This window comes from Phaethon aethereus (genome assembly GCF_964289735.1).
Source record: "Phaethon aethereus genome assembly, chromosome: 6".
NCBI classification, from domain to species: Eukaryota; Metazoa; Chordata; class Aves; order Phaethontiformes; family Phaethontidae; genus Phaethon; species Phaethon aethereus.
The window spans coordinates 29,312,296-29,373,243 of record NC_138580.1 but is presented as its reverse complement, the minus strand read 5'-3'; the positions used below and the strand labels follow the sequence as shown (position 1 = coordinate 29,373,243).

General features: G+C 42.9%; 1 protein-coding gene across 1 annotated transcript; it reads left to right on the top strand.

Annotated features, from left to right (window-relative positions):
* Positions 1 to 8,682: 8,682 nt before the first annotated feature.
* INO80D (INO80 complex subunit D) lies at positions 8,683 to 34,325 on the top strand (the record flags this gene model as incomplete). The annotated part of the gene is made up of 9 exons (XM_082001464.1): positions 8,683 to 8,900; positions 14,588 to 15,336; positions 18,426 to 18,534; positions 24,024 to 24,248; positions 26,257 to 26,366; positions 28,241 to 28,374; positions 29,818 to 30,035; positions 30,219 to 30,376; positions 31,365 to 34,325. 9 exons carry the CDS (start codon positions 8,683 to 8,685, stop codon positions 32,531 to 32,533), a joined length of 3,090 nt encoding a protein of 1,029 aa, XP_081857590.1. The 3' UTR covers positions 32,534 to 34,325.
* Positions 34,326 to 60,948: the final 26,623 nt, after the last annotated feature.

Genomic DNA, 60,948 nt, shown 5'->3' with positions numbered 1-60,948 from the left:
GGCCCGGGACGCGGCCGCGGCCCCCCCCCGCCCGTGTCGTCTCCCCCTTCCCCCCCCCGCCGGTGTCCCCCCCTCGACCGGGCTGGCGGCGGGCTGATTCGCCTCACAACTTTTTGGAAGGAGGCGGGCGGCGGTTTTGGGGCTATGTGGAGGCTGTCCGAGTCCCCCCTCCCCCGCCCCGTAAGCTGCCGGCACAGGGGGGTCCCGAACCGGCCCTCGAAGCTGGGAGCGAGGGGCTGCCTCGGCCTCGCCTTCGCGCCCCGCCACGTGCCGGGGCTGGCAGCCCCCTCAACCCCGCCGCGGCCCGGGCCGGGCTCCCTCAGTGCTTCCCCCCGCCGCCCCCAGGACCGGTTGGCGTCAGCGGAACGGGGGCAACAGCCCACCGGCCCCGCGGCCAGGGGAAGGGATCGCCTCAGGGGCCCCTACGCAGCAAGGGCCGTGTCTGGGCCTGGGCCCTGGCCCCCTCTCATGTCCCCGCTGGGGGACCCTAGCAGTCCCCGCGGGCTGGGGTCCTGCTGGGCCGGAGGGTCCCTGTGAGGTGTCGCTACCTCCTGGGACTGAAAATGAAAGGTTCCTTTTTTTCAGGGACAAGAACGTCTGGTAGTTGTGAAGTGAGTCCACTGGAAAACCCACCAACGCGCTTCACCCCGCACAGGTGAAATAGCTCCAGTTTCTAATGCAAGGAGGTGTCTAGTTTTGGTCAAATGTTACTTAATACATTGTTTAGCTCAAAACGTGAATGGCTTTGTACAGGTAGCCTTGAATGGATTTTGGAAATTACAGTAAAGCTTATCTTAAAGTCTTATATTATGCCATCTGATTAAAATAATGTAGATCTATAGTTAGTTTAACTTTGTTACTTCACAACATACAATGAAGGTTTATTTTAAGGCTATTCTAAATTTTTGAGGGTTGGTAGACTTAAAAAGAAAATTGGCAAATTTAGGGCAACGCATCGTTTCCCTATAGTCGAATACTTTCTCATGTGGGCACCTCTGTACTGGCAGCGTTTCATGCTAAGGCCGTACCCACCAGGTACTGCTGCTGATTGATGAACTGGAGTGTTCATGTTTTGTATGAAGCTGTCACTTACAACCTGGTGACATTTTTGCAGCCATCTTCAGCCTTTTATGTGATTTGCTTGTAATGTATACGTACATCAGACAAGTTTTATTAATTATAAAACTAAATTAACTACAGAAAGCAACCCGAAATTTACTTAGTGGGAGTTATTTTGATCTTTCAATATTTTTATGATGAGTGAATGAATTTGTGTGTAGGGCCTGGTCCTACAGAGTTGCATGTACTATGTTCTTACAGTATGGTAAATCTTCAGGAGGTACAAATTTATTGTAATACCATGTTGTGACTTTGGTAGCTTATAGCTGCTAAAAGGATGCTCTGTAAGGAACTGTACTGCTTTATTTTATTTATTAAGTATTCCCACTGAAGCAAGAATGATATTCCTGTATTTTGTGAAAATAAGCTTCTTTGTCTTTGCAGCATTGGAACTAAAAATAAGACTAAGGTACTTTGCTTGACCTCATATGCAAGTGCAGGTTATCTGTTATTTGAATAAATAAAAGACTTGGACTTGCAGCTCTTTCTTCATTCAAGTACAGATGCAAGGTATGCTGTTGGTATGTTTAGTCTCTGCTTTCTCTCAGGATCATGGTTTTGATATTTTGAGATGTTTTAAAGTGCATTTCCACGATATTGCAATGGCCTAAACGTTCCATTTGTTGCTGTGTCTGAAGGCCGCCTGTCTGCAGCCCCACTCACCCTGGCAAAACCTGGGCCTGTTTACAGCCACATTGAAATAAGTGTGCTTCTGTGCAAGCATGAGAATCTGCCTGTGAGGATGTGATTGCAGGTCTGGGGCCTGAGACCTGCTCAAATAGAGAAATCCTTGTTCAAAAGACTTCCAAAGATACGGAGCCTGTCTTGAACTGTAGGTCAGGAATAGCCATGTTTAGGAAATTATTTTATTGAAATCTATAGGAATGTGCTCTTAGCAACAGTTACGAATCTTCCTACTTAACATCTTTTATCTTTAGAAATCCTTTGAAGTTTCTAAATTCCTAGAGTCTTAAATGTTTGTTGTTTTTTAGGCTTTGGGTTGTTTTTGTCATGCTTTCCTTAAGGTGCTATTTATTAGATGAATGAATCAGATGAAATTAAAATTCCTGCTTCAGTTAGTTTTGTGTAAGAAAACAAAAAGAAGAACCTGTTCAGTTTTGGAAAAAGAAGTTATTTTCCCTCCTTGTAGTTATGTTTTCTGCTGTTGATTGAAACTTGTTACAAGTCTGTTAGTTCTCTATCCATTATTATTATTAGGAATAATACTTAAATTTAATGCAGAACTACTTGCATTATATTCAGAAGCATAAACTATATTACCAGTATTGCCTAAAATATATTGCTGCTTTTCTGTTAACGTATCAGACATCCTTATGCAGTATAAACTGCATTTTTGCAGAGTTGAAGTAATATGTGTTCTAAAAAGGCAGAATGAGGACAATGTTGCTGCTTTTATCTTCCTAGGTAGATTTTAACATACGAAAAAAAAGTAGTCCAAGATATCATTTCAGGTGGTAACTAAAAATGTCTAGTACGATCTTAACATGTTAAGTGCCTTGATCTGTCAGGGTACTTGCACGTGTGTGCAGTACCTTGACTTGTCTGGGGCTCTTCAGAGGCCTTCTTGAGTAAGGATTGCGCTGTAGTTAATAAAAGTGTACCCTACAGGAACTCTTCTAGTTGACTTTGGTTGCTTCTCAGTGTTTTCTGTCTCAGTTTGGATGCTTTTTCTAACAAAAAGACTCTTGTTTCCAGAATTACAGCAGGCTTGGTTTGGTAGCTGAGCATAGCAGAGAACTGAGCTGTTAAATGACCAGAACTAAGCCAAAGTTATGGTTAGATCACAGAACAGGGACAGAAGTTACAACTTTGTGGTGTTGATGTTGACCACAATTAGATGTAGTGCAGCTTCTCTTGATAGAACAGGGCACTTCCCAGAGTGGTACTGGTTGCCTAAAGTCTCTTAGCATGAAATACCAAAAAAGGAATGTTTTGCTTTCTCTGTAATAATGTAGTTTTTACTAATACTGACTGAAAGGTTTTGCTGTGAATTAGCTTTAAATGTGTGTCTTTTTCCAATGATTTTTATGGTCTCTGTTGACCTCTGAGTGGATGAAATTCCATGTTGCCTAAACATCTTAAAATCTATGTATTTATTGTTTGTCTCAGCAAAAAAGGTTAGGCTGTGACAACACAGGGAATTGTTCTTTCTTAGTCAAGCTGGAATCAACAAAACTACTATTTATGCTATTTGTGTTTGTCAAAAAAGCCGAGGTTCTTGGAGATCCATGTTCCACTTCTGGCCCCAAGCTGGTGATTTTGGAAGCATATGTAGATGATTGTACCTTGTCTGTGAGATGTCATGAACACACCAAGCAATTTAACATGAAATCTGCACTAGTATTAGCAAATGCAAAACAACACAGTTAAGACCTCTTTAATCGTGGCTTTTGTTTGGATGCAATGTGTGAAGATCTGAGCTCAGTCTTCTTAATTATACATCTTTTAACCACCGACATAATTGCCTTGCAATTTGTAATGCATTTGGGGATTCCATTGCCTAAAAGGGTCTTACGTACGTTGAATGTCAAATTCCGAGCATATGTTTAAGAAGGTGTTTTTAAAACCCACGTGTTTTAAAATATTCTAATATTTTCAGCATGATGCTTTCTTAAAATTACCGATTGAGTTTTGGGGCTATAATGCTTTGGGTTTTCTAATAGTGACTAGGCCTTTAACTTCTCTATAGGCTATAGATGATATCAGATACCAAATTTCTGTATGACATAATGCTGATACTCAGTATGGTCTAGCAAAGATTTTCTCCCAAAGTTTGCTGCTACACTCTTTCCCAGCCTCTCTGAAGAACTGTTTTGGGAAAGGGTATGTGGAGTGCAGAGCTGTTCCTTTGTTGTCTTGGAGCTGATGTGTGCCGCAAGGGAACTGATTATGCTTGCTTGCGAGTACTAAAAGCAGTTGGGAGCTGGCTTCTTCCTATGCCTGACAGCAGGTACTGATGGTTGTGCAGGTGTGTACCCATGTGTATTTAAGTCTTCCATTTCTCTTTTTACAGTCACTTTGCAAACCCCCTTCTGCTGTCTTACGGACCACCAGTGGCTGCAGTCAGCAGGACAAGTAGCTCTGCTCTGTGTTCTGCCTGTCCTTGCTATAAAGCCTTGCTGGGATGCTAAGTTTGTTGCTCTTCACATGTCCAGATAGGGCTTTTGCCAAAGAGAGGAGATTTTCTTCCAGTCAGCTGCTCAGGAATAAAAAAATGGGAGAAGGGGTGATGAATGTGTTATCAAATTACAAATGTTAGTGATAACCTCATAAGAATGTAAGCCCTGCTGAGTCAGATCGGGGTTGATTCAACCTGTCTTGGGCAGCAGGAGTAAGTGATACTATTTAGGAAGAGCATGAAAGCCCAGACACTTCTTAGTGTTTTCCTTTCTTACTCCTCCACCATCCATATTTGTTAAATTAGGCGTTCTAGCAGGTATGTCACTTATGTCCCCATTGTCTATGAACTTTTTTATTGCCTTTTTGAACTTGATGATACTGTCTGCTTCCACAGCCTCCATAGTGACACCGTGTTCCAGCAGTTCACTACCTGTGAGTAGTAAAAATGAAAAACTACTTATTTAGTATGTTTTGAGTCAATCTGTACTAGCTTCATTGAGTATCCCTAGTTCTAACATTGTGTGATATTGTATATGACAATTCTCTATTCACCTTATCCCCTACCATGATTTTTTAAACCTGTCATGTCTTAACATCATTTGGCAATGGCACACATTTTTGCGTTCCCTTCTGACTAGCTCAAAATCTTTTCTTCAGAAGTAGTTCTTTAAGGAAAATCTAGGTACCTCAAGAAGCAGCCTCTGGTTTCTCATTCATGGGTTGTGGTTAAAGCCAGTTTGAGCATATGAGGCATCATTTTTTTGAAGCATATCTTTCTGTTGAACCTTTCTACAGCTTCAATGTAGAGTATAAATGCAAAACCCAAAACAGCTTCCAGAAAGTTTTGTACCCTGATATTTTTTCAGTGAAGCACAGCTGCTTAAGCATTTGATTTTTCCAGGGGAAGTCCATGTTTCCGTCATCATTTACGGAATCCTGTGGGACAAAAATAATTTCTCCCCCACCCACTATTTAGCTAAGTGTAGTTTCAGTTCTCTTCAGTTAGGTGACATGTGCCTATTCCATGCTTGTGCCACTTTTTATGTAGCAACAAAAAGCTGTGTTAAGAACTCCTGTATATTTTGTTAAAAAAAAAATACTGCATCAGATTAAATCAGAATCAATAAATTTAAATCTTTGTTATTTTCATATATATATATATATATATATATATGGTATGCTATAGAAGTAAAAAGAAGAATCTCTTTTTAGATGAAGTACAACTTCAGTCTCTGATCCTGGCGGTGTATCTACATAGTGCCACTGTCTTTTGGAGAGTCTCTGTAGGAATCTACCACTAAAGCTACGATTGCAAGTTTGAGAGATTTGCTGTAGGGTTTTTTCAATATAACATTGGCTCCTAGGTATATTAGCTTTCTTTTTGTTCTTTACACTGTAGTTGCACTAATTGATTCCTTTCAGGATTTTTAACACAGTTATATTTGCATGAGCTTCTCTTAGTGTATATATAGACCCAGAAATTAGTGTTCAAGCTTATTGGTTTACTTGAGGATTATTGTCAGTATTTTTTATAAATGTTTCATATGGCATTGTACTTGTGCCCTGTATCTTTTCAGACAAATGAGAAGTAAAATACTATGCCTGCCTTGACATAGTTGAGTTAAATGCAAAAATAAGACTTAATTATGAGTTAAATCCAAAAATAAGACTGGGGGCACAAGAATAAGTCCAGGATTATAGCGTCTGGGAACTGTGGAGCAGTTTCTTTACAGAAGCTTAACAGAGGCACACCGGGTATGCATTTCTCACTGTTTACTTTGGAACCATTCTGAGGAACTCTCTTCGTTTGGTCTGTTGCTTGATAACCTTCAGAAAAGAAATATCGCTGGGTTGTGCAAAAGAGAAAGTGGTCATTGATCCATCAAAAACTCTGCAAAGCATGATAGTCGTAGCTTAAAAGAAAGTGGTAAATAAACCAGAAAGAAATAGAGAGCAGTATGTGAGTCACCCCAACTGCAAGATGCACTTGTTTTTTCAAGTTTTGCATTCTGTCCAGTATGCTACCAAATACAAGCTTTGGTTAACTGTCAAGAGGGGCAAACTCCAGAGCAAAAGGCTTTCTGTCAGCTTCCTGGTGTGTATGAGATGCAATTAGGTGTGTATGAGATGCAATTAGTTAAGACTCATTTGATTACTTTTGCTGCCATAGTAATGGAGGAGGCTGTCACTCAAACATGGGACCCAAAACCAGGTCGCACATCACCATGGGATTTATGTTTTTCTTTCACATTTTTGCTAGATAATAGTGAAGTGTATGTCAGTATCTGCCTTAACAAAGGTGGTTTTTGGTTCTCAGCATGCTAAAGAAGAGAGTTCCCTCTTCCCACTCTGTGTTTTTGAAGGGCACAGCCAGCAATGAACTTTTTTGTTCTTAAGACTGATGCATCGTGAAGGGCCATACTCTAATGATTAGTTTCAAATATATGTAGTATGTGCTCTGTAGTTTCATGTGCTTCCATGCATTGAGAGAAGTTGGGAAAGGTGATTGGAACTGGATTAGATGCTTGTGTTGTGGCTTTCTAGCATAAACAAAGTGCAAGGCCCCTGCCTCTGGGTGTGTATTCTTGCATGTGTGCATGGAAAGGGAACTATGTGTATAAAGAGGAAATATGAAATGATCCTTATTATTGTCAAATGATTAATCAGGTCACGTGCCAGTTACATTTTGTAGCGCATGTCTCCATTCTGTATGCTGTGTACGCTGCACGTGTGCATATACAACTGTTTTAAGAATTTTAAGTGTGTGTTTGAATATTTAGTAGTCTTCTGTCCTGCTTCTACAGCTACATATATGTTAAAGAAAGGCCTGGTTTATGCGGTTTACTGTTAGAAGTGTGGTAACGTGTTTTGTTTTGCCCTAGTGACTTAAAGTTGCTTTTCTAGATCCCCCAATGCCATAGTACTTGTCATTTTCTCAAGGTGCTTTTATACATCGGAATGTGAAGGCTTGTACCTTCACAAGAGGAATCTTTCCTGCAAAGTCTGTGTAGGGTCCCTCCTTGCAATAGTTCTTGCTCTTTCGGGCCTTGGGAACAAGTAAGTTGATTGAGGTGGTAATTTGTACATTTGTCATATGCCTCGAATTTATTACATATTTCCTGAATATTACCTCTATGTACATTCCTTTGCTTGGTATGTAACACATATGAAACTAAACTGAGCACTGAATGTACCATGTTGAAAAGAGTTTAGTCTAGTGCTTCAGGATGGCCTTTCTGAATAGTAAGCTGCCTTTTGCAGGCTAAGCTGAGTGTAGCAGAGTAGCTGCAGAATATGTGTACTGTTAATTTTATTTGAAGCTACTTTGGGGAGGTTTTTTTATTTGTTTGTTTTGGCTGTTTTTTGGTTGTTGTTGTTTTTGAGTTTGTTTTTGGCAATCATCTTTTTTTAAAAGACTCCATCGTGTTGGGAAATGAAAAAGTACCTTATGATTGCATGGATTTGCACTGTAGGAATCTATTTTATGGGGGGAAGAAAACCCAGTGTCGTGCTGAAATGACATTTCAGCCCTCCTGGAATTGATGGGAGTACTGCCTTTGACATTATTAATGTTTGCATTTACCTGAAATAAGTACAATAAGGTAGGAGAAACTCTGAAGAACCGTGATGAGCTCAGGAAGAACTGCATATTGATGCTTGCAGAAGCTGTGGGCAGCTAAAAGATCTGAAGACTGTTCATCAGGTGTGGTAAAGAAAGCAAGCTTTTTTTTTTTTTTTTTAAAGGAAGCTTTCTTGCACTGTCTGATGAAATTAAACTTTTGCAAAGCAAGGAATGTGGCCAGCATTTTTGTAAGCAAAGATACTTGGAGTAAAACCTCTGCAATCAAATGGGTTAATCATCATTCAACTTGATTCCTGAAAGCAAGTGATCTAATGTCATGCTTAACCTTTTTCAACTTGTTGCTCCTAATCACCTTCTGGTAGATGAGTGGAGTTTTATTTAACAGTTTTAAGTGCGGTGGCAGTAGAATTTTCTTTCCCCCAACAATTTCCTTTGACAGTTTCCAAAGATCTGTGACTACTGATTGAAAATTATTGAGCTAGTGGATTTGGCTTATTGGATGCTAGCTGAACCACAGGTTTAGTGGCTACATGTGGCCACTTACTTATTAAGCAGTAATAATATCTATTTTATGCTGACTGACTTTGACGTTTTTGGTATTTTCCTTAGACAATCTGCTTCATCTTGATTCATCATCATTCCAGGATAGTGGTGTCCTTGGGGTTCTCTCTTAACATTGATATGGTACAGAAGATTTAAAATCAGGTATTGTTTTGGGTCCCTCTTTCCTGCCAAAATGAAACACACCATCTAGAACTGAATGCAATTTTTTTCCTTATGTGATTTGTCTTAATATTTTGGTTTTTTCAGCTGATGTTCACAAGGAATAGAGTCACGTGATGTATGAAGGCAAACACATACACTTCTCTGAGGTTGACAATAAGCCCTTGTGCTCATATAGCCCCAAACTGTGTAAGCAGAGGCGACTTAACGGCTACGCCTTCTGTATCAGACACGTTCTGGAGGACAAGACTGCCCCCTTCAAGCAATGTGAATATGTGGCCAAGTATAACAGCCAGCGCTGCACCAACCCCATCCCCAAATCTGAGGACCGTAGGTGAGTTCTGGTTACCCATCTGCAAAGTGGGAAGTGGCTGGGACATAGGCATGAGTTTTCTTTTAAGATGCTGCTTGGTTTCAAGATGAGGGAGGAACTGGCCTGAGTGGATTGAATTCCAGGATGTTCCTTTCAGGGTTTTGTTTTAAGACCAGTAAACTTTATTTTCTGTGGGAGTCAAGTACTCAGAAAGGGGGCAGTAACTTACTCCCTGCAAAGTTTTTGGGAGAGTTTATTGCTTTTCTGAAATTCAGTATAAACTGTGGATCAAACCTGCTACCCAGTACCTGCTGCTCTAAATAATTTGCTTTGTCACTCACAGTACATGCTCTTAAGAAGGCATGCTTGTTTGGCCAGCTGTGCCAAAAGTGCACTTCCATCTACTTTTTTGGGACAAACAGTTGAAAATGCATACCTCTGGGCTTAGGGAGCAGTGACACATAGGGACGAACCCAGAATTACAATTCAGTGTTTGTGATTTGGTACTGATCTGTAGTGTTGTATTACTTGAATAAAAGAGATATTACTTAGTAACAGATGAGCCAGCTGGGAGGGTGCTGTCCACTCCCTTTCTTCTTTGCTTCCCTGCTTCCTCGCCCCCTCCCTCCCCAAATGAAGATGCCAAAGGTGCCCAGGTATTAAATGCCTTGCAAGAGTTAGTGCTCGAAGTTGTTGGAGAGCTGGGAATTCAAACCAGATTTTCTGAATTTCAGCCCATACTGTAACCACACTTGCTCTTTAAGACTTCCTGATCACCAGTCTCATTGTGTTGCTTGGGCTGAAATAGCAGAAATTATCTAATCTTGGCTGACATGTGTATATGACACAAGTTTTTCAGAGTCATTGTTACAGGTTTTGCCAGTAACAGTATTTAATGTGTGTGTTAACTATCTGAGGCTTGTTCTGTTAGAAATGATTTTTTTAACCTAAAATCTAAACAAAATAGGCCAAAAAAGAATCAAACCGCTATTCACTGACCTTTCACATTATTAGCTGCCATTCACTAACCTTTTGCGTTATTAGCAGTGTTCCCACTGTGCCCTACATATAGCTTCCTTCTCAGCTCACAGCTCCCTCTCTTGTCTGAAACAACGATTGGACTGTGCTCTAAATTAACTTGCACTTCACCTGCCATTTCAGTTGAGGAGAATGATGAAGTGAGGGGAAAAAAAAATGAATGTTTGTCAAAAGCTGTAGGGCAAATGCTTAAATGGCACAAGATGAATAACTTTAAGCTGTAATTTGACAGTCGGTGATTGTTTCTTTGCTACTGTACAATTGAGGCTCTTTGGAAATAAGCTCGCAGAAATGATCGTGGAAATTGTTAGCGCAAATGGTATGCTGTAGTTTCAGATGCAAGAGCTGAGTGAGCCAGAGTTGCTGTTTACCAGGGATCATACTTAAAAACAATAGAAATAATAGTACTTAATGACACTTTTTTAGATCTCATATGTTTCCATGGAATTTGGGATTTTTCTTTACAAACACACTTTGTTCTTCTTGATTTTTCTCAAGTTAAAGTGAAGTGTGGTCATGACATCTGGCTTATGTTATATTAGAATAATTCAATTGCATGTCAAGTGTCACGTTACAGTACTTGAAGGGGACAGCAGGTGTCTGAAGGAGAAAATAAACTTTTAATTTCAAATGAGAGGATGTGATAGTTTGAAATAATATTTTAAAAGCCAGCCTCTCAGGGCAGAGTTTAATCTTAACAATAAAATTTAATGAATGCTAGTGATAAGATTGTGCCTGCTCTAAACTTTTTTTTTTTTTTGGCAGGCAAACCTGTGTCTGTTTCTTAGGAGACTTTTTTCACTCTCTGTTCAGTATGAAGATGTTTGCAATGTCTGAGTTCTTCACTTGTAACTTGTAATCTTATGTGTACAAAATTACTGTCAGATGGTCATTTTGTCACAGTTTTAGATATGTAACTGTATATGATCAGAAGCAGGCTTCCGCTCTGACAGCTATCTTCTTACATACTTTTAAAGATAAAATGTCTTAACAGGGTGCATGCATTATATGCCAAAAGCTTCATAGTCTGTCCACAGATAATTATAAAAAAAAATCACTTGACCCCAGACAAATGAGATGCTATCAGCCACAAAGATGTTTAATATGCTGTCATATTATTAGATTTATTATTAACTATTAACATTCTATTAATAGTACATGACTTCGTTGCCTAATTTGAAGTCTAGCTTCTGTATTCACTACCTTGTTCTTTTAAAAAATATACACAGGATGATACAGACATGGGTTCTGTATCTGTATTTACTCTGAATATGTCTCCTAATTATTTCTTGCCCAAATACACACACATAGATAATGCAGTTCAGTTCAACTTAATTTTTAAATATAGGGTTCTTAAATTCAGCAGGGTTAAACACGATTTTATCTCTAATTCTCCTCTTTCAAGAGAATCTTTAAATATTTTGTTAATATGCAAGATGCTCTCCAGTTTATTTCGATCTTCCTTTAAATAAGTGACAGAACTTGACACTAATCTGGAATGTACTGGGAAGCAGAATGCAGCTGTAGGTGGAAAACCTCACTGTCTGGATTCTTGCCCTCCCAGTGATGTGGGAAACTGTCCAGCTGAAGCCTTCAGAGCCCATCACCTTTTGTGTGCTTCGTGTTACAATAGTTTTAATGGATATTAAGCCACTGCTCTTACCATATGTGCTGACTACATTCGACCTCACTTGCACAGAATAAGTGCCTTTGGTGCTCAGTAAGGAAGGAGGAAAAAACTATGTTAGATACTCAATGTGATACTGTCAACTGCAATAACTGACAAGCAGGTTATAGAAACGACAAATTGTGCCACTGAGACAAGCTCATTAGAACTGGCTCTTGTAGGGCCAGTTTGACCCTAACAGGTTTCATGCTCAGAGCCATGTGAAAGGGACTGTGCTACTTGCAGGTGCTATTCCAGTCTCCCCAGAAATCTGTCTTCCACGGAGCATGAACTACTAACACCTTCCCTACCTGATCCAAAGAGTTTATTGCCTTAACTCAGCTGGTTATAGACTGGTTCCAGCAGAGTCAGTTAATGTCTGCACCAGACATGTCTACAGCACTGCGTGAAGTCAGAGCCAGTTTCGGCCAGGGCCAACTAAAAAACCCTCCTGGAACCTGAAGGACGGGGAAGTGCATGTGCAATGCCCGCCTGGGTCCACATGGGACCAGCTAGAGCCTGGCAAGGCTAAGGTTGAGTTAGTGCTAATAAATTACGCCTAGCCAAAACTGCCTGTGTAGTCTTCGCTACCCAGAGGAGTCTTAAGTGCTCTTCCCAGCTTCTGCTTCTCCTTTTAGTCCAGCGGGCAAGGTGTATTATCCTTGATTATGCTGGAAGACAGAGCGTTGATAGATGGAGCCTAATGCACAGAGCCAAGGCAATGTGTACTAGAGTCTGCAAGGGCATGGGGTCTATATTTTCATGATGTTGTAGCCTGGCATCTATGGGTTTGTCTCTAGAGGTGATGCCTGTGTAAAAATATTGTTGGGTTTCAGTGATGCAGTATGGTCAGTTGTAAGAGCCAAAGCTTTATTCTCTGCCATATAAAAATGGTTCTGTTAAACAAACAAGCAAAACCCTTAATAGCCTAAAACTCAGAGAATGTTAGCAAGCTAATTACCTTTTCATAGGTTTATTAACATTTTCTATTTTTTTCCTTTCTCATTTTGCAATGAAAACAGACTAGACAGTGTCACCTCCTCGCTCCTGCACAAGCACAAGGTGGCAATATTTAAGTTCTGAACAATATAAAGGAAGCATTCACATTGAGCAAAACTCTCTTTTTATTGGAATAAGAGGGGAAAAACTTCCATTGTCTTTGTCTTGTCTGTTTTTTTTTGCTGTCGTACTAGAAGTGCTGTTCTAACAGATCTTCTCAGTCTTGTTCAAACAAAATATTTAAAAAGTACTTGATTTTAATTATGGCAATAGTGCTGTTGACTTTAAGGGAAGGTTTACTGAGCTCTCATTATATAATTTTATTTTTAGAAGTGCATCTCTCAATATGAATTTCCAGTATTCCAGTGTATTCTAATAAGGACTCCACATACTGCTGGCTTTCAGCTTGCCTCATTTAGATTTATTTATTACTTACAACTTAGTGTAATAAAGAAATTATTTAGACAATAATAAATAGCAGTACTTTTCAGCCTTTTCTGATTTGTGAATCCTTATGAGTGTGGATCCCTTGAGAAACTATATGTATGGAGACTGTTAAGGGGCATGTATGAATTTGCTTTTTCTTTTTTACCTTTTATGGACCCTTTAGAAGCAGTTCACGCATTGCTTCCTAGGGCTGGAACAGCAAGTTGAAAGTCAGTAAACTGAAATGTTAAATCTTTTGGGGGGTTTGGTTTGGGCTTTTGTGGTTTTTTTTTTTCCTCCATGAAGACCAGGAATAATTTCATTTTAACCTATTTCTTCAACAAAACTTTCTTTTCTCAGATTCATACTGCTCAGATTTTATACCTTTATGGTATATTTCTATATCTTGTCCTTATTTATATCCAGGAATACCTTCATGGACATGTCCTTAGCTTGTTCATTAATACCTTGATGTAGACATCACTTTTTCCTCATATCTTTGTTTTCATCTGTAAGCCCCCTGTTATAGATGGGATTCTGCAAGGGCAGAAGTCTGATTGCTGGTGGCATTCTACAGAGGCAGGAGGACCTGCCTGTGTGAAACAGGAAAAGGATCAGATCATGGTTTCTACATTTCTATCACCTGCTTGTTTTAATCAGATAAAAATTAATCATTTACTTCTTAGCATGTTATCTGTGGCCATAAATCATAACTCTTTCTTTTAATTTTCATGACAAACTTTCAAAGACATTTTCCTTTTTTTCTTTTTTTTAAATAACATGACTTTAAAAGGGGTTTTTTTATATATTAGAAGAGCTTAAAATCCATGTTTGTGGATTGTATGTATACATATTCCTGGCATTGTGTAAACATTGTCTAGCAACAAGAGACTTTCTTTTAAACCAGATTTTTGTTTGAAGAACATGCAGCTAATCCTCTGGCTACAACATTCATCATGTTAAACTACTAAAACAGAATTTACATATTTATGCTACTTGTTCATTAAGTGCAAATAGTGATGCTTCTCGGCAGGTATCTCTAGTGAGATTGTCCATATAAGAAAGTGCTCCCTACTACAGTGGAATTCATAATAATAATATGTGCATTGATGAAAATGTTAACTTTTAACTTCCAGGGAAAGAACAGCCAAAGGAAAGGAAGTAGTCTTTAATGTACTTTTTCTTGGGAGATTTTGAAAGTATCAGAGTTAATGGCTTGAGTTCTTACTGGTTTATGTATCAGACAGTTCATTTGTTTTGTTCACTTTGTTTTGTGAGTATTTATTAGAGAGTAAATATTTTGAATGGTTGTGTGTGAATCTTCTATGAATAATGAATGAAGACTTGTGTATCTTAAGATTACAAATTGTCACTTGTGTAAGTTTTTGTTTTCTGTTACAGGTTGGGAGCACCACAGTTATCTGTTTTATTAGGAACACTTGTGTACACTTACAAAACCTCTTGTGTTTTGATCTATATTGGCATGAGATGTGTGTGGGGCATTTTTCCTTTAGTGACATCTGTTTTCTTCAGATTTTACTTAAGAGTTGAGTTAACGGGCTGCTTTTACTTTTCAAAGGTACTGCAACAGCCACCTGCAGGTACTTGGCTTTATACCGAAAAAGGAGAGGAAGAAAAAGAATGATCCCATAGAGGAGGTAAAGGTCAGGCATCAGATGGATGCTATGGCCTTCAGTCTGACAGTGCCCACCCTGGCCTTGAAGATGCCCAATGGACTGGATGGGATGTCCCTCTCCCCTCCAGGGGCTAGGCTTCCTCTCCACTACCTAGAAGCAGAATTAGAAGACCCCTTTGCTTTCAATGAGGAGGATGATGACCTAAAGAAAGGGGCAACAGTGAGGAAGAAGTTGCAGAGCAAGTTGGCTCAAAACCGGCAGCGCCAGAGAGAGACAGAGATTTTAAAAGTTCGCCAAGAGCACTTTAGCCCCCTTCCTGCACCTTTGCAGCAGCAGCCTCTGCAGCAGCAGCACCCCCATCTGCCACCTTCATCAGCTTCGTTAAAGCCGACAGGGCTACCGCAGGGCGTAGTCTGCAAGTCACCTCAACCTCCGAACACCAGCCTACCAATGCAGGGAGTGGCACCCACCACACACACTATAGCACAAGCCCGGCAGTTGTCTAACAAGAGACCTCTGCCTCTCCTGCCACCCGCTAGGGCTCCTGTCATGGACCCTCCAAGGACTGATCGGGTCCTCATGAAAGCCACAGCCTTCTCTCCGCACTCGTCCTGCATGAGCCGGCTACAGAGACTGGTGAAACTGTGCACTCGAAAACAGCAGCTGGACACTGATCTGTTTCCACATTTAGGTGGGTAGATAATAGATGCACTGCCGCCTTATTTTGTAACCTGAAACCAAAAGATAAAAGGGGAATGTCTTCATAGCCCTGTCCTGCATTTGTGTATGGTCCTTACAAAATAACTCAGAACAAGGTAATCTCTTGGTGTTTTCTTTAGCCCTGTTCTCATCTCCCATCACATATGGCATTTTGGTTGTTTATTCTTCTTAATGTTCTGTTAACCATTTGAGAAATCAAACTGAAGTCTGGAAAACATTGCTTGGATGATACAGACATCTTATAGAAGGTTTGCAACTCGAGTAGTAAAGGTGGCACCAGCTGTACCTATGTGAATGGACAAGGCTAGATTGAATGTTAAATATGTGACAAGTGCACATTACAAAGTGAGTGCAAGTAAAAGTTTGGAGATTTGGCCCATCATTCTCTGCAGATCCAAATTTCCCATTGACTTGACTGGGAAAATTGGAGTGCAGGAGAATTTTTCTTGACTGGGCCTGTTGGTGTGCAGAATGTGGATGAACAAAAGCAAAAGACTACTGCAGGAGGGCAGCACCGTTACAGAAGGTAATTGTAGGGGTGGCGTCTTGTCCACATACCAGTGCAGGAATAGTCTCCTCACTTATTATCTAGAAACTGTGATAATCAATTGCTGCTTGTGAAAACGTAAGTAAATATAACCAACTTGCTGCTATGGTAGAAGTGCTTGATAAAGCTTTAAAAGGGCGGCTGACCTTGTGACTTACTTGTCTGTGAATACAGACCCAGGTATACTTAGCTGTCCTTGTTATCTCCCTCACTCTCCAAAGTTACCTTACTTCTCTGCTTAGTTTTAAACTGTACTTATTCTAATGAGTAAAATACTGACAGGGGAGAGGGAAACAGGAGTCAGTGCGTGATATTAGAGCAGTAATGCCTGATGGTTAAAAAAAGACTTCAGATAAATCTGGATGTTCTTCATATAACATCTTATTTAATTGCAAACATCTGTAATTTTTGCTATTTCAATTAACCTTTTTTTAATTTGCTGTTAAGATCTGCCCTTTGGCACTCATGGGATAGCTTGACTATTTGTTCAGAAGATAATTAGCATCCCATAGCATGTCTCCAAAGGACGTTGTTCTTCAGAAAACTGCTTTGATGGGCTTATATATAATGCAGGTCTTTTGAGGAATGGCAACTCCAGAGGCACTTCGAAGTGTCACAGACCCCAATAGCTTAGGAAGTGACCTGTGTTTTGAAAGACTGTAGAAGGATCACTTACTGTGTTTAATGTTTTACATTCTCAAGTGATGAAGAGAATACATTTTCCTAAAAAAGAGGTATAGTAAAAAAAAAATTAGACTTTTAAATGTATGTGTATGCAATTAGAACATTGTATATTTGGCAAAGTAACAGAATTCTCATATTAATTACATAAGAGTGGAAAATGTATTTTCTATTTATTCATAATATGCCTTAGTATTAAAGACTAGTTACGCCAGTTCAGAGAATTTAATGATTTCTTTTTTATGATAGAGTAGCACTAGGGATGACTGCATAGAATCTTTAAAAAGATGCAGCCAGTTTTATGTGTACCTACATCAGAGCCATGTAATTGGATATTAATGTAACTGCAGTCTTCAGTATGAATATAGCTGAATCTGCATTAGTTTTTATTCCTTCATTTCTGCAGTGCCTATTAGAAGCAAAAGAGTGCAACCTCTGATTTAGTTTTTAAACTTTGGATAGATAATTTTTTACATGGTATCAATTGTGGACATCTTTATCCAATGATTAAGCTGTTTTTTCATTCCTTTACAGAAGGGGTGAGAGTGAAAAAAACATTTAAGTTGGAAGTATAATTCTGGCATTTTATCAAATGTCTTAAGATATCTTAATTTAGTTCAAATGCATATCTTAAAAATAGGAATGAAGAGTAGAATTTTCAGGATGCAGAAGTTCCTGAAAAATAGGGTTTCTGATATTTCTGATTTATGTTTAAAGTGTGACTTCTAAATGGTAAAGGATCTCCTGATGATTGTATTCCAAGTGTGTGTGTGTCTAACTCTGAAAGTAGGTGACCAAGTACTGATGTGTTTCCCAAATTCAAAGCATCTGACTTTAGAATCATCTCAGATATAGCTGTTTAGTTTGTTTTTAGCAAAAATAAAGTGCTCCTTAACTCTATCCCAACTGCTGCTCCATTTTCAAGGAGCATGCAAGAAAGAGAAAAAGTAATAATGCTGGCTTGTAAATGCAGCTACGGGATTTTATCCCACATGCTGCAAGGAATTGGCAAGAATTCCACTGCATGTGAGAGGGAGAGTAGAAAAAACTGCAAAAGATTAATGTCCAGATAAAATGTTCCACCTGAGAACTTACTGGACTCTTGTTTCTGGCTGTCCTGTTCAACGATTGTGCTCAGCTTGACTAACTCAGGCTGCTGGTGCATACAATAAGTTGATCCTACTGCAGTCATCATTAAGTGAAAGCATGCTGCTTAGTAAAAGTGCAGGAGTATTTGCAGCTCTCTCTTTAGCTCTCTTTTCATGCTAATGTATGCATTTGGCAGGTAACTACAGAGACTGAGCAGAGGAACATCCTGCGCAGCTATGTATCTATCTCTGTCCATGCTGCTCCGTCTTAGGTTTTTCCTATTCTCCCCATGTTTTGGCACAGAGCAGGGGTCAGAAGGAAATGAAAGTGGCCTATTTAGATCAGGTAGCATTCACAATTACCACGCAGTGAGCTCTTCGTGGCAGGGACTTCTCTCTTACCTCATCTCAAAAGATTCCATGTGTTTGGTATGAAAGCTGTAGTATTTTTCTGTGGGTAAGGAAGCTGGTGATTTTTGTTTCACTGCTTATAGATAAAGGAGCCAATAAGGATTTTAAAAGGAAAACTCAAATGTGAGAAAAATCAGTGCATGCCATTTGCACACTGTAATAGAGCTGTTACTGTAACTTTTAATGTGTAATTGAGGATACTATATTATTTAATCAAACATAATTATGCTTGTGACTATGCTGCACATTCATCTTTTGTGCCACAGGTTGCTCAGAGTCTTATATGAGGTGGATACACTTTTCATCCGTCTTTCATGTTTTCAATTCCCTTAGGGCTGGATTGGTCTGAAGACAGTGGAGAAGAGTTGGAGGATTCAGAGCAAACCTCCCCTTACCAGGTTGCATGGTCTATCCGAGAAACCCTTGGCTATGAGAGACATGAGTGAGTATGATTCTTTAGTATTCATGCTGGCCTTGATGGAAAAAATTATGTAAATGTGAGCTTTGCTTCAAGTGGAGTCAGTGGAACCTAAGCACTTGTTCAAGTGCTTTGCTGAAACAAAGGATTGTTTGAACTCATTTTCTTGTAAGAGCTATGAAACAGCTTGTCGCCTTCTGTCCCAGTTTCCACCTAACTTGGAGACCTTTGTGCAGTCTGCTATCAGAAGGATGCATCAGGAAGGAATTTAAGCTTATTTGCCTAAATTTAATTGAGTTTAGTCAGATTTATTCATGAACTTCTGTGCCTTGCTGAGTACACGTATTTCCTGAATTAGAACCAAATGAAGGGAGTTGCTGTTAGTTTCTTGTCTTTCCTACTGTTTGTGAATAACTTTTTTAGTAAACTTGCTACATTTTACTCATTGATCCTTATGGTAATTGTGCAGGATGTTGTTTTAACGTGTTTTTTAAAGGACATAGCACTTTTTTTCATAATTAAGTGTTGAATAAACCTCTGTTAAATAATTGGGAGCATTGAAAGGAAGTGATGTGATTGAAGAAATAAGCAGAGTCGGATTAACTGTTGGTGCAGAAAGGCTTACAGTGTTCTCTATATGCTGCTAAGTCATGAATCTGAACTTACAGCAGGATATGATACTATATGTCTATTAATGTAAAATTTAAGGTGCAAAGCTAAAGCAAAGCATCCCAAGTATAGTATTTGTAATGAAACTGAAGCATGCTGATAACAAAAGGAAATTGGGGTCTCAATAAAATTTGATTGTAGTTTCTATAACGTGATTCTCTTTCACTATACAGCTGGACTTCTGAGACTACAACTGTCTCCCGTTTGTTTAATTTTTAAATATCACAGTTAGGGTAATGATGTTAATGAAACGTTATTTTGTTGTTACATGGAAATTCTGAAAATTAACAGAACTTCTTACCATCTCTAAGGATTGTCCACAAGGTGAACAACAAAGCTGTATCTCTGTCATCAGGACAGACACCAGGATAACTAAATACTGAGAGCCTTCAGTGAGTCAAGGCTTAGTAGTAGTGTGTAGACTTTTCTTTTTTAAAAGAAAGGGTTTCTTCGGTTGTGAATGAAAAAACATTGGTTTTAGGGCATCAGCAGTCAGAGAGTGAGCTTTCACAAACATTAGTTTTAACTTAAAAGGCAACTTTTAAATTAACTGTTTTGGGAAAACATGAACAGACTTTCAGACTTTTAAATCATACATAATTTTCAAAGCGGAGATATCTGTTAAATAACTTCCTTTACACTCTTCTCGCTGACATTTGATCTGGTTCTTCCCCAGATCCCTATTTTTTTGTTGTCAGCTTATAAAGGTCATCTCTGTGTGTTTTGTCTTCTATTTGTCTTAACTTCCTTTGGATTCTTCCCACTCTTTTCACATACTGAGAGAAAATAATACCTTGTCTTGACGTTTTCTGTTTCATTCTAGCATTTTATGCACTTCAGTTAAACACTGCCTTAACTAATCATGATGGATATATTTTTGTATGGTACTGGCTGCTTTTGTACTTCTATCAGCCTGCCCAGTGTTAGCTCTTCAACAACTTTCCTGATTTTGTTTATGGATAAACATTGATACATTCACTTGGTGTCAGACTTCTAAAACTTTAAGTCTTATTCTGCAAGCTTCTGTAAAGGTTTTTATTACCTGAAATGTTTCACTTTGACACTTGCAATGTGGCCTGTCTGCTGCTGAAGATGAATTAGTTCAGACTATTTCTTGGGTGATTCGATTTGTCAAAATGACTGTCTCGCTAATCTGGTGGTGTAAACTAGTGGCTCCTAACTTAGTCAGCCAATGACTTGTTCTGGCTCTGAATTTTGGAGGCCAATTTTACCAGAAAACCAATGGAGATTGTTTCACAAAACCTTTAGATTCTGAAAGCACATACCTAAACTTACAGGAATTTACTTACTGTTTTTCATAGTAAAATTAAAGCTATTTTTTCTCTGTTCATCTGTGTCTGAGCTTGTGGTCCCTTTGTGAAAGGGATAACTCTCCACCAGCTAACTCCATTTTGTCCTTTTTCATTTGACTGCATGGAAGACAGCAGGAGGGATGCCTCTCAGAAGAGATTATTAAAAGAAAGCGATCAGTTAATTTCTGCATTACTGGACAGCTTGTTCTCAGCATTTCTGGCTGTGTGATTGTGGGGGGAATCCTCTAACCTTCTGTTGAACTTCTTGTGTAATACTCTAGCTGCTTTTAAACTCTCAAAAATTCACCAGGTTTGTTTAAAATTAATGTCTTAACAGCAATACATTTTTGAGTTCACTTGCCTTCTGGCCTTTTAATCTCTAAAATTCATATTGTTGCAGCCATCTGTGGAAACACAAGCCAAATGTTTGTTTTTATTATTCTGTCCTTTAATTTTGAAAAATCGGGTTCCTGTGGTCACTGGATTCCAGGATGCAGCGCTTCGAGGCAGACACAGATTTTTGAGTTCAAGTAATAGCGCAGGGGTTGGCACCGGGCGCAGTGCAGGCAGGGTGGCTGGCAGGGAAGGCTGCTGGGATGGGAGCAATTCCTGGCGGGAGCAGCAATTCAGAGGGAAAGCAAGGGCTGTACCCTGCCACAGATTAATGAAGCCTTCCCCCAGATTTGATTCCTGGGTCTTGTAGCTTGGAAAGTACTGGAAAACAAATGACTTTAAAAGGAAGCAGTTTTTCACTTGCTACACTGATAAAGTGAGCGTTTCAAGTAGAAAGTTTGAAATGGGAGTGTGAGGATTGGTGTCCCTCCTCATACCAGCTCAAAAGAGCAAATATCAATACTGTATTGTCAAAGTTGGATTTAATAACTCTCAAGAACTAGAAGAACTAAAAGGATAAAGGGAATGTTCTTCAAATCCCTCCTTACAGAGGATTTTGAAGTACAGTTTTTGGGAGGTCTCAGAGTAGAGGGCATGTTCTCCTGGTTCCCTGATGGTGCCTGACTGCTTGCACTACCCTTTTGCTCTTCGTTTCTGCCGCTTCATGCTGCCTTTGCTTTCTTCATGAACACTCAGCAGTAATTCCCCTGTCATGTTTACACATGACAACCTTAAAGGGAAGGGTTGGGAAGAAGCATTTTGGATTATCAAATGGTTTACGTGCACTTTCAGAAATCTTTAAAAAAAACGAAATGCCACACATTAAGTTGAACTTTAGAAGTTATATATGCAGCATAAGAGAATAAACTAAATAGAAGTTGGTAAACTTCTTTATGAAAGGACAACAATAAAAGTACCTTTTGGTTTCAGTATGTGTTATTGTGCTACTTTTAGATTTCTTTGAACTTATAAATATGTTTTAGTTAATCTTACTGGCCTGGAAACAAAATTCTGAATAGGCTTTTAGAAACTGTCTCAAAATAAGCCTTTGTCCACTGCAGGCATGATTTCTTTCTATGTCTTGTATATATGTCTTCATCTACTTTTAAAAAATTATCTCATAAACTGCAGTTCAAAACATTTTAACATATGATGATTTTTTTCTTTCTATTTCAATGGGAGGGAAGTAAAAAGTCTCAAATATAGAGACATTTGCATTAAAAAAAACAGTCTTTCCACCTAAATGAAACACTTTTTTTTTGCCCCTAAGGAATATTCCTGTCTTTTCTTAAAGTTAATTTGTAACCATATTTAAAATTAAGTGAGTACATCTGCAACTTCGTTTAAAAATCGTGGCCCAGAGCAGTAATGAAATATTTAAGACCTTAAAACCTACCTGTATCTAACTGAACCCATCCATGTATTCCTGTTTCCTATTAACACATTGGAAAAAGGAAAATCTATATTAAATAGCACACAATTAAGTTTTTCTAAAGAGATTGTTTTTCCCAGTAGGCTTTCTTTCCTAATAGATCTTAAAAGTGTGTTTTCTTTTCACTTTCAATGTGAAAATATTTTAAACATTACATATGTTAAATGTTTTTAACAGGTTGTATTTGCTGCTAAACATTTAATTGCAGAGGTTAATTACTTGTTATTTATGCTTCTAGAAGATAATCTGTATTCTGTTTTAACAAAGTACATAGTGTGGTTGACTTTACATAAAACTTCATGAAAATGTGCATTTGTGTCAAGGCAGTGTTTGCTCCTGCAGAGGTTTTGTGGGCAGCCTTAGTGGAGATGGATGCAAGTGGAGATGGATGCAGTCTCTTAAATTTAGCCTGTGTGTGAATTGAATAAGATTTTCCAGAAAGGAAAGTAGGTCTTAGTCATGCTGCCTTTCAGGGACAGCTATTCTGCCTGCATTTCCGAATCTTACTTTATTTAGTAAATATCATGGCCGGTATTTTGCATCTCTTCTGTCATCAGCTAGTTGTGGTCCTCTGTGCAGTGCGCAGGTTAGATGTCAGCTCATTCAGTCTCGCTGGCCAAGCTCTGCAGTCTGAACCTTGGGAGCTTTTGATTTGTTCGTTTGTTTGGCCTTGTTTTCTTCCCCCCGTCCTTCCCTTTTTTTACAGATAGGAAAGTTAGCAAATAGCTTCTCTATTTTGTAAGGAAAAACTTAAAGGAAAAAATGAACAAAGTCTGCTTTGCTTAGATTCAGTGCTTGCACTTTGTTGCTCCGTGAACAAAAAAATTATTCTGCAAACCAGTGCTTGTTTTGGAGGGCTTCTGGGTAGCTTCATGGACCTTGGTGTTTTAACAAGTCCCAATGATGATTTTATTATGTTTCATGATTTTTACTTAATTTAACTGAATGTGTTGACACAGTTTGATGGTCTTGCTGATATGTGCCTGGACATTCAGAAAGACAATATAAATGGGGAAAGACTTTCTTACGCAAATGAAGAATTGGATCAGTCCTTCATCTGGTCATTGCTTAGCCCTGGTCTGATTTTTCCCTCAGTACCTTTGGAGTTAAATGTGAATTTGTTCTCCATGGCTGTACTGTAGCTCTGCAGCAAGGGGAAAGGAGTATCAACTGTTAGCTGTGTGAGTGTGTATTTTGGTTAGAATGGAATACACTATCTGGCAGAGTAAAAGGAACTGGAAAAGGTCAGCAGTTTTGGAACTAGTTAGAATTTGACCGTCTTCTCCAGAGTGACCTTTCTTCAATAAATTTTCACTACATAGTTCCCCACCCTTGTCCTCTCCATTAATTGCACTTTGATTTAAGAGTTTGTCTCATTTGCTGAGACATTTACCGTAAATAAAGGTTAACAGTATAGATTTTTCTTTTTTTAACAGCAGGCTCCAGACTCCTGACTAAATGTGTCAGACTTCATGATAAATTGATGTGATCTCTAATAATTACATACTAAGAAGGATAAGTACCTTTAGAATTCAAAAGGAATCCTCCTCTTACTATTTCTCAAGCATACTTGCCTGATTTCAGCCTTTGAATGTTTGTGGGGCTAGAAGATGGATTCCCACTTAACCATTCTATTAAAATGACAAATAAGCTTCCTTGGAAGAAAAATACTTAAAGCCCATTTGTTTTTATTTTCCCTCTTTCAGGTCTGATGATGACAATGCAGATGACAGGAGTTCCAGGGTGACCAGACTTTGCACTTACTTTCAGCAGAAATACAAGCACCTCTGCCGCCTGGAGCGGGCAGAATCTCGGCAGAAGAAATGCCGGCATACGCTCCGGAAAGCCTTGCTGCAGGCAGCCAGCAGAGAGCCGGAGCGTGCTGGGCAACTGATACAAGAACTCCGAAGAGCGACGTGTGCTCGTACCAGGTTAGACACTCCCCTGTGACTGCAGTAACCTGGGGTCCGGACAGGGTGGAGATGGGCAGAGTATCCAGCAGCTGAAATGCTGAACTCTCAAACTGGTAGGCATGCACAACGCAGAAAAACCATGACACATAAATGCCTGTCAGTAGAGTAAAATAAACATGGCATACAGTGTTTTCAGTGAAGACAGGCATTCTCCAGATTTGTGTTTTAAAATGTGGATTGTTTGTTCAGCAGTATCTGGGCCTAATTTCTTAAATGTCACAAAAGGAGTTAGTGGCCTGCTAAAATTTATTCTTATTAATTAATCTATGTATTTTGGCTGCCTTCAAATATCTGGTACTTTACTAAGCCCAGTTCTTTAGAAGGTGTGCAGTCTGGTCTGCAGTTCACTGCTTCAATTCAGATTTCGTTTTTCAAACAGCTTTTTTTGAAAAGTCTGTACCACCTCTTAATTTTCTTCCCAGTAAATCAAACTTAAGCTCATGCTTTTTTTCTTAGATTTAACTCAATCTAACATTAAATGAAGCTTGGCAACAAAATAAATACGTTCTAACAACTCTGAAGGTTGCCTTCTGTGGGAATTCTTTCTAGGTAATGTCAACATCCCTCCAGCTCTCAGCATACTGAGAGTTGGTTGATTCATATTTGTGCAGAAACAGAGTAAATCTGGACCCTGGCGTTATGTCTGGGGTATCGGCAGCATCCTTTTACTGTTGTGGGTTTGTGACTGGGGGGCAGGGCGTGCTAACCGTGAGAGGCAGGCTGGAACAGCGTACTGAGACTATATTCTGGTTATGGGATGCTTTTGTTCCTCGACAGTGGGCTGTGGTTCATGACAGTTGGAGGGTTTATTGTTGGGGAGGTGGAGTGATGCTGAAGAACCGCTCAGAGGTGTAATGTAGAGGTACATTACTAGTTTACGAAGTTGTGGAAATGTCTCCAAAAAACTACAGCAAAACCTTGCCAGAACTGGCAAGCTCTTGCTGGTTTTTCCCATTATTTTTTCCTTTTATTATGCAAAAGATATTATACTGTTTTGGGTAGACTGGCAAAGCCAGGTATGCCTGTCATCACTGCTCTGGTTAATTTAAGTAACCACAGAGTCTTTTCAGTTAAAAAATTTTTGACAGGAGTAATATTGCTAACTAAAACTTTGCTCAGTCAAAGTGCAGTCGATGACAGAAACGGCTGAAAGAAAACAGTCAGGCTACAGACAGCTTTTTGTCAACCTAGAAAACAACGTGTACAGAGGTGAAAGTCAGCCCTGGAATCTCCAGCTTTATCTACATGAAGGTGACAAATGCCTCGAGAGCAGGCTCACACCAAGCAAGCTGTGTAAGGTGTGCAGTACTCATCCACACTGCTGTCTGGTCGCCTGCTTGCAGCTCAGGCTCAAAGCATTGAGGCTGTGCTGAGGAAGTGCTCAGCTCTGGGCATCTGCTGGTGGATTGGGCTGTAGCACATTGATGAAGGAGAGCTTTTACCCATGTTGAGCATGCTCAGGCTCTGCCACTCCAGAGCTCAGTCTAAGTTTGTCTGAGCACATGCTTGCATGTAAGCTCTGGGGATGCTCAGCATGTTTTGATTTATGAACAGGCTTGGAAGTGCACTTGACTGCCCATGTAGGCATACCCAATACATTGTATTTTAAAGATTGGCCTCATTTTAAGGGTCACCTGTGTTGACACTCACCTGCTGCTGTCCTTGGCTCTTTTCAGGGTCTTCTAATATTTACATGGTAGTAGCACACAGCACTTCTTGTTACAATTAAGGCCCTGTGAAATACACAATAATCCGGTTGCCGCAGTCACGCCTTCACCTGTCATTGACATCTATTCTGTATCCCTGTGTAGAGTCTGGTAGTAGTGTGCACCCATCTGGATCATGACACATACACGTTTGTTACAATTTTTCATCCTACTGTGCCACATTCAGTGCAATAGTTGTGTTAAGTAACCACCTGAGACAGGGGTTTTGTCTCTAAACTCTTCTGTGCTTTTTTTTTCAGCACAAGCCAAGCGAAGCAGAGAGATGCAGAACCAACAACCTGTAGTGGGACTTCGAAGGGAGAACAGTGCACTAACAAGGCCCTTCCATTCACCAGGCATTGTTTTCAGCGTATCCTCTTAACTCTTGTTTTGGAGTTGCATTCAGGCATGGAAGCTGTTCTGGTTTAGGGGGTTTTGTTTGTTTGTTAGGTTTATGCATTGCCAAATATGTTTTCACAGAGAAATACCTATTTGTTAGTGTCTCATCAACTACTTCACTTTTAATTTGTCTGTGTGATTTGGATCTATAGATAGTGAAGAGAAGTAGTTTCCCACTGGTGTCTCTTGTGCTCACATTGTTTTACTTTGCAAGCTATATTTAGTGGGCACAAGAAGCCCTGACAAAAGTTATCATCTTTCACGGATGACTTGGTACAAACCACGTGGCTTTCAGCCTCATGGCCTTCATACAGTTCTTGGTAGGTAGACTAACTACCTATGAAAGGGTTTATGGGAACAGGTTTTTATACATGGTATAAAAAGATGGCTTACACTGACTAGAAAGATGGAAATCTGATACTTTGCATTGTTTAAAAGCAGCAGAATAGAAGGAGTCACGGAATCCAAATTCTAGATGAGGAAGAACTCCCAGTGCTGTGGATTTCAAGCAAAGCCCGAAAAGGGTGTTAGGAGTCAATGCGTGAAGGTCACAGAAAGGAGGGAGCACATTAGGTGTGAGGTTTGATTCTGAAGACTGTAAAAGGGCAGACTTCTGACCTGGAATACTGCAGAATTCTGCAGACTTTTTGTTTTTAGCTGAAGAATTGTTGGCACTTTTGTTGAAGTGACTGCTTTTGTTCAAGCTTTTGGTTTTGGTGTTTTTAGTAACTAATACTGATCTGTTCCAGTTGCTATCACACTGCAGCACCTTTTCAATCTTTTTGTTTTGCAGATGCCTTATATTTCTTTGCTGATTTTTGCAGGCCCCTTAAAATTAGTCTGCAGAGAGCTCAAAACCTCTCTGTGAGAGCGCACCATAGTGTGCAGCTGTGTTTGGGATTTGCCTCAAGATTCTGATTTTTTTTTTTTTTTTTAAAGTTGTCTTGCTTGTTGGTGTGCGTAGACCAGAGAAGTCAAGACTAGTGGTTTTGCATTTGTGCTCATTTTTTTCCTCTGCACTTTCTCTCAGTGGAAATAACCTCTCCTAAAATGAGCAGGCTCTTGGTTCTGACCCATCCATCCAGGTCTGCCATCTGGACTATTCTGCAGGTTTTCCATTTTCTTTGTCCTTTCTTTTGCGTTTTACTGAATATATATAGTGATGTTGAGGTCTGAGAATTGTTCAAGATGGAAGGAGTGCTTCTAATGTTGTTTTAAAAAACACAATGAAATATCTGTTTGATTTACTCTAAGTCTGGAAATATTTTCATTGCTGCAGGGGATTTTTTTGAAGGAAATCTCAGCAAGCTTACGTTTGGATTTACTTGACCTTTCTGTCTGATTGCACATCTTTTTTTCAGAGGAGCAGGAAGGATCTTGAAACTTCTTTGTCTGTGCTCTAAAGATAAATGCCAAGAATGAACCTTAAAAGATTGAATTAAGAAATACTCTTTCTTTAATGTTTCAGTATGGATTGTCATTAGTCTGTAAGGAAATAGTCCTGTTGACTACACTGTTCCAACTTCTACTATTGATCTATTGATTAAGACTCCAGGAAAATGCTTCTTTTTGCTAAGAACTCATTAGCGAAATGGCTGCTTCCATAAAACTATCTCAATATATAATAAAAACATTAGAGTTTCTGCATTAATGCAGTTTTTCACTTTAGAAGTTGGGTTTGAGCCTTACCTAGCTTTGAACTTGAATAACAAAGTTAAGGTACTCATTAAAAATAGCATCTATGGACAGATAGAGTTGAAGGCTCTGATCTTCATCAGATTGATAAATCAAAGGGCGTTCCTCCGTCATTGCCTCGTGTGTTATTCCTGATGAAGAAATGCGCAGATATCTTATTGAACCGTTCTCAGCAGCTCTTCTCAAGTTGCACAGCCAAGTTTGCAGATGGTCAACAGTGCTCTGTGCCAGTTTTTGACATTACACATCAGACACCTCTGTGTGAAGAACATGCCAAAAAAATGGTAAGTACAAAGCCAAAACTGTAATTAGTTTTGTTTTGGAATGATCATGAGTTTTAACTCCAGTCTTTCTATGAACTCTTGCTTGGCAACTAGCAAGTTTACGAACTTAAGAGCTCATTTCCTTTGATTTTTCTTAAGAGGGTAAAACTTGCCAAACATTCCCAATTAGTATAAAATATGTTCTGAAAATTTTTTACATCCATTTGAGGATATAATAAAGTGCATGAGAATTTCCTTCAATGGAAGAAATTTGATTCCTTTGTTGAACTGAGAAATAGAGAATCGTTGTGAGAGATCCTGTGGTAATTTTATTTGGGCTCACTCCTGGCCCTTGGATCTGAATATAGAATGAGTGTGGTATGGTAAGAACACTGCATCTCAGACAGTCTCAGTACATGGGGCCCAAAATATTTTCTAGAGGAAGCGTAGATAGCAATTACAAGCATACAAATAATGGGTTTGCTGCTTTATTTGTCTTTTGGTGACTATTAGAATTTATCTTGAATCTCCTTCAGGGATCTGAGGGCAAAGCAGTGGCCTACTACAAGTTGAGAGAATGCAGAAATTAAGATGACATCCTCTGCTCTTCTTTTATGCCTCCCATCTTCCAGAACAATACTTGTAGGATAATTCACAAACCTACTTCTGTCTTGCCCCTCCTTCAAGGCATTAGGTGTAAAACTGCCCCCCTTTTTTTTTTCTTTTCTGTTGTTGGATTTTTGTGGGTTTTTTGTTATTGTTTTGGTCCAACCTCTCCAATACTTGTGAATTACGGAGTTTTCTGGATTAAAATGTGAGGGTCTGTGTTACACAGATTTGTATGGGATTTTCCCCCTCTCCCAGGCAATCTTCAGTGTGTCTCTTAAGGTTTACTTCTGTAGCACATACAATCCTCTGCCATTCACAGTGTGATGGCAACTAAAAACTGATGATGGTTTGATTTATTTTTTTTAATTGATCAATGATTGCTGTTCAAAAGCAATGAGGCCTTAGTTGTTTACCCATATCCTTACCCTAGTCCTACATTATTAATTCCGTTTCCTCAGTGCTGTCCCTCTTTCATGACAATGGGCACTTGAGGATGCTGGCTTCAGGTGCTGCACCGTTATCGCCATCTCACAACAGTGTTCTGTCTTTAATGGTTACAGGAATGCGACCAAAGGTTACAGTTTTGCACTGATTTAGTTAGGGTTTGCTATGATGATTTTTAAAGTGAAGCTGCACGATCTCCTGTTTACATACCTCATAATTTGGTCTATGTGATTTTTGCTGTTGGATCAGTGAGGAAGAAAATAGTTTAATTTTCATAACTTTGCCTGGGTATCAGTTAGCAGTCTCTCTTGCATTACATGGGAATGTCTGTGGAATGAGCAGGGGGGAAAAAGCAAGGAAAGTAGTACTTATTCTTAATATGCTCCTATTTCTATTGTTTTATTCACAAAGGACAATTTCTTGAGAGGGGACAGCTCCCGTAAAGTTCAGCACCAGCAGCAGAGGAAACCCAGGAAAAAAACGAAGCCACCTGCACTTACCAAAAAACACAAGAAGAAGAGAAGGCGAGGCCCACGCCGGCCCCAGAAACCCATTCCTCCTGCAGTGCCCCAAGGGAACCTCACCATGCCTGCCAGTGTCTCACTGCCAGTAGAGATGCCCCACATACGGTCAGTGGTGATAGCCCTGCCCCGGTATGCCCACTGCTAACTTGAATGATGTCAGTGAACAGCTGTGAGCTTCCTAAAGAAAATTCCCAAAAAACAATTTTTTCCTAGATGATGGGGGGAGGAGGGGGGGAAAGGTGTGGGGAAACACCCATTATAGGTGGACTAACAGTACTTTCTGTCCAGGAGCCCCTCCACACCAGAGCTGAGTGCTGATGAGCTGCCTGATGATATCGCCAATGAAATCACAGACATTCCACATGACTTGGAATTGAATCAGGAGGACTTCTCTGATGTCCTGCCACGGCTGCCCGATGACTTGCAAGATTTTGATTTCTTTGAAGGTACCATTTTATTTTATTTTATGCTAACATGAACACAGTCAGTGAACTGAAGAAGTAAGTGTTTCTAAAATGTATTTTGAGGGGTTGCTTACTTTCCTACAGAGCTAGTAGCTACTAGACAAGGAAGTGTGCATTTGCTTTATTGTTTGTTTGTGAGCTCTGAAGTAAAGCAGACTTCAAGAAGAGTGGTGTGTGTAGTTCTCTGCTTGCTCTTCTAATTACTGCTCTGAAAATACTAATTGGTTTAGTATTTTAATAATTAATTTTATGTTTTTCCTGCCTGTCAGTGTTGCAGTTTAATCATGAGTATTCTCAGTAATGGCATCTTTCTGCCATCGAGTGGGGCTGGAATCACAGTCAATGTTGGCCTTTGATAAAAGGAGAAGAGAGTGAGAATAAAATTTTTAAATACATTTTTGAAACTAGCTTTTGATCAGAACTGTGCCTGAATTTCTGGATTGTAAAGCTCAGTACCTATCACAGATTACAAAGAAATTAGAACAGCCCAGAGTTGGAGTATGTGATTTCTTTGGTCATTTTTTGATATGATACGACATCAGACTGTGTTTAAGTTGAAATTAACCTAAATTATACTGACTCTGTAAATTTTAGGCCCATGTTGTAATGTGGTAAGTAGAAGGGAATTTGTGGACTATATGTGTTATTGCAGCGTTGAAGAAAATCTTATTTATGCATTTTTACTTTAAGTCTAGTGAGTTTGAGAAGCATCTTGTATTGTAGTATGTCGAAGAGGAGGGCGGGAAGAGGGAATTCCATTGAAGAGGAGGGTGTAATTCCTCATTTTTCTTACCTTGCTTATCTAGTGAACAGTGGTGAAGGAAATTTTCTGTGTACTGCAAGCCATTCTGGAAGGTTATCGTAGACTGGAGCTCTGTACTGAACCATCTGTACATCTGCATCTTTAGGGTACCAGTGGTGGGTTCACCTGAGAGGAGCATACTAACTTCTGGTGTTCCTGTTTCTGCAGGTAAAAATGGAGATCTTCTTCCGACTACAGAAGAGGCTGAAGAGCTGGAACGGGCCCTACAGGCTGTAACTTCTCTTGAGTGCCTGAGTACCATTGGAGTACTTACACAGACAGATGGTGTGCCAGTTCAGGAGCTGTCAGATAGAGGGATAGGGGTGTTCTCTACAGGTGCTGGAGCTCCAGGAATGCAGTCCTTGAGTCGAGAGGTTAACACGGATCTGGGGGAGCTGTTGAATGGGCGTATAGTACATGATAATTTCTCCGGTCTGGAGCTGGATGAGAACTTGCTCCGTTCTGCTACCTTGTCCAACCCACCTACGCCCCTGGCAGGGCAGATCCAGGGGCAATTCTCAGCCCCAGCCAACGTCGGCCTTACTTCTGCCACTCTGATAAGCCAGAGTGGCCTTGGGGAGAGAGCCTTCCCAGGACAGTTTCATGGACTTCATGATGGCAGCCATGCCTCCCAGAGGCCCCACCCTGCCCAGCTGCTGAGCAAGGCAGATGACCTGATCACCTCACGACAGCAATACAGCAGTGACCATTCACACTCCTCACCCCATGGAAGCCATTATGATAGTGAGCATGTGCCGTCTCCCTACAGTGACCATATCACATCCCCTCACACCACATCCTTTTCTGGTGATAACTTGGCAGCTACCTTCTCAGCAGAGATGCCCATGATGGCACAGCACTTGCTCCCAACTCAGCTGGATGTGCCACTTAGCGGGGTGGTCAACCCCAGAACTCACTGGGGAAATCTTCCTGTCAATCTTGGGGACCCCTCTCCGTTTAGCAACCTTCTTGGTGCAGATGGACACCTCCTGTCCACCTCCCTGTCCACACCACCTACCACCTCGCACTCAGAGACCACACAGCCTGCCTTCGCCACTGTGACCCCCAACAGCTCCAGTGTGCTTCCGGGGTTACCGCAGACCAGTTTTAGTGGCATGGGTCCTGCATCCGCTGAGCTCATGGCCTCCACCTCCCCTAAACAACAGCTCCCTCAGTTCAGCGCAGCCTTCGGGCACCAGTTGAGCTCCCACAGTGGCATCCCCAAGGACCTGCAGCCCAGCCACAGCTCCATAGCTCCTCCCACGGGCTTCGCAGTGACCGGTGCCACCGCTACCAGTACCAATAACGCATCTGCGCCCTTCACCACCTCCAACTGAGCTTGTCTGCCTGGCTCTGTGCAGGTAGATGGGGGACCTGTGTTTTCTGTCTTTCCTTTTTCTTTATTTTTTTCTGTCCTCCCTTCCCTTTTTTTTTTTTTTTTTAAGAGGGGGTTGAGAAGAAAACCCCTGCTTCAGTACTGACCAGGGTTAGCCCTCTGTGAACCTTGCTGTAGCGTTCACATGTGCTTGATACGCACCGGTGCTCATTTACTGCAGGCAGGTTCACCATTCCCCAATAATTCCTTAAGGATACAGCACAGTTACTGGATGTAATTGATCTTAGCAGTAAGACCTAGAAGTGGGAAGATACCTCAGATTACTGATGCATGTTACTGTTTCCTAGGGTTTGGATCAGTGCTTGCCATCCCATTAGCATCCGGTAGAAAGTTTTCCAGTGGGCAGAAGTCTCTTGATTTTTTTTTTTCTTTTTTTCTTTTTATTTTTAAATTTACTGTTTTTCCAAAGGTAGCATCTGGCATGGAAACTTGGCTGCACGCATTGATTTGAGAATGGTGCACTGAAGTCCAAAATCAAGATCATGGTTCAAGGATGAGTTTGGCAATTTCTTAAAATAGTCTCTTGACCTCCTCTGTGTGCATGTGTGTGTTTGGGGTGCAGGGAGCAGCAGTTCCTTCTTTTGGTGAAGAAGTGGGAGTTGTCCCCTTCCAGAACTGGTCACTGTTCTTACCGCATGCTGATTTTTGGGTTTTTTTATGATGATGATTTTTAATTCGTTGAACAGCAAGGGGATCAGTAGACTGGTTGCCCAGAAATCTGAAGACTGATACGAAGTTAGCCCAGGGAAGGAAAGAAAGAACAGCAGAAAGATTGAAATAGTTCATGGATTAGTGAAGATTCCTGTGCAGAAATTCCCTCCCTTGCTGAATTACTGTGGCCTTGTAGCATTGATGATTTGCCTTTCCAAGTGTGGCTTTGTCCAGAACTCCGTGCCTGACAGGCTGACAGGTATTTCCCAGCTGAAACTGGAAGAATTTGGTTGGTATTCTGCCCATCCACACAACGCTAGGTCAGACCCTTTGGTAAGTTTCAAATGGATGCATTTCTTAAATTACGTCTAGCTACTGAGGCTTTCTTGGATAGTTTTTTCCCCGCCCTTGGAGCCATATAGGTTTTTTGACACTTGTAGGGTTTGATGCTCTGTAGAGGAAGCTGAATGTATGTAAGGAACTAGCAGGTACCTATCAGCAGTCATGGCTAACCAAAAAAGAAATTACTAAAGTAAAATAGACAAGAATTGCGGCTGTCTGCAGGACAGTTTTGCTTTTACTGCCCACCTGCTAAAGATAGTATTCAGACTCTTTGGTAGTAATTTCAGTTCTTAAAGAAAGGAGTCCACTAGCTTTTAGATTTTTTTATTTTATGTTTTTTAATCCAAGAGGTAACAGCAGCAGAAATTGTGAGGTGTTTACTTGCATCTCTTTGCCAGGAAGAGAAAAAAGGAATTTGCTTGTGACTTTTTAGGGCTCAAACGTGGACGTGGACTTGGACTTGGTCTGTAAAAGTAGCTCCTACTTAAAATAACAAGTCTCTGCTCTTCTTGTTTTGTTTCTGAGATGCAGATGAGAGAGAATAGAAAATCCCACATTTCAGTTTCTTACTGTAGAAGACAGATGTTATTCTACCTTACAGTAAAATGTGCTACCTGCATGTATTTTAGTCTAATTCAGGAAATTAAGAGATACCAAGCACATGTAATAGAGAGGCCTAATAAATTGTTTGAGCAAGAGATTGTTGAATGAAGTTTAGTTGCTATAGAAATGAATTTTGTTAGCAGTCAGGCCCACATCAAAATCTCTAACCCAAACCTTTCCTTCCATCTTGCTAAGGAACAGAAATTAAATGGGGTAGGTCTTATGTCTTCTTACTATCGTAGCAATCATACTATCCCTCTTTTCTTGAAAGGTTTGTCCTCCTTAAATATAAAGGAGTATGAATGATGCATATGTTATTTTCTGAAATTGCAAGTGTATGTGGGTGGAGGAAACAAAAATTATTTTCATGCTTCTGTTGTTATGAGGTCCTTATTTCATACTTGGTAAAATAGATCTTAATAATATAAGCCGAATATTTTTAAGTGGTGATTTAAATATGTTTGTAACATTTAAATGTTTTTAAATCATGTAAAAAGTTGAATTGAAGCCTATGAAATCCTGCTTGTGATTGTCCTGCTGATTGAGGAATGCCCAGTGGTATTGTGAAATGAGGCAAATCTGACGAGGCATTTATTTATTTTTGTATTATGTTCCCCATACTTTGTTGAGGAGACAACTGTGTGATTTGCAAATGATTTTCATTGTGTCCATACACCTTCTTCAACGTGTTTGGATGACTGGCTGAAAAAGAGTGGAGAACTAGTATACCAAATGGTTAATTCTTTAATCTGCTTGTATATTCATGTCGTTTTAGAGGATGTTAATTTCTATAAATTGGTTTCAGGACTTTGATCTTGAAATCATTCTTGTGCCCGTCAAACTTTTTAATGAAGCTGGAGCTAGTGCAGAGTATATTTGCCCCTCATCACATTCCTCTTAGCAAATGCCAGGGGGGAAGGGAGGAGAGGAACTGAGAGCCAAGTTCTGCTTGATTGCATTGGTATAAATTACAGAGGAGCTCTTTGGTCTAAGGTCACTGTGAGTTTGTACTGGCCTAACTCAGAACAGAACCCAGCTCTTACGCTGAGCATTGATTTAGACAGGGAATTTCAAAAGTTGTCAAAGCTATACAGATCCATAATTCCCATTTGAAATCAATGGCTGTTATGTACCTGTGTTCCTTTAAGGCAGCTTAGGATATCAACTCTCTTCCCCGGCTTAGACTTCAGTTTTTATATATGCTTTGATGACTCTTCCCTGAAAAGTGACTACGTAACATTTTTCAATGAGCAAACTAAGTTTGCAATAAATCTGCACTTTTAAAAATAAACTTCGGTTTGTATACCTTTGAAATAGGAATCCCTTTGTCCTGTCTGACACAGAGTTCTGAAATGGGCCACCACTCTTGCCTTTTCCTGGTTCACCTGCCATTTTTTCACTGCCACCAATTTCATGGTTACAGCTTACCAAGCAGTTACGGGTCTTGATCTTAGCTTTACAAGATGGATCATTCCAGGTGGGCTTCTACACCGACACAGCCTTCAGTGAATCAGTGTCTTACTGTTCGATGTGAGAGATCCAATCTGAGAGATACGTGCAGTCAGAGGTGTTTCACACCCCTCCCTCTGGGAAATGCTGCAGGTCTGGTTAAGGTAGTCCCTGAGGCTGTTATTTATGTAGTTCCTGAGTAGAATCCATGCTCTTTCACAAAGGTTTTTGAGTATCATCTCCTTGTATAGCAATTAGCACTCTTATCACCCTTTCGCCAAAGAGCCAGTGTAGCAATTTCAGTCCATTGATTTGAGATGGTCGATACCTGTCGTGCCCTTTACGTGTTAACAAATGGAATAAAGCTAGCTGAACCTAAAAGTTAATTTCTTTACATAAGATACCAGTTTTAAAGAATTGCAAAAAAATTAGACTTAGAATAAAATACTAGTAACATCATTTTTGGTAATAATAGCACCTCAGTTAGTCTTTGTACAAAAGTACTTAACACAAGATGAACTTCAACAGCGTACAGACGCTCATCAGGAACAGCTTCATGCTGGCCTGGTGTGTAAGGCATTCCGTAAGCCACTCTGATGTTTCCTCTCACTTAGGAAGATTTTATGCCAACTTTGAGGGGAGCCGTATGTACTTAGATACCTCAGATTTGATTCATTGTTTGGCCTCATAATTACTGTGATACAAGAAGATGGAAAAGATGCATCATTTTGTCTCCTCCTGCCTTCCAGTTCTTCCAGGTTCTTGTTTAGTTCCCTTCTTGTTAGTAGCATGCTTCTCTCTATGGTTGGGCATAAAGGCTTTAAATCAGCAATGCAGAGAGGTAGCACAGTTGCAGGTCTGCCTCAGGAACTGTGGAGAAGATGGCAACAGCTAGATTTCCCGCTTTCTTCAGCAGGTTAGTGAAATGAGGATTTGCAGTTCTCATTTGGCAAGCATTGAAAGGCCCCGAGGAAGCTTATAACCTGGCAACATATAGGCAAAAATCAGAGATGGTATTGGAAGTACAAATGCAAGGAAAAAAATGTCAAAGGAGAGTCATCCATAATAGCAAAGAAGCTAAGTGAAGTGGTTTTTGTTTTGGGGTTTTTTGGTTTTGTTGGTTTTTTTAGAGGGAGATGGGTATTAGTTGAAAAATGTGGAAGTTCTGTTGCGAGCTGTTAGCACAGTGTGATGCCACTGGCTTAAGGGGCATGGCCAAGGTGAAGGACCTAGGACTGAACCTGCAAACCAGTAACCAAATGCAGTTTGAAGCTTCATTTCACTGTAACCACATCTAAATACAGTCTGGGATTGAATCTGCTTGCCAGGAAAGAAGTCTCACGAAGGCGTATAGTAAACAGCAGACAGCTGTCTTCCCTGAAAAGCTGGCCCTGGTGGTTACCTACACGCGTTGTTAGTCTGCTTCTGAACTCCAGCTCCTCCCTGAGCTCCTGCAGCATTGTGGCTGCTGTTTCCCTGTAGGCATCAGCAGGGCTCCAGGGGTATTTCTGCCTGTCTGTGCTGCAGTGAGCTGAATCCACTGGCAAATTCTCCAACAGTATGAGCCTTTGGGCAGGGAGAGGGAAAAATTTTTAGAAGAGCCAGCTACCTGCAGTTGAATCTTTCAAGACTTGGTAGGGCGCAGGGATGGTGGCAGGAGGTGCTTTCAACAGACAAGCAATAGAAAACCTATCTGCAGTGATCTTCTGCAGTGAGGCGTTTGTGTGGGTGTCTGGGTAGCTTCCGTGGTGGCATGTTTCCTTTTGCTTTTGTATTTTTACTGTTACATGTGAAGGAGTCTCCTGTGCAGGTCTGTTGCAAGGTTCAGTGGTGGTGGAAATACTAACTGAAGGAATAGTTTTGAGCTAATGCGCTGACCAGATCAGGTCTTCCTGATCTTCTGGTCACAAGGTCTTTCTCATCTTTTGTGTAATATTTGATGATGGGGTGATGTGGGCTGCTTCTTGCACCTCCTTTATTTCCTTCCTTTCCACATTCTTCATCATTCCTTCTTTTATTTTCCCATTCTCAGATACTTCTCCAATGTAAGTAATGCCAACCAGTAAGTCTTCCGTGTCCCTGAGTGAATCTGACTGTAAAACGAAAAGGAGGAGAGATCCCTGCAATTCATAACATACATTTTGGATGCTAGAATGATAGTGCAATAGATCAAAGTATTTTTCAGATCAGTATGATGATGTTTCACAGCATGTTGATATGTCATGAACTAGATGCTGAGGGTACAACATTGATCATGGGAGTGCACACACTAGCAGTGAACATGCAGGCATTTTTTGGCAAAAGTTTACCTTCTCACAAGTTCCTCTTTGGAAAAGTGCATCAGTAGAAAGTCACAAAGAAAAATTTAAATGATTCTTTTTAATACCTGCAAGCCCAAATAAAAGTAAGGAGGGTTGGGGGAAAAATCTACATTTGTGTTTCTAAACTTAAACTTGGACTTTAGGAGAGGTCTGGTCTTGAGAGACCTTAACTCTATCAGGTAATGCTTTGGTTTTGTCTTTAAAACTAGACAAAACCACTGTTGTTGGGGAAGAAAAGTTTGATGGTGGAGAAGGAGATAACAAAAGGTGTGTAAAAATCAGTACAATTTTCTCACTCATGTCTTCAGCCTTTTTTTAAAAAAAACAATAGTGACTGTTTGGGAGCTTTTCCCTTTTGCTGTTCTGCTACTTCTCATGGTTGCTGGGTTCTTTGCTTTCCTCTGTTTTATTCTGCTTTCTCATACTCTTTCTATGGAGTAAGGAATTCTTGTTCTGTGGAATAAGGTAACATAGTGCAAGCACGAAAGGAGAAAGTGGGTTTGGCCATAGATTGATAGCAATAGTTGGAGAAGGGTTTTTTTTTCTGTCTCCTTGAAGTAAGTGTTGGCACCTTTTCAGTCTACTCTGGCTCATAGAATCAGTTCAGAAGTGAACAGGATGAAACTTGGGCTTTTGACCTTAAAACTGTACTTACTTGATGTAGAAAAATGCATACTTCCTACGCCTTCCCCTTGCTAGTCCCCCAAACACACACAGCGAGATGTCCAGAGTACCCGTGTATCAACCGCATATGCATATTGAACTTGGTCCAGTAATGCTAATATTTTACCTGCTTTCTCTCGGCATCAGCCAGTGCCCACGGAGGTGAACTCTGGATAGGGAATGTTCCCAAATATCCTCTGGAAAACTTTACCTTTGGTGCAGATTGCTCTGATGTAGCTAACTGCGATGGTGTTGGCTTCTACCTTGGAGTGGACTGATTTACCCTGAAATGACACTCTAACCTGCGTCTTAAACATTGTAGTTGGTTCCAGTGCAAATAGATTCATTCTGAAGTGATGGGCAGTTCAATTCTCATGCAAAATAGCTACATCCTACCAGAAGGGGTTGAACCAGTTTCTCTGAACAGTGATGACCTTCACTGTACAGTTTTGGGTATGTCTCAGGGATTCCTTGTGGAAATAAGGGCAGTTAAAAATAAAAAAAAGTTTTAAAAGTAAATAATAATTTAAGGTAGAGCGTCACCTAAGTGAGAGCGCAAGAAGGAGAAATCTTTGTTCAGTTTTGTAGTCCACGGTGTCTGGCTTAGGGACTCTTTCTCTTCTCGGGGCTCTCATCTCAAGTTCAACATACAGAATCTTTTTCATCACGCTCAGCTTTAAACTTTTTATTTAAAGATACCCTTCCCCAATGAGCTTTCAGAATACTTATTGTAGATTTTAAGAGAAATGGTATATTAATTTATGCTATTAACATCACCTCATAAATTATAAGTTTTATACTAAAGCTGTATTGAGTGTAATGAATTATGTTGCATATGTGTTTTTAATAGCTATAAAATTATATACAAGCTTTTTTGGAAAAACAAACTAGTGAAGCACCTTTTTACACTGGATCTTTGCCGTGTCAAGGTGTACAGCTATTCTTTGCTACCTTGCAGATATCTATATCTATATATAGATATATATATATAAATAAAATAAAATGGTATCCTGTATCAACAAAGCATAGAAGTCTTTTTAACCCTTATATTACTGTTCCTATAACTCTTTTTAAATTTTATTTTGAGTGTTACATTCTGCAATAATTTATCCGTGGTTTGTACCTATGATTAGAAATTTAGTTACAGGGTAAATAGATCAAATTTTAAAAATCCAACTACTGTAGCTGGAAGTTGTGAACCGAGTTTGTAAGACCTTTTCTTTTTTTTAATGTATTTATTTCCAGTTAGCTCTGTGAGTTGGAATTTGAAAGTCAGAACATTAGGAATTTACAGTGTCTTATTCAGGAATTTTTCCCCTCCTTTCCTCACAAAGGAATTCCCACTGTGACTTATAAATAGAATTAGACTGCTTGTGTGCATGTATGTATTATATATACACACAAAAAATATGCATTGGGGGGGATGTATGTGCGATACGAATGTGTATATTGTATGTAGGTCATAGTTTTGTAAAGAGAAAAGTAGTCAAGAGGTGATGGAATGTATTGTAGAAATGTGATTATTTAGTAGGGGGTTGTTATGTCCTCACTGTTGTATAAATAACTGAAACTCTCTACTACATAATCTTCTGTTATAAGGCTAACTCTGATATCATGTCAATTTTACTGTTTTTTAAATGAGTTGCATTGAGCCCTATTTAAAATGCCATGAAAATACCAAGCTCCCAAAGACAGCCTTTAAATAAAACAAATGGGGGAGGAGGAGAGATGGGAGAAATGAGTGATGTTTTTCAGGAGAAATTGAAATGGGAAGGTTTGCATTCGGTGGGATGGGGAGGCATGGGAATTGCTGTGTCTTTGCAAATTAATACCTGAATCTCCGATGGTCTGATGTGGAAAACGTCGTCCATCAGTGTCCTTGTGTTTTCAAATTAGATTGCAAGGGGCACTGTTTGTGGAGTGATCTCCATTCTGTAAAGGGATCTTGTCTTCAAAGCAGATTATTTTCTTTCCTGAGGGTCCTTGCATATATTAATTTTGCCCCAAAATTGCTGTTGTGGGATTGCAGAACAAAATACACTTTCAGTCCAGGGAGTTTCACTTGTGCTGTGAAATTCTGAATTTAATTATGGCCACTTAACTCTTTTTTTCATAATTGGAGAAGGAAGATTTCTTCATGGGAGTTCTCACTTGAAATTGTGAGAAGTCAGAAATATTCTTACAGATTGGCTTGCTCTTCATCCTGTTCTATTTAGGCTGGAGAAAGTAACCTAATTGTTATTTATTCATACAGTATCACTTTTAATGATGATGATCCTGGTGACTTTAAAAATCTGTTTAGAAAAAAAGAGCTTCCAGTGTTGCACAGACATGTGAATTTTTTGAAGGCTTTTTTTAAGCAGTTGCAAATCAAATCATAATTTAAAAGAATTTTTTTTCTATCCCCCTTCCTATCAGTATGTTGGTACGCCGCAGGCATCCCTTCCCCTTCCCCGCTCCCCGCAATTCATTTCTGGCACATATGCATACAAGTGAAAGTGTAGGGAGGTGGAAGTTGTCAGAGGCCTTTCCTTCTGCTTATTTGGTGGTAATGGGAGTTAGCAGCATAAATCTTTATGCCTTTATGGGGAAGAATAGACCCATTTTTGTCTATACCTGTACAGAGAGATATATCTGTATATGAGATGTTGGTAGCACTTTGCTGAATGTGGACTTGCCCTCATGATGTACAATAAATACATATGAATGCAATCAATCTAAATCTATGTATACACGCATACAGATGTATAGATGGAATATACGTCATATCACACACATGTACATTAGTTGTTATATGAGTGTGTGAGCTAGAGAAAGAGCCTATCCACGTAGCATATGTCTTAACAGGTAAGCACTTGTGCCAAACAAGGTTGTTTTAATTCTTCTGAGGGATTGGGATGACATCAGTGACTGATCTGAGCTTGGTCACCATTGATTTGTGTTACCTCAGCCCTCACAGTGGAGTTTCCTTGGTATGATCCTGCTTTTGTTTATTCTGTGCGAATACTCGTTGAGGCCTCTTGCAATGCCGACCTCTTCTGCTTCTCTGCTCCATTGCCTCCATTTCAGCTCCTCCTTGTCTCCGTACCTCTACAGTTTCTCTTGCTAGCAGCAGTCAGCTTTAATGGCCCAATCCAGCCCTGCTTATGCATTAGGGAGATTCTCTTGGTGACTGTAGCGGCAGCTGAATTGGGCCCCGAGCACTTGCTTGAACTTACGCTGAATTTCCCAGCTATTCGATTGTGCTCAAGTACGACTGCGATTGATTTGCAGATGAACGCAGACTTGTCTTAAAACCTGATGCAAAGCTTTCTAGCATATTAAAAGGTTAACCCAGCATCGTATTTTAGAGGTAAATGTTCAAAATGAGAAAAATGCCCCCCCTGAAAATTATCTTCAATTTTCAGCCCCAGGGAGAAAAAGGGAGTTTGATTTGTGTTTCCCGTGACGCAGGCAGCAAGCAGAAGGCAGCCCTGTGCTCCGTTCTGAGCAGTGGCGTTCTCATCAAGCATATCAAAAGAAACACAGCTCGTTACATTTTACCATTAAACATTTCAAAACGAGCTGCAGAGTTGACCATTAACATGCTAGCACTTTGCATCTAATTGTGTATTGAATGATCTTGCTTATGCAAGTAAATTGTGGTTTTAAGTACGTTATTTTCCGTTTTCTGGCTAAATGGAGCTTCTGTATCCTTTTAGCAGAAAGCAGCTGTCAGAAGCCTGCTCAGTCACATTTAAGCACTGTTGAAACTCCCGGCTAACTTAGGCTTCAGTTTCGATGGAGAATGCTGCTCCAATTCTGTCATCGAGCTGTGCTGCATTCCACGTTTTCAATATGGATATGGCACGATTTTTCTTGGCCACAGTTCAGCCATGGAATTTTGTCTTCCTTGCGTTTCTATTAGAAAAAGGTAACTGGTGTACTGTTCCATCTGAGCTTTCATGCAATCATAAGCGACAATTTCTATAATACATATGTTCGGGCGTGTGTATGGGTATGTCTGTGTACTGTGTGTGTATAATATATATTTATACGCACACATACTATGCTATTTCAGTTTCTGTTTGTGGAGAACGTACCTGTTGGTTCTCTCCTGATATATACTCATGCATACGTATATTAAATATGTATATAGAGTGTAGATGTCCTGCATATACAAGTGTATATGTTATGAACCTTGGTTGGCAATTTTTTTCCCACTTTTTGCAAATTGCTGTCCCTTAACGACATTTTCACTGAAGCTGCATATATAGAAGAAATGGAGAAATGTGTTATCAAAGTTTTATTTTAAAAAGGAGACTCTTAATTATCTAAAGCCATTTGTAATTGTCTTTTGAATTTTTACTAGAAGGGTTGTTATTTAAAAAAAAAAAGAAAAAGAAAAAAAGAAAAAAAAGAAAACAAAAAACCAAAAGGAAGCAGATGAGCCCTTACTCCTGCCATCACTTAGATGGACATAAGAAAGAAATGGAAACACAAGTTTCTAAGTGTCTGTTTCCTTCAGGGGTTTCTGAGGCACACTGCCCCATCCCCCCTTTTGTCTAACGATTCATGGTTTTCATGGTTTCTTTTACACAGCTTTTTCCCTCATTACTTTACTTTCGTAAATCGTTGTTCACCTCCTACACTCAATAGTACTGATATCACTAAGGAGATTTCATGTCCTTCTGTCCTTTTCAGGAGAAATACCAGTGCATCACTATTGTGTTACATTTTAACATACTTTGTGGAGGATGGATGTTTTTATTGAAGATGTCTGTAACAAGTCTTTAACTTATTTAATGTGGGAAGCATTCATTGGAATCTATCGTTTGTTTCCAGCGAGTTTCTGCAACTGTTTTTTCACCAACATATTAAGTAGTTCCCTTCTTATTTGATGCCTGAGGTTGTAGGGTTTGGGCTTATTGTTGTGGGCTTGTTTTTTGTTTTTTGTTTCCCCTTCCAATTCCCCAAAATGTTTATCTGCAAGTAGAGCAAAACAGATGTCAGAATCTCAACCAATATCCTTTGTGCAGTTAAGGGTAAATATCCTAGATTTAATAAAAGAGAAGGTGGCAAATGGACAATCCGAAGCGTTTAGAGGGAATGCTCACTCTTTTTAAGGCTGTCTCAGTGAAGTTTGTGTTTGGTGTCATTTTAAAGGTAGCTTCATCACACTTTGATATCAGAAACAGCCTTGTAACAAAGAGCCTCGTACAGTTGTTTGGCCACTAGAGTTTAAAATGTAAACAAGTTGCAGTGGGAAAGCAAAGGTGAGGCAGTGTATTTTGAACCAGTGAATTGTAGCTTGCAAACGTACCTGATTTTGAAGTAACTGCATGGTAGCAAGGATTAGCAGTCTCTTACACCCCTTCCTTCTTCCCTCCCATCCCCGATACATGTGTTCAGCATACTGTACATTGGGAAAAGTAAACAACCTGCTCCAGCAAAGCTAAATCCACTTGATGACTGCTTAAAGGGAACATACAAACTTGCATTGCCGCATCCCGTCTCACGGTATTAGCTGGAAGACTAGCTAATACGCACAAAAAGCCCAGTCCAGGTTGCTTCTGCGGATGTGTCGCTTTTGGAGCGTGTGGTGCATGGGGATGCCTGAGAAGGGTCGCTTCCTGCAGGGTCCCTGGCAGCAATAGTAAGTCACAGTACTGCTTCTAGTGCTGGAGGCTCACGGACAGCATTCCAGGGGCGGGTAGGAAAGCTTGCGTTTGTACTTTCCCTTTAAATAGGAAAGGTTGGCTCACATGTTCCTCATATTTCTCAATGAATGTACTGTATTACCATTTAAAAAAGAAAAATCAATGAAATGATAATAGATTGGTCTCCTTTTGTTATCTGGTCCTTGTTTAATTTGTTTAAGGGTTTTTGTATACAAAAGTTTACATTTTTATGTATATTTTTCTTGTGTAAAAACTGATGTAATATGTGTATAAAACACTGTATGTATTATCTGTATATAGTGTGACAAAATGATTTTCTTTCTTTCTTTTGGATGTATTAATAAATCTTGCTGTGAAGTAGCTGTGTTTACTATGATGAAACTCTCTTCTTCAAGCCATTTTGCTAAGTCCGAGATGTATGAATATTGCCCAGGCTGAAATCTAATCCATAAAGTGATTTTTAAATATATCCTAAGTACAGTTATTAAACTGTCCTTTGCTTAGATAGCTGTAAAGTCTGATTCTGCTCTTGTTTATTCTCTACTGCTTTCTAATAACATCAGCTAATTAGTTTTGCAAACAATCTGCGGTCTTCAGTCTCAGTCCCGGTTCTAATTATAGAGCTTTCTAGCTCTGGATCACTGGCCCGGAGAACAGATCCTCTTCTTCTTGTGTTCTGTTTTGAGTTGCAGAACTGTGCTTGAAATATAATTTAAGGGGTATAGAATAGAATTTTGGTTTACGTGTTGTCATGTTTTCTGAGATTTAAAAAATATATACGTGCTTCACCACTGAAACTGGTAAGTTGGAGTTTGGTGTTATTTTGAGGATTAGCATGCGGATGAGAAGTGATGATGGTTGCTGAAGTGCCGCAGAGCTCCGGTCAGTTCTCAGGCAGGATCACGAGGCCAAGGCACGCACGTGGTGACTACCTGGATGGGTCAGACGCTGGGAATCCCCACTGCCGTGTTCGGGCAGACAGCTGTGCGCTGGGGAAAAGCTGCCTTTCCTGCCACTCCGCTGCGGCCGGTGCGAACCAGACTGCCTTGGCTGGCAGTAACCTTCCAGTGCTGGGTTTGCTCTCTGAGGGCAGCTTTTGCACAGGAGCTTGAAGGATGTCCTCTCTTCAGACAGAACTACGCCTTGGATGCTTTGCAGTAAGTAGGTGGCTGTTGCATCTTCCTCTCGCCATTTGTTTTGTGAAGTCTTCCCCTTTGCTTTCTGACTCAAGGGTATGTGCTCCAGCCGGTGTTTGCTTTGCTACTTTCATTCTCCAACGTGTTTGAGTTTGTGGCTTGCAAGGGAAAAGCAGTCATGTCCTAGGTGAGACCATCTGCCAGGTTCTGTTTTTCATAAGCAGGCTCACTTAATGCTGCCCTGATCATCAGAATAACTATCAGCTGAGATTGATGAGAAGGGGATTCAGTAATGTGACTTTTCGTTTTAATCAGCAGTGGCCCAGCCATTCTAGACGGCGTTATTGGGACAGCATTTCACAGTGCCTGATTGTAATTCCGGCCGAGGGGTAAGCAGTGTCAGTGAACGATGTAGTCTTCCATTCTAACACATGCTGCAAAGGTTTCGTGGCAAAGGACGAAACTGGTTTGTGCTTTAGTACCCTGCCTTCCTGAGAGATGGGAGTACACCGAAAGTGCCGCATCCAGACATTTGTCAAGACAGAGCGATGACAGAAAAGATCAGACACTTAAAGTAAACAAAAGGAGAGTGCGGCAGCATAAGTTCAATGCAATATGGCTGGAGAAAATCTGCCCCAAGCTTGTCCATTCTAGGGAATTTCCAAGGTTATGGGCCTGAGGCATTTGGACACTATAGGGGTAACAGTGATGAGGCAGTTCTGCGCTGTTACTGATGCCATTCTGGCTATGGATGTTGCAAAGCTGGTCCTTCAAAGTGCTTCTATCTCAAGTAGCACTCAAAATGGTGAGAGGTGGAAGAATTGATTCTCATGGAGAAAATGGTTGTTACAAATCTGCTTTTAACAAAACAGCAAAAGTAAGTTGCTATTTGGTGTAAGATTTGAGGCCACGATGAGGAGTAAGAAGGTGGAAGTTGGGAAAATGGGGGCTCTTTGCTGGGGATGACTCCAGAAGCAGAATTGCCTGGTCTGGTCCCAAGCTGGATGTCCTCCAGCACAGGCTTGTCGAGAGGTGGGCTGAGACTCCTCTGCTGACTAAGGCAGAGACCAACTGAATCACCTGGGGTTTTTTCCAGCATTTCCATGAACGACAAAGAAATGCTGCTCTTGGAAAATGATTGCATGGCGCTCAGTCTGAAACTTTACAAAAACAACCGGTCATTGTTCTAGTGCTACGTTTCAAAACACAAATAGGTTTTGTTTGACGTATCCATTCAGGAAGAATGCGGTACATCTTTCTTTGTATTTTGACAGTCCTCCCGAGCTCCAACAGTAGCCTTTTAATAGTTCGCAGTTATTTTCTCGGGAAAGCTCATTTAGTTTGTACTTCAAAAGCAGGGTGACGTTTTGTTACAAGAGCAAGTGTTGCTCTCGTATTTGGTGAAGCGATTGTAAGGAGAAACCATTATTAAATTTGGGAGCTGGCTTCCTGCAGAGGTGAAAACAACCTCTCTCTCTCCCTGCATAGTCATGGGCAATTGTCCCATCTGCAAGAAATACTGGGGGCCACCTTCCACACGCCCCCCGGAGCCTACACCCCAGCCCAGGGCTGGTACTCTGCAGAGTACCAGACTGTCAGGCCTGAATTGGAGATACAGGATGCTTGTTTTAAGGAGCTAAGAGGCGATTGTCATGTTTACTGGTGTGAGGTTCAGCCCAGGAATGACTGCCTTGTTTTACTGCTGTTGCTAATTTATGACTTGTAGAAGGTGCCGGTGAACAGTCTTGGTACCGCTGAACCTGGTAAGAAAATTGAAGTGCTAAAAATGTCCCTGAAAGCGAAGTAGCTTTGATATTCAGATGCATTCCTGTGCTTCTGTAGGGGAACAGCAGTACAAACTTTCTACGCCCACATCCAGTAACTCCCTTGACAGATGTCCTTAGGACCAAGAGGCTCGCATGCCCTGTTCACCCCTCACATCTCGCTTGCGATGGCTGACATAGCCACCCGTGTGGAGGAGAGTCCTGTAACGTGAACACAGTCTGGCTCTGATGCCCGTTTCTGCTCAGCTTTGTGCAGCAGCTTCAGGTTCTTGCCTGCTTAAACCTAAAATTTAAAGCCTTTGCTTTCATGCTGTGCAACTCTTGGTGGGAGAAACCCCCTGTAACCAGCCAGCAACCGTCCCGGGGGCTCCTGCAAATCCGATCTGCGGGGCCCTCTGCTGTGATGCCCACCAGGCAGCTGACGCTGGTTAGGCTGCTGATGCAGACGTGGATGCTGTCACACTGACCGGTATTTTCTCACAGTTTCCTTGTGTTCTGCAAGCCCCTGTTTCCTGAGAGGGTGTCGTGGACTTGAGCCACTTCCAGCTTCCCCGTTGCAGCCGTGTTGGACGCAGCGGTGGCCCTTTGCAGCAGGAGAGAAAGTGCTGTGGTGAGAGGGAGGGGAGAGGGTCTTCCCAGCTTCAGGCTGGTGCTGTGAGCCCACACTGTGACCCCAGGGAGGGCAGTAAGGCTTGCGAGGAGCACAGCTGGCATCTGACACAGAACCCTCCCCTGTCTATATAGTCCTTCATCAGAGCATCTCTGTGGTACCTGGTACAACAGGTATGGCTCATGCTAAAAAGAACTTCACAAATACCAAAAAAAAAAAAAAAAAGTGGTCTCTCTTGGGTTTTCAATGTGTCAGGGCATTTCTCTTCAAGCTGTGGCTTTCTTGGACCGAGGCTTTGCGTGTGCTGAGAGTGGCAGCGCTCATGAAGAAATGCATTGGGCCCAAACCCCAGCTGAAGGGGTGAGGCAGCAGCAACCCTGCCTCACCCAGCTGGTGCCAAAGCATCAGCAAGAATAGAAAGGCTGATCTATGTCAGATTTGGGCCAGTACGCTGCCAAAGTTTGATTTTTGAGCTTTGAGTCTCAGTTACAATATTGCCACATCATCAGAGTTCGTCCATGTTTGTGCTGATGGGATTTGTGCAGAACTGGACCCTGGAAGTGTTCACAGATATTTCCCAAAGTGACTATTGTCACCTTTTCTACACAGGGCACGTGGTACCTGGTTACAGCTTCCCTGTGTCTCTCCATGTTGGTGCTGATCCCTTCCAGGGCTGGGAGAGCTGCCTGAGTCTGAGGGCCTTGGAGTTCATGCAACCAGTTTTGGGCAGGTCTTCAAAATAGTGCCTTTGTTGGGTTTTATTTTCTGTTTCCTAATGAAAAATGTTGTCTGCCATCAGCCCAGTAAGATGAACCCAACTGGGATGAGGGGAGAGCTTTAAGGGATGATTCTTTAAGTGCCTAGAAGCATATGGATGGGTTAAATCCAAGACACATGAGGCATCTGGGATTCCTCTCTGCACATTCCTGCTGCCTGTTGGTGCAGATATTTAAGCTTGCTGCCTGAGTCAAGAGGCACGTATTAGGATCAGAAGAGGATACCTCCCTAAGTGTGTAGTCTTCTATAATTTGAGCTCTCAGCAATTTGCATGCGTTTGCTATGGCTGCTTTAGTAAAGAGCTTTTCCAGTCCAGCTGAGTGTTCAAAGTCAGTAAAGCCACTTGACTTCTCTCTGAGAGCACTTGGTTGTTGTTTTTTGGTTTTGTTGTTTGGGTTTTTTTCCCCCACAACTAGTTTAATGCCCTGTTTAATCCTGCAGAATTCAATTTTTCTGTTAACCAGCATTTGCTCAGTGGAGCCAGCCAGTTTCCTCTGTTATTAATCTCATTTTTTCTGCCCTCCCTTGGGTCCTACTGTTTAATATAGCTTTGGGGTTTTTTTTTTTTCTCCTCATTTTTTTGCCCAGTGTTTTGCCCATTCTGTACAATATTTTTGTCTTGTCTTGTCTATCTCCTTTCGCCTCAGACTGCAACTAAAATTGTTGCTGCAGAGATTCTGGTAAGCAAAATTAGATTCCTAGAACTCAGAATTGTTCCTTGTTAGACCTTATCCTCTTCACTCACAGCTCCTTTATCTCTACCAGATCTGCCCAGCTACAAGGCCTTGCTTGGCAGAGCTACTCCTAATACCCCTAATTAAGAAATTAGAATCAGTCAAGGTCTCGTACAAACACATATGTTGTCTGAGGTAGGCTCTTTCAAATGTGATGGAGATGAAGGTCTTGCCAAATAATCTCGCCTAGAAAAATTCAGCAGAACCGCTGCGATTTTTCGCGTGCCCGGCAAAGCTGGCTGCCTGTAGCAAATTTCCCGTGATGACGTGCCAAAAAGATGATGCCTTTATTAGACACCGTTTCCCATTAAAAACGCTTGAAAAGCTAGCGGTCCTGCTGGTATCGGTTCCCGGTTTGCTGTCATGCCGCTGCCTTCACGCAGCCCTGTGCTACGGGGAGCAGGGAGTTTCAGGTGTCCCTTGGAGCGTGTCCCTGCTTTTGGGCAGACTTTGCCCGCAGGCAGCACTGCTGCCGTCTGCCTTTGCCAGGTGACAGGGAGCGAGGCTGGTGGGTGGCACCTTAACTCCCATTTAATGGAATACTTGCAGTCACTCTTTTCCTTAATTTCCCCCCAGCAACACAGGATACTTACCCGCAAGCTTTCTACCTGTCTCCTCCCGCTTCTTCCTGGATTTTGCAACTGCTGCTCTTAACCAAGGCCAGGATCTGTATCTGGCTGCTCTGAGTCTGTGAGACAAACAACATGTGACTCTCCTAGTGGCTCTGAATATAATCAAACTGTGCAGAAAGTGATGGAGGATACCAGCAGAAAAGAGCAAGTGACTCGATGTGACTGAATTGGTTCAGCATCAGTAGATGACACAAAAAGGCGGTCTTCATCTTCCAGTTCTGGTGCCTGCATGCATTTGGAAGCCCATCTCGCAGGCTCTCCATTGCCCCATGCACCTCACTGTCCCTGGGGCACCTGGCAGCCCTGCTGGCTTCACCATCACCTTCCACACTCTTCACATCTTCCTCCTTGCCGGTGTGCTGCCCAGTGGCTGTCTCTTCTGGTGGGCACCCTGCAGATTTTGCTGTCTTACACCCCAGCCTACTGCAGTGGAACCAAGCTCTTGCTAGCCGGTCTCTCTGGTCTGCTTTTGACTCTTGTCCAAAGCTCCAGTTTGCAGCCCATGGAGCTATGACAGACAGTATTTTTCATCCTCTTGTTGCCTTGCCAGGCCTCCCCAGCCCACATTGCTCACCCTGTCCTGTATTGGTGGCCATCCAGGTGTGAGATTCCCTGGCTGGAAAACTGGTGGTTTTTAAACATCATGTCCCTCTCCATGTTATTCTCTGGTCCTGCAATTGAAACACAGCTTGCCGTGCGTGATTATTAAATATAACAAAACTATTAAAGAAAATCTTCTTTTTACTTTGGTCATCTCTAATGCCATAAAAACAAATTAACTCATTCATATAATTCATAATTCAGCCTTGTTTTCCCTCTGCCTCCTGTTTTTCCACCAGCTGTTTGGGACCTGATCTGCAGTGGAAGATGGTGTTTGAGGGAAGTGATACACCAATGAGAGTAAACAGCTTCAACCTCTTGCACTCAGAGTATTAAGTTTTATGGCTTTCCCAGTGCTATAAAACCAACACATCCTATTTTATTTTTAATTTTGGACATAATTATGTTTATTTTTCTTGCAAGGTTTTATACCAAGATAAACGTTCTCAGAGGTTTTTGTTTACTCTGGGAAAATGGCTTGGCAAAGGAAAGTATTGCTGTGCAAGGCTTGCATTGTGAAATTGGTTTATGGCTGTAATATTTACATGAAAGATGCAAGACTGTCAACAATTCAAAGTTGAGTTTTCTACTTCTATTTTCAAACAGGTAATTTGCAAACTATTTACCACGGGATTGTTCCTTGCTAATGGCCTGCCTAAGTCCATGGCATACTTATAATAATCCTGCTGTCATTTTCTATGCAGGAGAGAAACGCCAATCCCGGGGTAGAAGTGGAGAAGGAAGGCAGCGGGAAAAAGAGGGCAGTGGTCCTCGAGCTGCCCCGCTCTCCTCTGCGTTCACCCCGGCTGCCTCGCTGGTGAACGCCTGCGGCGTGCAGTGGTCAGCAGGGACCCGTTTCCCCAGGGTATGTAAGCTAGCCTTAACGCTATTACCACAAAGGTCTGTCTGCCCCAGCTGCCCAGTAGAACCTGGGTGGATGCCTGCTGGGTCGCTCCCCGTGTGGAAGAGGTCTGTTTGCACCCACACAAATGTGCAATGGTGGAAGAGCACCATTGTCGCAGATTCAAGTATGGCTAAGGCAGGACTGTAGTATATTCTTGCTTGAGATTCAGGCTATTTTTTGCAACCCAAGACCTGGACCTGAAAGCCATGTTTTTGCATCGTTTTAACTTTGCAGCTGTAGTCCGCGTGGAGTCTCCGCCAGCACCACATCACAACGGCCACCTGTCAGACTCGCTCCCTGATGATGAGACGTCTCTGTTGGATCAGAAAGCTTCAAATCAAAAGGTTTGAATTTTCTTTTTTATTCAACGATGAAAACTTGCTGGCAGTGGGACACAGCTCACTTGTTTAGTCCCCCCAGGTCTGAACTACACCCGAACGGAGCCATGTCCTCCGGACCAGCACCGGTGCTGACACTGCTCCTCACCTGTGCCAGGCTGGCAGGGCTGTTCGAAGGATCCTCGGTCAGAAGTGTGGTCCCCAGCAGGCGCATGGGAACTGCTGAACATGGTATCAGGTCCTGGGAAGGCGCAAGCAGCAAGACCCCAGGCAGACGGCCAGGGGCAGGGCTTGCTGCAGAGGGCGACTTGACCCCCCTGGTCCATCAGCTTTAGTTTTGCATTCCTGTTTTCATTTTGTTGCCCGAACTCTGCAAGGAGCAACAGGCCATTGTAAGAGGTTTTTGTAATATAAGTATTGCCTGCGGTTTTAATAATCAACCCAAAGTCGTTCCTGACCTGCGCTGAGTTTATTCCAGAGCGGCTGTGCTGGGGCTGCTGTCGAGCGCCTGGCAGAAACGACAGCAGCAACACGCGAGCTGCAGGGCTGGGGCTGGGCAGGGGATGCTGAGGAGCAGGATGGGCCCCTCGGTTCTGATTGTTCTTTTCAAACCCAGAAATTACATCCTGCATTATGTGGTATAGTCTGTGCAGTGGCTCACGTGCAGAACCAATGCTCCCCAAGCAGCGTGAGATAAGGGAAAGCACGGGGAAGTGGAATATCTTTATTACTTTTTTCAAGGGGAGATTCTCTTTCACTTTTCATTTCCTCGTGCGTTTCCTTTCTGTATTTGTGCTTTAACATGAGGTTTGATTCTGTCTTGATAGCATTCAAGTGAAGGCTTACATATTTCATCAGGATTGTCTCTCTCATTTTTAGGGCTGAAAGTCCCAAACAATATGAAGCAGTCACAGCCGCATACACATCTGGAGTCCTTTCATCCGCTCCAAACAGGCACTTTCCTTTATTCCTATTCACCCTCATTACTTAATTTCCTAAAGAGGCTGCAGCTCTTTAATGCCTGAGTGACGTATGTCAAAATGTCTCGCTAGGCTCTTCCCCTATGTGATAATTCAGTATATCTTGTTTCTAGAGCTGAGGAAATACATTTCCTTCACTTTAGCTCATTACTCTGTAGGAAGTTGCTTTTCTTCAATTATCCTGACAACCTGGATTTTGACAGCTCCAGACTTGCTGGGTGAAGCTCCTGCAGTCTTTGCAAACACTTTTTTTCCTTGAGACTTCTCTCTCTGCCATCTATCATGTCCTTCCTAGAGAGAACCTTTTTTGGGGGATTTTTCTTACCTCTTCCAGTGGAGGCTGGGTGTCAGGACGCGATTTACAATGTTGAACCTGAACGTTTGCCAAAAAATGGTTTACTGTCCCCTGTCCAACAAGGCGGCGTGCTGTTTTGCAGGCTCACGGAGATCTCTATAGGTGAACTTGTATTACCCATTCCTGTGCTAACGTAACTTTTATGGCCAAGTTTTATTAAAAAGGGCCATCACTCGTGTTGTCTGGAACAGGATCTTAAAGAAAGCATCGGCAAAGATAAACTACGGGGAGCACTCCTCAGCACTTTCTAATCCAAGAGCCACTTAACCCATCCAGAGGAAAAGCCACAGATTATCTTGCAGAGAGCTGTCAAGAGAGCTTTCACTTACGACCAAAAACAGATGAACCCAAATTTTGATGGTCTAAACATTGCTCTCCTTCCTGCACTGTTGCTTCTGAACGTAGGAAGACGAGTTCCCTCTCCCCACACCTCGTGGTCACTGAACCCCCTCTCCGGGGGCAGCTGGGAGAACTGTCACGGCTCTCGCTGTGCTGGTTTGCCCAGTAACTCCAGTGACTTCTTGCTGGTCCTTCCCCAGTGCTTTGCACTGTCCTCTGATGTTGTCTGAGGAGCCTCAGGTCCAGCGGGGGGGTGGCCCTGTGCTGAGACACCTGGTGTGTGACACATCTCATGCCTAAGCCAGAAACATCCTGTGCTCCTGCACATGCTGCTTTATGCTGTGGGCTGCTAATAGCACCTTCCCAGCTCTCAGGGACAACTTGAAGAGAAAGTATGTGAGTCCCATGCCATACGAGGGAGGAGGCAGCACAGATGGAAATCTAGACCAGGTCGTAAGAAGAAAACACTATACCAACACGAGGAACTATTTATACTTAATGTGAAGCCTGCATTTGAATCCTAGACCTTAGTAAGCCCATTTTTTCTTCAGAATTGCTTCACTGCACAGGCATGAGGGTCATGACTGCAAACCACCCTCCTCTCCGAGGGGCTGTCCTGACCCAGTCCGTTGTCTGTCTACTGCAGAAACCCCCTTTTGCAAGCAGAGCGATTCTCCTTGATTTTGGTTTCCATCAGCTCTAGGTGGCAAGTTGGAGAATGGTGGTGCGTGGCTCCCCCCGGCCTCTCTCGAGAAGTAAAACCCTCCCAGTTCTTCCCTTGCACCATATCCCACCAAGAATTACATGTTTTATGGCAAAATCTCCCCCTTTTTAACCAGCCCTTTGCCGGCGACACTGGGTAAGATGCATTTATTCACTAGAGACCTGCAGATACATGTTGACTTTACTCCCTTCCTAACCACGGTTTCTGAACATGTATCTCAATTTCAGGTGTAATGAACATCTCTAAGCTTCTCCTTTGTCTCATCTTTGATTCTGAACACTTTTTTGGCAGTTTCCCGTGACAGTCTGATGGGAAAGAAGCTCTACTAGATGAGCGTACTTCTTGCTGGTTGTTTTTTTTCCTCTTGTGTGATGGAAAAATCTCCTGTTGGGTATTCCTCACCTGGGCTTTCCTTCAGGAGAGAAGACAGACTGGCCGGCAGCAGCTTCAGCATTAAAGGGCTGTCAGGTAAGTGGGTCTCTTGGCCCTTTTAGGGACACAGCAATTGTGCCTTCCCGGCTCCGCAAGCAGCACCAGCACGTCCTGCACCAGCTCTTCTGCAGGCTTCACCAGCTGGCCTTAGTTTGGTCCTGGGTTTCGTAGCTGTTTCGTCGCTGCTTTTAAGGCAGCCTCAAACCCGCAGGTGTGCTCTCCTGTTGGCAATTCTTTCGCTTGCGGTTAAGACCAGACACCGAACTGTGGGGAAAATTAATGGCACCTGCAAATTACGTGTGCTTAAATACTGAGCTGCTTCATTTGCAAGTACAATCAGGTATTTTGGTATCTGAGGCCCATGCCTCATGCATCTACATATCTCGAGCATGTAAACAGCTGGAATTTGCTCCGCAGACGTGCTCGTGTTGGCAGGCAGGCGTGCTGGTGTGGCTGTGCATGGCGTGGTGGAGACAGCTTCTCTGTGGGCCCAGCGTTGCGCATGCGATGTTGGTGATTCCTGCTAAAAAAGCAGCTCCTGCTCTTCCCCTGTCCTTCAGTGGCTTTGGGAATGGCGCTCTGCGTTTCCCTTCGGCACACCTGATTGCTGCTGAGGACCCGAGACTCACCTTGGACCTCGCACTAGGGTCCGCTAATCCAGCACCACAGCGAGAAGGTGAGATTTCGGTCCAGGAGACCTGCCTGGCCCTCGCTGAGCCCAGCATAGCCTTGGCCACTGACGAAGAGGACCCACGTGCCCTCGGCCAGGAGTGCTGTTTTCTGGAGCCCATCAGCCCCTCCAGATCGACTCGGCTTTGCAGAAAGGCAGCGTGCGCGTGGTGTGCAAGCGGTTAAATCGAGCAGGGATCCGCTCTTCCCCTCTCTGTTGTTTCCCTCCAGCTAACCTCAAGTCACTTTGAAAGCTCATATTTTGATCTCGCTGTATACAGGAAACACAACCAGCTCCAAACCCGCACCCCGGCAGCAGGCGGGAACGCCATTGCTGCGCTCGCCGTCCGTGTGCACGGCTTTCTGTCACGGCTCAGGCAGCTCCAACGCCCTCGCAGCCCGTCCAGCAGGGACTGGGAATACGGGTGGAGGTCGCTCCCTGGCCCCTGTGCCCCTCGGGGCCGGGCAGTGACAACAGCCGCTGCCTCGCGGAGTGGGGAGAGGGGATTGCGCCACTGGCTGAGGCAGTAGCGTGGTGCAGCCGTGCCCGTGGCGGCCCTGAGGCCTTGCCCGTGGGGCTGCTGGGGCAAGGGCACGTGGGGATTTCCTGGGGGAATGGAAATGCTGTTCTTTGAATCCAAAATGAGGTTTTAGGCGCCTCGTCTGCCAGGTTGCTTTGTGGGTGGCTGGAAAGTCAAAGGCTCACGGCACCATCCCGTGCCCCAGGCTCGCTGCTGCCCTGCCGGGAGCCAGAACCCCCCGGGGCATGGCTGGCCCCAGGGCTCAGCGCTGGGGTGGGCAGGGTGAAGGACCAACCTTGCCTCCTCAGCATTACGAGCACGTGGGGCACAACACATGGCAAATCCTAATTTTAATTCTAACATTTGGTTGCTAGAGCAGCTGCTCAACCCCCGAGCCTCCCCACCCTGCATCTCGTAGGGGTATGGCTGAAGGGCTGCCTGCGGTTCCTCCTGCAGCTGAGGCTGGTGATGTTTCCTAGTCCCCGAGGGGCAGCTTTGATGGCCGGTGGCAAGCAGAGCAGCCCTGTGCTTGGCTGGGGGATGCCAGCTGCCCTCCTTCTTTTGCCCCGGCTTCCTCACCTCTCAGGAGGGGCTGAGGCTGCCGTCTTCTCCGCGGTCTGGCCATGGGCAGTGCCATGAGGCCGGTGTTCACAGCCTCGCGGCCCGGTCCTTGTGTTGGATAAGAGGGAAACATCTTTCCGAAGCTGAACTGCTGAAAAGGTGTCAGGCTGGGCATGCGGGCGCGACGGGCAGAGCGAGCCGCTGTGGAGGCGGCTGCCCCGCAGGACAAACGGACGATGTGCAATCATTAGACAGGCTAGTGAGCCGTGATCAAACGGAGCGGAATTACCTGCAAATGCAAAAAATCAAAGCACGTCGTGGAAAGTGGGAACACGGAAGGGATAAAGAGCTCAGCATTAGCCTCCTCTTGGGAAGAGCGTCAGGGCAATAATAACTTGCCGGGGCTTTGATTTCTGTTGAATGACTGCGACACGAGCGATTTGTTCGCTGCTGGCAGAAGATTTTGTCAGGGGTGAGGAGACCAGGGGGAGCAGCCCACGCTCGCCGGCTCTCTCCAGATAAAGAACCGTTTGATGTTGCGGCACCTCTGCCGTCAGAGCGAGGAGAGCCGATGGGCTGCTCTGCCTGGGCGCTCCAGCCCAGCCCGCGGCACGCAAGGTCCTTTATTGCTGATTCTTAGTAGTATTGTAATTGTTGTTATTTCTATTATTATTACTATTATTTGTTACTACGGATACCTGCCAAGACACATGGGCCATTTTTTCTGCCTTCCTAAATGCCAGCATCTATTTTGTTAGCCATGAATCTGTGGGCATGTATCTGGGCAAGCCACAGCCTACCCTGCCTGTGTGTGGATGTGGGGGCATCCACAGGGGACTCCTCAGTGTGAACTGGGCCAGGCGCGTGTGTGTGCGCGCATTCGTAAGGCAGACTGTCATTTCCTAATCTTCTTGCTCTTTCCTCTACACTGCCATACCCAGAGCAAGCAAAATCCAGTTCCAGCATGTGGAGAAACGCGTTTCTCTGTACCCTTTTGGATGCCCAGGCCTTGGTGTCTCACGGGTCTGCAGGCTGGGTGTGTTTGTGTCAAGCTCCTGGTATGTCCATGAAAAGTCAGAGGTAAAATACTTTAGAGTGGTGATGTTTTCAGGTGCAGAAAAACTGACTAAGACCATTTGGCATCCTCTGCATGGGAATCCTGCCCTGGAGCTTCAAAGGCAGCTTGGGAATCAGGTGCCCAATGCTCTTCACAGGGAGCGTCGATGTACATGTACGTCCACGCCCAGACCACACAGACAGGGGTAACTCAGGTCAGGCCCCCTTAAAAGCTGGGCAAGACGCCGCAGTGACTTAGCTGGCATGGGGTTGAGCTTCAGGCCAGGAGAGATGTGTAGGTGATGATGCAGCCTCCATAAAACAAGGTCAGAGCAGTGCTGCTGTGGTGGGCAGGCAGCCAGGGTGCAGGTGGGAACACTGTTGGCGAAGCTCTTGCAGACCCTGATTTACACTTACTGGCACAAAGGTGCACAGAGGAGGTGGGTGATGTCTGGCTTCAGTTGATTCACAAGGTGGAAGCAGGCAGCCAAGATCTTCACAGCGCCTGAAGTCTGTGAGCCGGCACAGCACCCTGCTAGCTTGGCCATCAGTCGTCCCCGGGCCCTTTCCAGGTGCAGGCACCGGCTCTGAAACACACCACACACAGCAGCAGGAGCACTGCGAGACCGCGGGAAAGTCCGGGTCACTGCTGAGGCTGTAAGCGCTCTTTCAGTTGTCTTAATGTACAAGTCCTTATGAGAAGACTCTGGCTTAATCTCAGCTCAACTGGAAAAATGCCGATGACTGGAAATGTCATCAGCTGCCTGTGGGCTAGGCTGGCCCTGAGCTGATAAGGAGCAACGCAGAATAAAAATGTCAACGCAAAACTGGAGAAACACAGAGGCTGGTGGCATCTTCCCTCCATCCTGCAGGAAGCAGGACGACTCTGCTGCCAGGCGTTCCAGCAGCTGGACTTTCCCTAAGGTCTCAGCAAGAAGCTCTGCTCTCTCTCAGGAAGGATGAAAGTGACTGACCTCCTGCCTGCAGCAAAAAACCAAAGCTCTTGCTGCATAGACATGAAAAAAGAAGGTAAGTAAGTAAACCCAACTTTTATTGCTTGCTTTAACTTTTTAATGCAAATCTTGTGATGTTCTGGGTTGGAACCTTGTTTTCTTGAACTCTGGTAGACAGAGGGGGAAGGAAACCCAACCAGAAGGAGAGCTGGCCCACCCTTGTTGGCCACCTGGAATGTGGGCTTGGGCAGCAGATCCTCTCTCCCCTTCGGGGTAAATGCAAAGTGTGCACTCAGGACCTCATAGGAACACCAAATACTGTGGCTCTTGAGCAAGGAGTAATGCCAGAAGTAACTATCTATCTAACCTTTCCTCTATCACAGGAGGGACCTGTTAATTCTCCATGGGGAATGGGGTGCAAAGCTCAAACCTTGTGATTTCTGGAGCAGAACAGTGCCTGAAAATGCTACCTGGGCCTTGCCTCTGTCTGTGACCCTTCTCAAAGTTTACAGTGAAAATAAAATCTAAAGATGTTTAGGGAACTATACTTGCCCAGCTAGCAAATTATAAGTAACCTATGAACTCATGAAAGCAACCTGTGAACATTTCCGTCTGTGTTTCAGTGAGCAATCTTCGAAAGAAAGATAGGAACTGGGGAGAAGAGAGGCAAAGAGTGATTTACAAAGGCTGCAGCTAGCATCAATGCTGGCTTTATGCCACTAAAGCGCCGGGGATTGGGAAGGAGGGAAGATGCCCGCATTCCTCACCCTCGGCCAAACTCCAACCCTGGGACTCGCTCGCTCTGCCTAAGGCACAGGAGCCCCCCCCGCTGGTCTCCTTGTACTTTACCCCACCAGCCCTGATGTCAGCTCTGCTCTGCGAGGCCCCGTGGGGTGCGTGGCGCATCGTGCGTGTAGGTAGTGTGGTGGTTGTGGATGGTCTGGTAGAGGCTGTTCCTTCCCTGGCTGGGTGTGCGGGGACAGGCCAGTGGCTGCTCAAACAAACCTCCCTGACGGAGTTTCCCGCAGCTCCCTTTTTGACAGCGTGGGCTCTCATGCTTGTCTTTACGGGGTCGTCTTAAATATTACCCCCCCCCTACTCTCCGCCTGGCTCCGGTCCCAGAGAGGGGCCCTGTGGGCACCGAGTGCTGGCTCCTGACTTACGGCAGTGCCGCGGAGCTCTGGATGCGGGCGGACAGACCCCGGCAGCAAAAGTGTCCTGTCGCCACCGGGGCGATTTTGCGTGCGGGCCGCCGCCCGCCCCCTCGCTCGCCTGGGCTGGGCTGGGCTGGGCTGGGCTCGGCGCAGGCCCCGGCCCGGCCCCGCTAGGTGGAGCTCGGGGCTCACGCACCGGCCCGCGGGCTCCGCGCCCCGCCCGCCGCCGGGGATCGCCCGGCCCGGCCCGGCCCGGCACTGCCCTCCCTGTGCTGCTCGCACCTCCCCGGGGGCCCGGCCGTGCTACGGCCCCCAAGCAGAGCAGAGCCGTGGAGGAGAGGGGGCTGTGGGCAGCACCTGCCCCTCGCCCGCTGTGTGGAGGGGAGGATGGAGCAGGCGTGGGTGCTACCGCGGCCCGACGTGCCGGTGCTGCCGGGCTGGCACTGGCCCCGGCACCGCATGCTGGCGCCCTGGCTGGGCGCCCGTGCCACCCCCGCTGCTGGCACCGCAGGGTGGGGGCGGCCGTGGCCAGGCCGACCCCACGTCCAGACCCAGCCAGGGCGGGCGGGCGCCTGCGAGGGTCGGGCTGCGACCCGGACTCTCCAGCCGAACCCAGATAATCCCGGCTCTGAGGAGCTAAAAATGGAAGTGTGGGCTTTGGGTGGCAGCCACCAAGGAGCGGGCAGAAAACGGGTGTTGGGACAGCCGAGGGAAACGACACGGTGGTGAAGGTTAGCGTGAAAAACATCGTCCGACACGCTGTGGCAGAGATGAGTTTTAAGGAAGATGTGGAGGCGCCCAGAGAGGTGGCCTGGCAGGCACTGAACTCCTGATGTGTAGGTGCAGGAGAAAAGACAAAGGCTTTGCTAGAAATCTTGTTTTTTGAGTGACTAATTTAATCAGTGACATTAAGTCCTCCCAATTATTTCTTGCCATGGGTACTGCTTATTTATTAATTTTCTTCATATAAATCCATCAAGCTGTTGTCACGCAGCAAGTAAACAGAAGCAACACAGAGTTTTGAAGGGACCGCATAAAAGCAATCGAAGAGGTTAATTATCACTGTTAATTACTTGCTTTGCAGGCTCTGTTGCACACAGCACTGCCTGGTGCCCTCAGTTCTTGGAAAGCCAGGGTAATGGGGCTGGGGTAACGAAGGCAGCAGCAGCAGAGGGCAGGGAAGCCCTGCCATCAGCAGGACGTTTGCAGGTGGACTGACGGTTGCGTGTCAGCACGTCCAGGCTGGGACAAGGAGGTTTTGTGGAGGCCTCTGGACACCAGTGATGTGACCAGGAGCATGTTTCCTTACCTTCCAGAGTGATTTGCCTAATCAGCCTTGGCTTCCTGCTCCATCAGCCGGCTCCTCTGGCGGGGCAGCGTGGCCGGAGGAGCTGCAAGGGGCTGCCTG